General features: G+C 46.4%; 2 protein-coding genes and 1 long non-coding RNA gene across 4 annotated transcripts; 2 read left to right on the top strand and 1 right to left on the bottom strand.

The window, feature by feature from the left end:
* The first annotated feature begins 14,984 nt into the window (after nt 1–14,984).
* On the top strand, nt 14,985–25,619 carry TEX48 (testis expressed 48). The gene is made up of 5 exons (XM_043567075.1): nt 14,985–15,525; nt 21,824–21,932; nt 22,163–22,285; nt 24,022–24,150; nt 25,493–25,619. The coding sequence occupies exons 1-5, from the start codon at nt 15,271–15,273 to the stop codon at nt 25,594–25,596; spliced, it is 720 nt and encodes a 239-aa protein (XP_043423010.1). The 5' UTR covers nt 14,985–15,270; the 3' UTR covers nt 25,597–25,619.
* A 3,521-nt stretch (nt 25,620–29,140) lies between these two features.
* Nucleotides 29,141–31,353, top strand: LOC122475274. Its single transcript, XR_006295133.1, has 3 exons — nt 29,141–29,253; nt 29,801–29,933; nt 31,323–31,353. It is a non-coding gene; the product is annotated as an uncharacterized LOC122475274 (long non-coding RNA).
* TMEM268 (transmembrane protein 268) lies at nt 30,703–68,534 on the bottom strand. 2 transcript variants are annotated; one of them, XR_006295132.1, is made up of 10 exons: nt 68,432–68,520; nt 63,748–63,936; nt 57,657–57,766; nt 55,659–55,766; nt 53,140–53,289; nt 48,768–48,878; nt 45,772–45,852; nt 44,636–44,821; nt 41,023–41,725; nt 30,703–30,837 (listed from the first exon to the last, which is right to left on the bottom strand). XR_006295132.1 is itself a non-coding variant. In XM_043567074.1 (9 exons), exons 2-9 carry the CDS (start codon nt 63,854–63,856, stop codon nt 41,546–41,548), a joined length of 1,035 nt encoding a protein of 344 aa, XP_043423009.1. In that variant the 5' UTR covers nt 63,857–63,936; nt 68,432–68,534; the 3' UTR covers nt 38,830–41,545. The 2 variants fall into 2 exon arrangements, 1 of the variants encoding a protein (XP_043423009.1); XM_043567074.1 differs by lacking the exon at nt 30,703–30,837 and having other exon boundaries at nt 38,830–41,725; nt 68,432–68,534.
* Nucleotides 68,535–71,144: the final 2,610 nt, after the last annotated feature.

Genomic DNA, 71,144 nt, shown 5'->3' with positions numbered 1-71,144 from the left:
AGAGCAGAAGTGTGAATCCACCTAAGGATGAGTAATCTTTGGGGCCATGGACCTCCCAGATGACTTGGTGTTAAGGGGAAAACATCTTGGAAGGAATGGGGGAAGCCCACAATCTGTGTCTGCGTTACATGCTACCCTACACTACCCAGGACTCCTTTGACTCTACCCACTCTCCTGCAGGAGGAGGGAGGAAGCATACAGCTCAGCACCAAGAGGGGTTGCCCACCAGGAGTTCCTGAGAAGTTTTCTGCCACTGTTGCACAGCTGTCCCAGGTGACAGACACTTGCCAAGGGCATGCATCACCTCTTCCGAAGCTAAGCCCTCTTGGCGGCTGCCCCAAAAGACCCAGAATGAAGCCCTCTGGCTCTGCACCACGGCAAGTGATGCCACTGTGAAGTTTCACTGTAATAAAGAGATGATTCAGTAATGACTCAGAGAAACCATAGGACTTCAGAGACGAGCCCCTGAACCACAGCATGTACAGGGATGCGAGCTCCGTCTTCCTGCTGTCTCTTTTGTACTTGGTGTCACATCTGAGTAATAAGTGGCATATTAAATGACTGGTGACAGTCCTTACCCTTCCTTCCTCCCCACCACCACCCCCCCCCACACTCAGAAGTCAGCCAGCGTGACAAAATCTCAATACCAAAACCTTCCCCGAGAACAGTGAAACTTTTCTTCTCTTCATTTTCCCACAAGTCTCAAACTGATACTGGAAATTTTTTTCTTTGTCTCCAGTGTAATCGAAAAATATGTTTTTATTTAGAAGCAATCCAAAAGTCAAGCCTATTTTTAGAATGTGAATTTACAGAGGATTTTTTCCAAGGGGTTCTTGGGTATTGATTGTGTAAGAGTCACCAAAGGGTTTATTTGCGACAATCACCTTGGGGCTTTGAAGGGGGTCCAGGGGTTAGGATTCCTGGAAATTGAGAAGCCCAAACCCTTTGAAAGAATAAAACAAATTTCCAGCTCAAAAAGTGTGGAAAAGATATGAATTCACATTCAGAAGGATGCTGTTGCACAAGCTTTGTAGAAGGGAAACCTAAATTTACCCCATAACGCTTATTATGGGTCACAGATCTCCGTCATACAATAAACCTGTATTTCCTAAACTCCATGTTTTCTCACATCGTCGTGACTCCACCAGTTTGCCTACTATCATTTCCTTGATTTTTTTCTTTAAACCATCTTATTCTTTTACACTAAAACAAATCTACAATCACTACCATAAGTGGAAAAGTTCAACACTAAAATAAATACAATAGAAACAAAGTAAGGTGATTAGACCCTGGTCTCATGCTGTCATCTGCCAAAGATTCTGAGCCTGTAAGCTATTTTCTTTTTGTTAAAAACGGAGATCAGTGGGGCACTGGCTGGCTCAGTTTGTTAAGCAGCCAGCTTTGGCTCAGGTCATGATCTCAGGTTTAGTGAGTTCAAGCCCTGCATTGATGGTGAGGAGCCTGCTTGGGATTCTCTCTCTCCCTCTCTCTCTCCCTGCCCCTCCCCCACTCTCTCTCTTTCTCAAAATAAATAAATAAACTTTAAAAAAAAAAAAAAAGAGGGGCACCTGGGTGGCTCAGTCGGTTAAGCATCCAACTTCGGCTCAGGTCATGATCTCGTGGTCCGTGAGTTCAAGGCCCGCGTTGGGCTCTGTGCTGCTGGCTCGGAGCCTGGACCCTGCTTCAGATTCTGTGTCTCCCTCTCTCTGCCCCTCCCCCACTCACACTCTGTCTCTGTCTCTGTCTCTCTCTCTCTCTCAAAAATAAACATTAAAAAAAGTTTTTAAAAAAGAGGGGGTAAGATCATCAACCATTTGTAGGCCTCACGGAGTGGGTAGCACCTGTGACCTCTCCCTTTATGTAATTGAAAACCTTCCAAAGGTACAATTTCTCTTATATGTGGAAACTAAACAGCAAAACAAGCAAGTCAAAAGAAGCAAACAAACAAAACAAGCTCATAGGTACAAAGAACAGATTGCCAGAGGTGAGGGGGACAGGGGGCTTGCAAAATGGCAGGGGGATGTCAAAAGGTACAGATTTCCAGTTATAAATAAGTCATGGGAGGCCGTGTACGACATGGTTATTACAGTTAACACTGTCTTGCATATTTGAAAGTTCCTAAGGGAGTGATTCTTCAAAACTCTTATCTCACACACACACACACACAACATTTTTGTAACTATTTATGGTGACAGATGGTAACTAGACTTATTGGGGTGATCACTCTAGAGTGTATACAAATGTCAAATCGTTATGTTGTACACCTGAAACGAAACGAATATAGTCAATTATGCCTCAATGGAAATGAATACAAGTAAAAGGGAAAGAGGGATTCTCTCTCTCATGATGGGATTTAGGGCTACATACGGTCATGTCCATGCTCAAGCTTACATCATCCTACTTCCCACCAGGGGGCTTTGCCCCACACTTCGGGAAAATATAGTGCTAATGCCCACACCTAGCAAACATCACGAGGTCTCTAAATGATCGGATCTCTATTCAAACAGAAGCAGATTTAAAACAAAGTGAAGTGAGAAATCTCCATCTTAACTCTCATGGGGACAGTGCTTTGTATATGTGAAGAGATCTTGGGGTGCCTGGGTGCCCAGTCGGTTAAGCATCTGACTCTCAGTTTCAGCTCAGGTCATGATCTCACAGTTCATGAGATTGAGCCCCACATCTGTCAGAGCCCACTGTCAGCACAGAGTCTGCCTGGGATTCTCTCTCTCCCTCTCTCTCTTTGCTCCTCCCCTGCTCATGTGTTTGCACAAATGCTCACGCTCTCTCTCTTTCTCTGTGTCTCAAAATAGATAAATAACTTTAAAAGAGAGAGAGAGGGGCGCCTGGGTGGCGCAGTCGGTTAAGCGTCCGACTTCAGCCAGGTCATGATCTCGCGGTCCGTGAGTTCGAGCCCCGCGTCAGGCTCTGGAGCCTGTTTCTGATTCTGTGTCTCCCTCTCTCTCTGCCCCTCCCCCGTTCATGCTTTGTCTCTCTTTGTCCCCAAAAAAGTAAATAAACGTTGAAAAAAAAAAATTTAAAAGAGAGAGAGAGATCTCATGCCCATGTCTCACTTAACCAAGGCTGTGTGCAAACTACCCCAAAACTCAGTGGTAACAATCACCTATTATCATTTCTTTGTGTGGGAGTTGCATAGGGGTTGGCTGGTCTCAGTTGGGCTTAGCTGGGGTGCTTGTCTGGCGTGGCCCTGATCTATGTCTCTCCGCTCCCTTCTGGACTATAAAATATGGCTTCTGGAATATGGCTCATGGGGCCATATTCTTTTGTGTCAAAGGCAGAAGAGCTAGAACAGAAGTGGCAACCAGACAGGCCTTTTAAGACCTAGGCTCAAAATTGTAATATTCTAATACTGTCCCATTTGCCAACACAAATCATTGGCCAAAGCAAGTCACTTAGTCAAGTCCAAAGTCAAAATCAAGGAAATATATTCTGCTGTGTTGGTGCTACGGCAAAGGACGACTATAGGCAGGAGTAAGGAACTGGAACCACAGTGCCACCCATCACATTCCATCTCTCATTTAATCTTTCTGGAAATATTCATTTGACTGCCCCTTACAATATTAACTGCAACATGCTCAGAAGTAAATTTAAGTTTAGGGGCACCTGGGTGACTTAGTTGAGCGTCCAGCTCTTGATTTTGGCTCAGGTCATATCTTGCAGCTCACGAGATTGAGCGTCACATCAGATCTGCACTGTCAGCACAGAGCCTGCTTGGGATTCTTTCTCTTTCTCTCTCTCTCTGCCCCTACCCAGCTCATTCTCATTCTCTCACTCTCTCTCAAAATAAGTAGACATTTTTTTAAAAAGGAATGAAAGAAGTAAATTTAAGTTCCTACACTTGTGGTCAACCTATTCTCAGCAAGAGTGCCAAGGCCATTCAATGGGGAAAGAATAGTCTTTTAAACAAAAGGTGCTGGGATCACTGGATATCTGCATGTAAAACAATCAAGTTGGACCCCTACCTCACACCAGATACAAAAAATTAACTCAAAATGGATTAAAGACCTATGTGTAAGAGTTAAAACTATATAACTCTTAGAAGAAAATATATGAGTAAATCCTCGTGACCTTGGGTTTGGTGGTTGTTTTGTTAGATACGACATCAAAAACATGAGCAACAAAAGAAAAAATAATTAAATTGAACTTCATTAAAACTAAAACCTTTTGAGCTTCAAAGGACACTACCAAGAAAGGGAAAAGACAATCAACAGAATGTGAGAAATATTTACAAATCGTATATATCTCATAATGGTCTGATATCCAGGATATGGAAAGAACTCTTAAAACTCAATCCAATTTGTCAACAGGCAAAGGATTTTAATAGACATTCTTGCAAACAAGATATATAAATGGCCAATATAAACATGAAAAGATGCCCAACATCATTAGCCATTAGGAAAACACAAATCAAAACCATAGTGAGATACCACTATTTCGTGCCCACCAGGATGGCTAAAATAAAACACAGACAATAGTGAGTGTTGTCAAGGATATAAAGCAAATGGAACCCTCATACATGGCTGGAAGCATTGCAAAACAATACAGCCACTCTAGAAACAGGTTGGCAATTTCTCAAAATGCTAAATGTAGAGTTACTGTATGACTCAGGAATTTCACTTCCAGGTATATAGATACCCAAGAAAAATGATAACACGCTGATTAAAAGACTTGTACACAAATATTTCTAGCAGCATTATTCATAGAGTCAAAAAGTGGAAACAAGCCAAATGCCCATCAACAGATGGATAGATAAAATGTGATATATTCATACAATGGAACATTATTTGACAAGAGAAATGAAGGACCAATACATCTTATGGTATGGATGAATCTTGAAAGGTTGTGATAAGTGAAAGAAACCAGACATGGAAGGCTACATAAGATTCCATATATATGAAATATCAAGGATAGGCGAATCCTTGTAGACTAGTAGGTGCCAGGGGCTGGAAGGAAGGGGGAAGAGAGAGCAATGCCTAATGGATACGGAGTTTCCTTTGGGGGTGAGTGAAATATTCAGGAATTAGACAATGGTGGGGGATACTGGCACAACTCTACGAATGTACTAAAAACTACTGAATTTTCTAAAACAGTGTATTTTGTGGTATACAAATTCTATCTCAATAAAGCCATCCTTAAAAAAAACTGAATTTAAAAAAAACAATACAAATAGGAAAAAAAAACCCTATCTTAGTAGAAAATGGGCAAAAAGCACAAAGAGACCTTTTACAAAAGAAGATACAGGAATAACTAAAAAGCACATTAAGAGATATCCCACATCATTAGCCATTAGGAAAAGGCACATTCACATCACAATGAGATACCAGAACTCACCTAGCTAAATGGCTAAAATAAAAAATGGCGGGGGGGGGGGGGAACCTACCGGAGGAGATGCAGAAAAATAGGATCCCTCGTAACTTGCTGATAGGAATGAAAAATGGGACAGTCACTCTGGAAAATAATTTGGCACTTTCTTTCAGAACGAAAAATGGATTTACCATACAATCCAGCGATCACACTCTTTGGGCATTTAACCTGCAGAAATGAAAACTTATTCTCACTTGGAAACTAGTACTGAAGTGTTCATAGTAGCTTTGTAATAAAGACTGGAAACCATTTAAACATCTTTCAATGGGTGAATGTTTAAACACATTGTGGTCCGTCCATACCATGGATTATGACTCAGCAATTACAAGGAATAAACTACTAATATACACTGTAACTTGGATGAACCTCTAAGAAACTATGCTGAGTGGGGAAAGAGCAGCAACCTCAAAAAGATACATACATACTGCATGTTTCCATTTATGTAACATTCATGAAATGACAGAATTATAGAAATGGAGAAGGATTAGTGGTTTCCAGGGGTTAGAGATGGTGGGGAGAGAGGGTGGGTGTGACGGTGAAAAAGCAATACACAGGAGCCTTGATTTCCCTGTGATGATATTGTTTGTGAGGCAAGATGTTAACACTGGGGGAGTCTGGGTGAAGGGTTCGCTGAGCCACTCTGCACATTTCTTTACAACTTCCTGTGAATGTGTAATGATTTCCAAACAGAAGTTTTTAAAAGCCTAAATGTGTCCTCAACCAACATGTGCTTCTCTTTCTGGACTCTCTCATTTCACACCCACAGACAGGCAAGTGAGGCACAAAGGCATGAGCCTATGCTCCTCCTTATCCTTCCCTCTCAACATCAAATAATAACAACGGTGATAATGAAAAGAATAAGGCAACATTTATTTTATGCTTCTTCTCTACCCTCCTACTTACGGTATCCATGGTCAAATTTATTCCTCACATCAACTCTATGACCTTTGAAATTATCCCCTTTTAAAGGTAAAGAAATGAGGATTTGAGGGGCTAATAGGTATGGCCATGGTAGTACAGCGAGCTAAGAAAGAAGGCAGGCTTCTCGCCCCAGCAGTCTGACTCTATTGACCATGAGCTGTGGAATCACCAGATTCAAAGTCCACCCTGTCAAAGCAGGCCAGTGCCTCAGTTCAAGATTTCATTATTCTCTGCCTGGACCAAAAATTAGTACAGGATCCTGCTGACTAGTCTCCTACTCAAGACCCAAAGGAAAGGAAGCAATGAGACCATATATCCTTGAATGGTAAACCACCCCAAACAGAAGACAATCCCCCAATCTCCTGTGCAAAGACTTTTTACAGTATTTTTACCAACTTGCATATATAAATGTCCAGTGCTATGGGTGAGATAACCAAGCTCTAGGGGCGCCTGGGTGTCTCAGTTGGTTGAGCATCTGACTGTTGATTTCGAATCAAGTCATGATCTCACAGTACATGGGATGGAGCCCCTGCCAGCACAGAGGCTGCTTGGAATTCTGTCTCTCCCTCTCTCTCTGCCTCTCCCTCGCTCATGCGCTCTCTCTCTGTGTGTCTCTCTCTCTCAAAAAAATAAATAAATAAATAAACTTTAAAATATATATAAAGAAACAACAAAGCTCTATCTATAGACAGCCAGTATGATATGTGTTTACAATGGGATATTACATAAAATACATTAACCAGACCAACACTAAACCATCCTGCACACCTAGAAAACTGATCTGAGGATTAACACAACCTGCACAACCTGAACCACAGAACTGAGCAGGTATGCGGCGCAGAGAGGTGAACTGGGGGAGAGAGAAGCCGCGGGGGGGCAGGAGCTGTTTTTGCTTGCAGAGGATGGAGACAGGGGAGAATACAGGAAAAGCACCCCCCCCCCCCCCCCCCCGCCAAAAGCAGCTGGAGAGAAAGTGGAAAGTGGAAACAGCCGCAGGGACTGAACTAACAAGGGAGAAAGGAGTAAGGAGAGGGTTTAAATTCCATTAAGACTCTATAAAGAGGGGGAGCGCAGAGTCTGGAATGCCGCAGCTCCATACCTGGCAGTGCTCCGGTGGGAAGGGCGAATCCTCAGGAGCAGAGTGGGGTGCGGAAGTCTTCCGTCCAGACGGCAGGGGTGGTTCCCCTGCTGGGAGGACGTCTGGTAGAAGCTGCGTGGCTCCCCCTCCACAGGCAAGCACCCCAGTGGACTTGGGAGAAACCACATTCGCTGGTGCTGGAACAAGGACTTTAAGGGTGAAGGCTGGTGCCAGATGCAAGTTGTGATTTTCCATAATCCCTGAAATGCTGCTGCTATATGATCACATGAACTTTTTCTGGGGCGGGCTGGCACCTGGCCACAGTCTCTGGGCAGCGGCAGCAGCAGAGTCCCTGCAAACGTTCCTGGGTGTGGCCGGCGCCCAGCCATTGCTCAGGGAGACCCTCCCCGAGAAGGTCTGAGCAGGTCAAAGCTGCAGGCCCTCAGAAGTAAGGGGCCGGGGAAAACAGCCGCATCTGAGATAAAACTCAGGAGGGAGGTGCCGCCTGGGGCTTAGTCACAGACAGTGTGGAAGCGGGAGGGTCAGAAGCCGAAGACAAAGGACAGGTACACGATTGCTGATGGGGAGAACAGAGTTCCGATACTAGAGACTGGGTAGCTGGGTGGCGCCATTTTCACCGCTCCCGCGCATGCGCATACGCACCTACGAGCGCGGCAACAATCCACCCCTGTAGGCTTGCAGCGCCATCTAGTGGAGAACGGAGCGGTTACACTAAGCCCTGGCCAACGGGGCCAACGGGGCCAACCTCGCGCTTCAGAAACACAAATCTCTCTGCTTGCTTAGTTTACGGATTATAAAGCACTTCATAGTTTGACTTCTAAGGGAAAATGAAGTAATTTCAATCGTATTGCAGTCTGTTCACTGATCTATATATTCAATTTTCTTTTTTTCTTTTTCTTTTTCTTAAATACAGAAAGAGAAAATTTTTTTTTATTTTCAATTTTTATTAAAAATATTTTTCTTTCATTTTCTCTACTATATATTTTACTTTTGTGTAAACTTTTTTCAAATTCTATTTTACTTTCATCATTTCATTTTATTCTATCTCAGTGTATTCAATTTTTTAAATTTTTCAAATGATTTCCCTTTTTTCCTTTCTCCTTTTTTCTCTAATCTATCAAGCTCCTTTCAACACCCAGACCAAAACACACCTGGGATATAGCATCATTTATTTGATTGTCTGTGTGTGTGTTGTTGTTGTTTTTAATTTTTTTAATTTAATTTTTTTATTTTAGTTTTTTATTTTATTTTTTTTTACTTCATTAATTCCTTTTCTCCCTTCAGAATGACAAAACGAAGGAATTCACCCCAAAATAAAGAGCAGGAAGAAATGACAGCCAGGGACTTAACCAACACAGATAGAAGCAAGATGTCTGAACCAGAATTTAGAATCACGATAATAAGAATACTAGCTGGAGTTGAAAATAGATTAGAATCCCTTTCTGCAGAGATAAAAGAAGTAAAAAATAGCCAGAATGAAATTAAAAATGCTATAACTGAGCTGCAATCACAGATGGATGCAGCGGCATCAAGGATGGATGAGGCAGAACAGAGAATCAGCGATATAGAGGACAAACTTATAGAGAATAATGAAGCAGAAAAAAGAGGGAGATTAAGGCAAAAGAGCACAATTTAAGAATTAGGGAAATCAGTGATTCATTAAAAAGGAACAACATCAGAACCATAGGGGTTCCAGAAGAGGAAGAGAGAGAAATAAGGGTAAAAGGTTATGTGAGCAAATCATAGCAGAAACCTGGGGAAAGACACAGACATCAAAATCCAGGAAGCACAAGGACTCCCATTAGATTCAACAAAAACCGACCATCAACAAGGCATATCATAGTCAGATTCACAAAATACTCAGGCAAGGAAAGAATCATGAAAGCAGCAAGGGAAAAAAAGTTTTTAACCTACAAGGGAAGACAGATCAGGTTTGCAGCAGACCTGTCCACAGAAACTTGGCAGACCAGAAAAGAGTGGCAGGATATATTCAATGTGTTGAATCAGAAAAATATGTAGCCAAGAATTCTGTATCCAGCAAGGCATTCAACATAGAAGGAGAGATTAAAAGTTTTCCAGACAAACAGAAATTAAAGGAGTTGATGACCACTAAATCAGCCCTGCAAGAAATTTTAAGGGGGACTCTCTGAAGAGAGAAAAGATTAATAAATAAGTAAATAAATAAATAAATAAATACCAAAAGCAAAAAAAACTAGAAAGGACCAGAGAACACCACCAGAAACTTCAACTCTACAAGCAACATAATGGCAATAAATTCATATCTTTCAGTGCTCGCTCTAAATGTCAATGGACTAAATGCTCCAATCAAAAGACATAGGGTAACAGAATGGATAATGAAACAGGATCCATCTATATGGTGTTTACAATAGACCCACTTTAGACCTAAAGACACGCTCAGATTGAAAGTAAGGGGATAGAGAACCATCTGTCATGCTAATGGTCAACAAAAGAAAGCCAGAGTAACCATACTTCTATCAGACAATCTAGACTTTAAAATAAAGACTGTGACAAGAGATGAAGAAGAGCTTTATATCATAATTAAGGGGTCTTTCCACCAAGAAGACCAACAATTGTAAACATTTATGCTCCAAATTCACATTTGGACCCAAATCCTCATTGGAGCACCCAAAGATATAAATCAATTAATCACAAACATAAAGAAACTAATTGATAATAATACCATAATAGTAGGAGACTTCAACACTCCACTTACAACAATGGACAGATCATCTAATCATAAAATCAATAAGGAAACAATGGCTTTGAATGACACACAGGACCAGATGGACTTAACAGAAATATTCAGAACATTTCATCCAAAAGCTGTGGAATATACATTCTTCTCCAGTGCACACAGAACATTCTCCAGAATAGATCACATACTGGGACACAAATCAGCCCTCAACAAGTACAAAAAATCGAGATCATACCATGCATATTTTCAGACCACAACACTATGAAACTCGAAATCAACCACAAGAAAAAATTTGGAAAGGTAACAGATACTTGGAGACTAAAGAACATCCTACTAAAGAAAGAATGGGCTAACCAAGAGGTTAAAGAGGAAATTAAAAAGTACGTGGAAGCCAATGAAAATGATAACACCACAGCCCAAAACCTCTGGGACGCAGCAAAGGTGGTCATAAGAGGAAAGTATATAGAAATCCAGGCCTTCCTAAAGAAGGAAGAAAGTTCTCAGATACACAACCTAACCCTACACCTTAAAGAGCTGGAAAAAGAACAGAAAATAAACCCCAAACCAGCAGGAGGCAGGAAAATAAAGATTAGAGCAGAAATTAATGCTATCGAAACCAAAACAAACAAACAAACAAACAAACAAAAAAACAGTAGAACAGATCAATGAAACCAGAAGCTGGTTCTTTGAAAGAATTAACAAAATTGATAAACTGCTAGCCAGTTTGATCAAAAGTAAAAAGGAAAGGACCCAAATAAAATCAAGAATGAAAGAGGAGAGATCACAACCAACACAGCAGAAATAAAAACAATAATAAGAGAATATTATGAGCAATTATATGCCCCAAAAAAATTGGCAATTTTTTTTCTAGGCAAATTCCTAGAAACATACACTACCAAAACTTAAACAGGAAGAAATAGAAAATCTGAACAGACCCATGACCAGTAAAGAAATAGAATTAGTAACTGAAAATCTCCCAAAAAACAAGAGTCCGGGGTCAGATGGCTTTCTGGAGGAATTCTACCAAACATTTAAGGAAGAGTTAATGCCTACTCTCTTGAAGCTGTTCCAAAAAATAGAAATGGAAGGAAAACTTCCCAACTCTTTCTATGAAGCTGCATTACCTTCATTCCAAAATCAGACAAAGACCCCACTAAAAAGGAGAACTATAGACCGATTTCCTTGATGAACATGGATGTAAAAATCCTCAACAAAATATTAGCCAACAGGATCCAACAATACATTAAAAAAAGTATTCACCATGACCAAGTTGGATTTATATCTGGGATGCAGGGCTGGTTAAATATCTGCAAAACAATCAATGTGATTCATCACATCAATAAAAGAAAGGACAAGAACCATATAATCCTCTCAATAGATGCAGAGGAAGCATTTTACAAAATACAGCATCCTTTAAAAAAAAATACAGCATCTTTTCTTGATAAAAACCTTCACAAAAGTAGGGATAGAAGGATCATACTTCGAGATCATAAAAGCCATATATGAAAGACCCAACGTTAGTATCATCGTCAATGGGGAAAAACTAAGAGCTTTCTCCCTAAGGTCAGGAACAAGACAGGGATGTCCACTCTCACCACTGTTATTCAACATAGTATTGGAAGTCTTAGCCCCAGCCATCAGACAACACAAAGAAATAAAAGGCAACCAAATCAGCAAGGAGGAGGTCAAACTTTCACTCTTCACAGATGACATGATACTCTATGTGGAAAACCCAAAAGATTTCACCAAAAAACTGCTAGAACTGATTCATGAATTCAGCAAAGTTGCAGAATATAAAATCAATGCACAGAAATTGGTTGCATTCCTATACAACTAAGTGAAGCAACAGAAAGAGAAATCAAGGAATCAATCTCATTTACAATTGCACCAAAAATCATAAAATACCTAGGAATAAATCTAACCAAAGAGGTAAAAGATCTATACACTGAAAACTATAGAAAGCTTATGAAAGAAATTGAAGAAGAGATCAAAAAATGGAAAAATATTCCATGCTCCTGGGTAGGAAGAACAAATATTGTTAAAATGTCAATACTATCCAAAGCAATCTGCATATTCAATGCAATCCCTATCAAAATAACACCAGCAATCTTCACAGAGCCAGATCACACAATCCTAAAATTTGTACGGAACCAGAAAAGACCTGGAATAGCCAAAGTGATCTTGAAAAAGAAAAACTAAACAGGAGGCATCACAATCCCAGACTTCAAGCTATACTACAAAGCTGTAATCATCAATACAGTATGGTACTGGCACAAGAACAGACACTCGGATCAATGGAACAGAATAGAGAACCCAGAAATGGACCCATAAATGTATGGCCAACTAATCTTTGACAAAACAGGAAAGAATATCCAATGGAATAAAGACAGTCTCTTCAGCAAAGGTGCTGGGAAAACTGGACAGCAACATGCAGAAGAATGAACCTGGACCACTTTCTTACACCATACACAAAAATAAACTCAAAATGGATGAAAGACCTAAATGTAAGACAGGAAGCCATCAAAATCCTCAAGGAGAAAGCAGGCAAAAACCTCTTTGATCCTGGCCACAGCAACTTCTTACTTAACACATCTCTGGAGGCAAGGGAAACAAAAGCAAAAATGAACTATTGGGACCTCATCAAAATATAAAGCTTCTGCACAGTGAAGGAAACAATCAGCAAAACTAACAGGCAACTGACAGAATGGGTAAAGATACTTACAAGCAACATACTGGATAAAGGGTTAGTATCCAAAATCTGTAAAGAACTTATCAGATTCAACACCCAAAAAACAAATAATCTAGTGAAGAAATGGGCAAAAGACATGAATAGACACTTCTCCAAAGAAGACATCCAGATGGCCAACTGACACATGAAAAAATGCTCCACATCACTCATCATCAGGGAAATACAAATCAAAACCACCTCACACCTGTCAGAATGGCTAACATTAACAACTCAGGCAACAATAGATGTTGGCGAGGATGCGGAGAAAGAGGATCTCTTTTGCACTGTTGGTGGGAATGCAAACTGGTGCAACCACTCTGGAAAACAGTCTTGAGGTTCCTCAAAAAATTAAAACTAGAACTACCCTATGACCCAGCAATTGCACTACTAGGTATTTATCCAAGAGATACAGGTATGCTGTTTTGAAGGGACACATGCACCCCACTGTTTAATAACAGCTCTATCAACAATAGCCAAAGTATGGAAAGAGCCCAAATGTCCGTCAATGGATGAATGGATAAAGAAGATGTGGGATATATAAACAATGGAGTATTACTTGTCAATCAAAAAGAATGAAATCTTGCCATTTGCAACTACGTGGATGGAACTAGAGGGTATTATGCTAAGCGAAATTAGTCAGAGATAGACAAATATCATATGACTTCACTCATATGAGGACTTGAAGACACAGAACAGATGAACACAAGGGAAAGGAAGCAAAAATAATATAAAAACAGGGAGGGGGACAAAACATAAGAGACTCTTAAATATGGAGAACAAACTGAGGGTTACTGGAGGGGTTGTGGGAGGGGGGATGGGCTAAATGGGTAAGGGGAATTAAGGAATCTACTCCTGAAATCATTGTTGCACTATATGCTAACTTGGATGTAAATTAAAATATACATATTTATATTTAAAATATAAAATATGCATATTTAAAATATACATTATATTTATATACAGTGATTTAAAAAACTAAAAATAAAAGTAAATTCTTCACAGACATCTTTAACAGCAGTTTTCATCTAACACAGGCTTTCAAAGTATATTATTTCAATTTCAAAGTTATTTGAAAAATAGTGCTTTTGAATCCATATATGACACTGCCCCTGAAAAGCTAAAAGGATCCACTCATAAAGCAAAAAGAAAATTAAGGTTTTTTTTAAATTTGCTCTGTAGGTCAGTGGTTCTCACCACTGAATGAGAATTTAAGTCAGTGTATTATAAACTTCCAAGTTGCTAAAAGACTAGATCTTCATTGTTCTCAACACAAAAAAGAAATGATAACCTTGTGATGTGATAAAAGCATTTGCTAAAGCTACTATAGTAATCATATTATAATATACAAGTGTATCAAACTACTGCATTCTATACCTCAAACTTACACAGCTTCGTATGTCAATTATATCTCAGGTTTTTTTTAATTGGTGGGATTTCCTGGGGAGCTTTAAAAACTATCAATGCCCAGAAATGGTGATTTTCCTGGCCTGGAGTGGACACTGGGTGTGGCATTATTTGAAGTTCCTCTGGTGATTCCAAGCGTGGGCTGAACTGAGAACCAGTTCCTTGCAGGTATAATGAGAGATCTCTACAATGTAACTCTGTGGTTCTCAGTCTTGTTAATATACACGAATTGCCTGGACAGCTTTGTAAAAAGACTGAAGCTCTGGCTCCACTAAAAAGATTCTAATTTAGTTAGGCCCCCGGGGAATTTTTACATTTCCAAAACCCTCAGAGGAATCTCATCAGCAGCCAGAGTTGAGAACCTTTAACACTGCCACTTAAGAGTATTGCTTTATACCAATAAAAACAGTTAATAAACTGTAACTCACAATAAGTATAAACAGTTTAAAAGACTGTTTTACCACCATCAAACACTTAGAACAGTAAGGTCACATTCCACCCCCTCCCCCACCTAAGTCCCTACCCAGCTGACTCCCTGACTACAAAACTGTGTAGAATGTCTTTGCTTTCTTCCCTTCCCTGTTATCAGGTGACCTCTATACACATCCAAGGATAGCACTGATGGAGAACCTTGTAACCTAATTTAGCTTCCCCAAATAGTGCCTGGTTGTTCTAAATAAAGGAATTGAAAGAGTGTCCCTTAAGGTGAGAGATTTTGTGAGAACACAAATATAAAGCAATTCCCCTTTTATCTGGAAGATAGATTGGGAAGATGTCACTTTATTTTTGCACATTATCAACAACTATTTCTTGAATGCTTACTCTACCTTGTAAGCACCATGTTAAATGTTTTCTATCTATCTGATCTCACTTCATCCTAAAAGTATATCTAGGACATGTAATTAGCAACATTTCCATTTTTCAGAGGAGAAAAGCGAGAGGTGAAGTCCATTTGCCCAAGGTTAGCACCCAGCCGTTGAGCAGAGACAGAATGCGGACGCGGGCACTTTACATTCAGCGATGTTCTGCCCCTTTCTGGCCCAGCCTTCCTCAAGACGCTTCCACAGAAGACATCAGGACTTCTGTTCCAGTGCCGCAATGGATGTCATGGCAGAGAGCATGGCGTCGTGGACAGAGGGAAGGATAAACCACTGGAGAAAGGGTCGGCAGACCTCCCCCCTCCTCCCTGATATTGTGGTCCAGGCAAACCCCCAACATTCCCTGGTTCCCTGGCTCTGTGACATCACAGCCTCCTCTCTTCTCTGCCAGTTACAGGTGAGTGAGCCTCAAAGGTCAGACCTCAGAGCAGGACGGAGTATTTTTTCTGTACTTAAAGGGACAATGTCTCCATCACTCCTGGACACCTTTGCTATAAGAAGCAGACATTACCCCTAATTTGCCTCGACTCCACTGTTTCTGTCTCTGGGCCCCAGTCTCCCCACCTGTGCCGACTGACCCCTAAGGGCTCCTCCAGCTCCAGAAGCCTTCCTGTTTGACCTCGCTGGGTCTTTCTTGTTCTGGTCCAAGTGCTGTGGGTCACTGGAGACCTGAGGCTCACAGCCCACTGGGCATAACCCAAGAGGCTTTTTCTTTGGCTCCTGCCTCCATCTAGAGGCAGGCACTGGTAGTGCAAGAAACCGCGCACTCCTGGCCCGCCCCAGCCAGCGTCAATTCAACTCATTTCTTCGCATCAGCATTTATGTTTGTGGAGCTTTGGCAATATGCCAGGCAGCTGTGCTAAGCACTTTCCATCATTATTTAATCCCCGCAACCACATTCTAGGGTAGATGCTATTATCGTCATCCCCATTTCACAGATACGAAACTTGAGGTTCAAGGGAGTTAAATTCTTCTAAATTTCATAGCTTACTAAGTAGGGGATCTTTAATTATTATCCCCCAAAGAATGTGCCTGTCACTGCTGCAATACCTCCCTTAAGAGCCTTTCCATTTCTGAAGAGGGCTCAAAAGTTCAACACTCTTTGCTACTAAGACTGAAAGGAGAAAGTGTTTTTCTACTCCCCTCTTTTTCTCATGAAATTTCTGGCCAGAGTAAACATATGGAAAGTATTGACACTAGATTTAGACAAACCTACATTTCAGCCCCTGGTGAACACCTAATATGGAATTTTGCATGTATGTATTTGTATGTATGTAAGCTATTTGTATGTATGTAAGGCTCCAGGCTATTTGTATGTATGTAAGCTGCTGCAGAGAAAGAGCCCCCCACTCAATGTGTGAAACAAAAACTGAATTTATTTTGGGTTAAACAAGGGAGAATTGAGCTTTTATGACAAAGTCTCGGAACAAAGCTAAGCGCTAATATATAACAAGTGTGGGAGGGTGTTGCATTCACGGAAGGTGGCATTTCAGAGGCAGGAGTGCTTGGGAATGGTAGACCATGAACTGGCGAAAGTGTACCTACTATTATGTGTCTCTTACTTTGGGGAGAATGGTCACCGAGGCAAAGTTTTGTTAAAAGATTAAATGACTTTAAAACAGGTTCTGGGGCTTACCTGTTACTATGGTTACAGAGCAATCGGTCTTTACTTAGGAGACTGGGGCCTTCTTTTTTCTTCTTAGTCTCCCCCTTTTTGGTCCTCCCTCAACCAAAGCTGCAGGAGAGACCCTCAGGAATTGTGCAGATCTTCACCACTGTTGTCCACTTTCCTTGAAGACACAGTTCCACCTTTCCACCTACAGAGATCTGATGTTCAGTTTGAGCATTAGCCAGCCTGATGCCTTTTGGTTTCGTCTTTGAATCATCCGTGGAGCTCTACGTTGGGCCAGTGGCCGCATAAAATCATTTGACTCTCTGGACAGCAGCCAGTAAATGACTGTGAGGCAAACAACAATCATTAAAAGGTTTTAAGTTTTAGATTAAATCATTAGATCAATTAAAAGAAGGATCTGGAAGGCATTCCAGAATCATCATCCACAATTTCCTAGGCGTGACCGAGAAAAGAAATTCCAAATCATTCTCTGTATCTGCTTTAGATAGTCAGGTTGCCTTTCTTTGGGCTTAGAAACCTCACCTGTGGTATTAATCCAGGTACACCATGAGGAGCTAGCAAAGGTGCATGCTCTCCCTGATTAGCCAAAATAAAATCCAAAGGTGTTCTATTACCCACAATTACTTGAGCTAAGGAATTTTGATTGGTTGGTTGGTGTTCCATCGCATGGGCTGTATTATTTAATTTACTATGTGAGCCAAGATGAGAGAAAATGAGCACCTTGAGTTGTCCAGCCCGTACAGAGACCTCACTGTCCTCAGAATAGGCCCATCTATTGGTATTGATAGCCCCATCCAAGTTTTTCTTGTTTCCAGTGTTGTGTAAGACAACACAGTCTGCTGAGGGCGTTGGGAGTTGTACACTTGGAATGGTCAACTCTTCATCACCCAGAATAGTCTCAGTTCTAGTTGGAGTGGAAGAATCTGGTTTCCACATAGGAAAAAAATCATGTCAACCAGTGGTATTGTTGTCTGTCTGTAGTTATCAACAATTCCCCTTGAGAATTTAGAGGAAGGATAAGAATGTATTGAGTGTTAAGGTCTCCTCAGAGTAGCATCACTGGACAGACTTGGAGAGCTGTCCTCCTACCATTATGGAACACGAATTCCTCCAATGGGTTCCTGCTTACCGTAAATACGAGGGTCCTTATCAACAGGCTCCACGTTCGTTATGGACAGAGGAGTTTTGACCTTGTTTTTATTTTAGAAGTCAGTTGTTTTCTCCAAAAGGCCATTTCTGGTTGATTTTTTAGGACTCTTTGAAAATGATCAGGAGATCTAAGTTGGCATTTCACCTCCTAATTTATTTTATCTAAGTCCTCTACTTCAAGTCTGAGCCTTTCGCAAAGAGAGAAGAAAAGGCTCCTTTACTTAAGCTGTTGGTCGCCCTAGAATGTTCTTTGAAAGTGTCCTGAAGTCCATTAAAGTCTCCTGGTAATTCATCTTGATTTTGTTTGCAATTTTGGATCTTTGCCCGATCTACCCTTGGGGAAAAGATTTTTGAAATAGTTTTATGTGGTACCTTTTCTATTTTTCTTCTCAAGTCCACTTTTTTGAATTCTGTGTAGGTGGGTTATTTAAATCTTCTGGTCTTTTCCATCCTGCTGCTCTTAAACATTTTTCCCCATTGCTGAAGGTCAACCATTAAGTGAACTGACTGGTACAGACACAGGAGTCAATAAGTAGCAGGATAACTAGCAGAATCCTGAGTTATACAGCAGCTTTCTGTCATTCTGAAATTTGGGGTGATCCTATATATTCACCCTCAGCTCAACTCTCATGCAGGGTTTGAATTCAACCTCTCTGGACCCACCTCCTGGTACAGGAGTTTTCAGGGGATATTGTGCAGTGTTGATTGTTCTTTTCTACAGAAATGAAGGGAATTTATTTAAGCAGTCACGGGAAGGAATAGAAAGAGTGTAAGTAGGTGGTAACGATAAAGCTGGGTGGAGAGAGAGAAAGAGATGTAAAGAAAGCAGGTTTCAGAAGGTTTGAGTAGGAGTACGTCTTTTTTTTCCCCTTCTTTCTTTCTTTCTGAGGCCAGAACATACCAATCAAAGACGCTCTCTACTGAATATGTGGTGTTTTTGTCTTCTCTCTTCTCTAGAGTCCCTCTTAAATCTCATACTTTTGACATGAAAGGTTTCCCTTAGTGCCCATAATTCCAAGTCATCTGGTTAAACTTTCCCATCTATTAACATAAACGTTAACACACATGAAAGTACACGTATTGAGGGTATATATGTGAAGCAGGAGTTGTTGTTTTGTTTTGTTTTTGTTTTGTTTTGTTTTGTTTTCAGGAAAAGGCAGCAACTTTAAGGTAGATAAGACCATGACAAACAGCAGAGATCACATTACAGTTGACCACAGTTATACATGGTGTCTTGAATTCTGTGGCCTCACAGAGCCTAAAAGAGGCCATCTGATCACCAACCTGGAAGTCACTGACTCCTGAATATAGGCTGAGTAAAGTGACATTAGCTACTTTCATTAGGTTAACAAGACAGAACACGTGCTCGTGAAGGTTTGGAGGCACCCGAGGCAGAGGCTTAGCAATCACACTCACACAAATTGATCACCACCTAACAGACCTCCAACCGTTAGTCCTTGGGGCTGAGGGTTGTGGTGAGCCCTTGCCACACCTCTGCTTTCACTCCTTCCTTAGGAAACACCTCCCTCTACATTCAACATACATGAGGCAATCTGGAACAAAGCAAAACCCCACAAGGCAAGAATTTATATGAAGGAAATTGAAACGAAAGCAAACAGAAGAATAAGTATATTAATGGCAAGCATACTTGCTAAATGGTGCATCTCCTAAACAAAATACCTAATTGCCTTAAATAAATCTCTCTTTTTTAAAAATTTTTTGTCAAGTTAGCTAACATACAATGTAGTCTTGGCTTCAGGAGTTGATTCCCATGATTCATCAGTTACATACAACACTCAGTGCTCATCCCAACAAGGGCCCTCCTCAATGCCCATCACCCATTTTCCCCATCCCCCAGCTCCCCATCCCCATCAACACTCATTTTGTTCTCTGTATTCAAGAGTGTCTTATGGTTTGCCTCCCTCTCTGTTTGTATCTTATTTTTCCTTCCTTTCCCCATGGTCTTCCGTTAAGTTTCTCAAATTCCACATATGAGTGAAAACATATGATACCTGTCTTTCTCTGATTGACTTATTTCACTTACCATAATACCCTCCAGTTCCATCCACGTTGTTGCAAATGGCAATATTTCATTCTTTTTCATCGCTGAGTAATACCCAATTGTGTACATACACCACATCATATTAATCCACTCATCAGTAGATGGACATTTAGGCTCTTCCCATATTTTGGTTATTGTTGATAACACTGCCATAAACATTGGGGTCCATGTGCCCCTTTGAATCAGCATTCCTGTATCCTTTGGATAAATTCCTAGTAGTGCTATTGCTGTGTCATAGAGTAATTCTATTTCCAATTTTTTGAGAAAACTCCACGCTTTTCCAGAGCGGCTGCACCAGTTTGCATTCCTACCAACAGTGCAAGAGGGTTCCCCTTTCTCCACATCCTTGCCAACATCTGTAGTTTCCTGATTAGTTCATTTTAGCCACTCTTACCAGTGGGAGGTGGTATCTTAGTGTGGTCTTGATTTGTAAATTTCTATCTGTTCATAAATCCTAAGAAGATACAATAAATTCATTAAAGAGAGCTCAAGGAAATATATCAGAGCTCAAATCATGTGGAAAAACTCACTGGGCAGAAAATCCAAAAGGCTATTAGAGATGGGGGCTAAATGGCCCCAAGGAGTACTACTTTGGTCCAAGGATCCCACAAAATGGAGATATTTGTATGTGTCTAGGCTGCTGGATGTATCTAGCCACAATATATTAATTGTGCTGTATCAAATATAGTACATGCCAGAAGTTAAAGATTTTGGGTTAATTGAAGGGGCCCAGGGTAAAAGAAACAAAGACATCACTTAGGAAGCTGTTGTTCTGCTTTAGGCAAGACATAATGGTGGCTTGGGCCAAGGGACAGCAGTAGAGAGAGTGAGAAGCAAACACTCACAAGTGTGGCAGCTCACATAGAGAATTGGCTTGTGAGGGACATCAGCCGATACCATGATAAGAATTTCCTTGGGGGTGCCTGGGCAGCTCATTTGGTTGGGCATCTGACTTCAGCTCAGGTCTTCATCTCTCAGTTTGTGGATTCGAGCCCCGCGTTGGGCTCTGTGCTGACAGCTCAGAGCCTGGAGCCTGCTTCAAGTTCTGGGTCTCCCTCTCTCTCTGTCCCTCCCCTGCTCATGCTCTGTCTCTGTTTCTCAAAAATAAATAAATGTTGAAAAAAAATTTTTTAATGAAAGAAGAATGAAAGAAAGAGGAAAGAAAGAAAGAAAGAAAGAAAGAAAGAAAGAAAGAAAGAAAGAAAGAAAATCTGGTAGCAATGTTGAAAAAAGAATTTCCTAAAAGGGGGTCTTGCCACAGAAAGGCAAGTGAGAACTGGAAGCATTCAGAGACAAAGGAATTGGTGACTAAAGCAAGGTTTTATAATTCTGGACCCTCAGAACTAGAAAGATCCTTGAAGATATCATCTAGCCTAACTTCCTGTTATTATTGATGGGGCTCCTGAAATGCAGAGACACACGTGGACTTAGCCACAGCCAGTGAGCAAGTTGGTGGCAGGACCAGGACCTAAACCTTAAAGACTGTGCTTCATTGCCATGTTCCCCTGGGACCTGGGCCAACTGGAGTATTTTGGAGCCAGTGAGCCACATAAAGGGAAGGGAAATGGAATGATCATTGCACACTTATTGTGACTTTTCATATACTTAGTCCTTTACTTTTTCTGCAAGTAGGCACTGCACTCCCATTTTCCCCATGAAAAAATTGAGGTTCAAGAAAGTTAAGGAATCTACCCAAGAGAATGCACCCAGAACTGGGGTTGAACATGGATCAACCTAAAAACTGGATGCTCGTGTGCATGAGCCTGGATGTTATGGTAGGGGGATCCTATCTAGAGTGTGAGCACAGATAAAGGACTAGCATTTTTCAACCACAGTCTTATGTTTATTTAGGAAACAGCCCTGCCCAGGGAACTGGGTTCAAATTCAAGGTTAGCTGACTCAACAAGGCGCCCCTACAGGCGAAGCTGGCAGAGTAAAGGCTTCAACTTCTTCTCCATGGGTAAGGAAATTTTGCATAGAATGGGAAAAATAATTTTAAAAGAGGACAGCCTAGGCAGAAGGGCCTGGATCTGCTGGCCATGGGGAGCTATGCAAGATTTGGGAGGGAGGAAGGCTATTATATCTTGGGAGAGGTTGACCCAGTAATGACCCCCATCACAGTGAATTTCCAGTGGGCATCTGGAGTTCAGATCCCAGAAACCATGGCCCCCATTCCTTCACCTCTTACAGCAGCCCACCAAAACTTGGCTTCGAAGATCTTCTGTTTGTGCTGCAGAGACTGTGAGGACCCCCAGGCCATGGATGACCCCAAGGCCCCCAGTGAACCCCAGGATCAGCAGCCATCCACCTGCAGTAGGTACCAGACAAGGACACACCGTCCAGCCTCTCTAGACCTCTGTTTTTTCATCCCCCTTCTGCTGTGATACCCTCAGGTTTCCTTCATTCTTTGAGTGATAATTCCAACCTAAAATTAAGTGGGAACTGGGTGGTTTCCTAACGCAAACCAATAAACAATAGGCAGGGAGGCCGGTCACGTGTCTGGCACGGTCCCATCAGGAAATGGAGCAGTTTAACAGCATGAGAAAAATTCTCATGGCATATTCTTCCAGAAAATCCATGGTGAGGGTCTTTAAAATACTCCCCCAGGAAATAATTTCACAATAAAAACTGAGGATCTTAAAAACGTCAATCCATTTTTCCAAGATAATAATAATGGTGGGGCGCCTGGGTGGCTGAGTCTGTTGGGTGTCCAGCTTCGGCTCAGGTCATGGTCTTGTGGGTCGTGGGTTCGAGCCCTGTGTCAGGCACTGTGCTGACAGTTTGGAGCCTGAAGCCTGCTTCTGATTCTGTGTTTCCCTCTCTCTCTCTGCCCCTCCCCCATTCATTCTCCCTCTCTCTCTCTCTCTCAAAAATAAATAAACATTAAAAAAATTTTTTTAATAATAATAATGGTAATGACTGAGACCTTCTTACTTACAAAGCACTGTCTAGACACTAGGGAGCCCACTGTGATCAGATAAGTCCCCTACTATATCAGAGCTGACACTGGAGAAAAGCGATATTATCTGATCCCTACCGTAACTCTAAGAAGGGGACATGATTATCCAAAATGGATGTGTCATTTTGTAGCTCTGAGAACAGAGGCATGGGAGGGGAGCAGTTTGCTGTACTTGTGCAGCTAGCAAAGGACAGAGATATTTATTACAGAACACAGTTCAGTCTGTTGACAGACTCCTATGCTATACCTTTAAGAATTTAGAATTATGAGGCGCCTGGGTGGCTCAGTTGGTTAAGTGTCCAACTCGATTTCAGCTCAGGTCATGATCTCATGGGTCTTGAGATCGAAACCCATATGAGGCTCTGCGATGTGCATCAAGCCTGCTTGGGATTCTCTCTCTCCCTCTTTCTCTTGCTCCTCCCCCCACTCTCAAGCGTGTGCTCTCTCTCAAAATAAATAAACATTAAAAAAAAAGAATTTAGAATTATATAAAAACAAAGCCTTATATACAACCATGTTCACCATAATAGTATTTATAGTAGTGAAAAACAATTTAAACACCCAACAATAGAATATTGATTAAATAACTCTTGAATTATCTGCAAAATAGAATATTATACAACCATCATTTGTTAAAATTTAGTGGCCTGAGAAGAATGTTTATGACATAACGTGTATGAAAAAAGGAAAATGCATACATGGCATGTAAGATATGATGGACTGTGTAAAAGTATGTGTGAGAAAAGACCAGAACTGTGATTGCATCTGAGGGGCCAGGAGTTTGGGTCATTTCTATTTCTACTTCATATTCTTCAATCTTTCCTAGCTTTTCTATAGTGGATATGCATTAGCATTTATAAACAGGGTGGCGGGAGGTAAACTTTGTGTTTTAAAAAGAATACATAGTTTGAACCCAGCATGTGCTTAGCGGGAGCACTCGGAAGACTGGAAGAGGGAGATCCAGGTGGTCCCCGTCCCCATGACAACCACCACTGGCTCTCGTGCACTGACTCAAGGTTGGCAACGTACCTTCACTTCCATCACCTCCCCTGAGCGTCCCCACCTGACTGTGTGGAATTATCACCGCCAGGTTTGCAGAAGGAGGGGCTGGACAGCAAGAATTCGAAGCATGCTAATGAAGCCTCCCACTCGCCTTTGGGACAACCTCTGATCCACCCAGAAAAGAGAGCCTCCACCACCAGCAACAATGAGTATGAAGGTGAGTTCCACATTGGGGTCCTAACACTGACCAGGAACCCCCATTGTCCTGATGACCAAGCCCCATTGATCTTTGAGCTAAACTAAGTGTGGTGATAGGAGAGAGAGGACCACGCCCTCCAGGAAGCTTCGGTCATTCTAGAACACACTGGAGCAATTCCAGGAGTCTGCTAGGAATTATGTGAGGAGCAATAGGTCTGGGAGGAAAGAGCACGCATCCATGCTTCCCTTCTAAGCCCTTGGGATCTTATCTTACACGTCTATTTTGTGTGGCTGTTGCTTTTGTGTCTGCTTTGGCCACTAGACTGTAAGTCCCAGGAGGACAGCTGTGTTCCCCCAAACCCCACAAGGTGCATGGCAAGTAAACAAGGCCAGAAAATGCTTGTGGACTGAGTATAGTTGGGGGTGAAACGCCTCAGGGTCATGGAAGAAGGATAGAAGTCCAGTCCAGGAAGAAGAGACGTCGCCACATTGCTGGGCACCCACACTGCCCGGGTGATGTCACTTAGCTCACAAGCACCCTCTGAGGCTGCTGCTAAGAGCTAAGGACCAGCCCAGCCTCCGCATTTCAGGATTCGCAAAAACAGCTACACCGTCCTTGCAAACAAAGTCTCACACAAAGTCCCATTGTTATAAAAGACAGAAGGGCTCCCACTACACTTGAATCGAGGGTCAGGCCCGGGAACCCCACTAGCTCCACCACCCCGCTCCCTCTCACCTCCCAACCCCCACAGGGCTCCATGGAACACAGTTTAAAACCCCACCTCTCTTGGGGCACCTGGGTGGCCTAGTTGGTTGAGCATCTGACTTCGGCTCAGGTCATGATCTCACAGTTCATGAGTTCAAGCCCCATGTCGGGCTCTGTGCTGACAGCTTGGAGTCTGCTTTGGATCCTCTGTCCCTCTCTCTCTGCCCCTCCCCTGCTCATGTGCTCACTTCCTCTCTCTCTCAAAAATAAACATTAAAAAAAATTTTTAAAAAATAAGCCACATCTCATTATATAGAGAAAACTGAGGCCCACAGGGGAAAGGGACTTTCCCAGAGTCCACCCAGGAAGTAAGGTTAGTGTTAGAAGCAGATTGGGCCCGATCCTCTTACCTTCCAGGCCTCTGCTCCGTGCAAGGCCCCCGACCATCACTGAACACACCAATGAATTACAAACACAGAACCTACTGGCATGGCCCTGCCACCAAGGACTTGCGAGTCCGGCCTGGGGGTCCACGTGGCTCACACGGTATTCCAGGACCCCACCATGATCAGGGATGGAGGTGACTGGGGCGGTGCATCCAAGCCCAGTGCGAAGGTTCCACCCGGCATTGTAACCGGTTCCTTTCTGCTTGCAGAACTGAATACACAGGTCTCCCAAAGAGGTTTCTGCAAGAGAAACCTAAACCGCTACTCCCGGGACCGCTGGTCATTCCAGCCGTGTCACATCGGGAGGCCCTGAGCATTCTAGACCGCCGCTCCCACGCGGGCTCCCAGGCTGCGGGCCGCTGGGGTGTCTCCGGAAGGAAGAGGCAGTGAGCAGGGGCCATGAAGACGGATTCAGAAACTCCCCCGGGAGGAGAAGACGTCTGAGCCACCCCTGTGCCACCAGCAGGAGTCACTCCAGCTCCTGAAAAAGCCACTGTGGAGGGAGCTGTTTCCAATTAAAGCCCTTGGTGATATCGCAGGACTGTATCTCTCTTTTCCCCTCCTCCTTACGGGGAGCATCTTCCAAATGCCTCACTGGTTTTACATGTATTATCCTGTCTCCCTAACCTAAAACAAAAAACTTAAACCTTATGGGTAGCTTTTTTTTTTTTCATTTTGAAACCATCTTGAACTTACTGAAAGTTGCAGAACAAAGAACTCCTAGTTACCTTTTACCCAGACTCAACAATTGTGTACACCCCCACCATTTTCTCTGTCATTTCTTTTCTCTCTCTCTCCCTGTGTTTTCTGAGCCATCTGACAGGAATCCCGTTATTCCTGAACACCTCCCTGTTGTGTTTCCTAAGAACAAGGATGTTCTCTTAGGTAACTTCAGGACAGTTACTAGAAATAAGAAACTCAATATTGATACACTAGTATCATCAATTGTCCCGAAAATGTCTTCCAGCTGCTTTCTTGCCAAGTGCAGGATCGAATCCGACATCGCAAGTCACACGTCATTGTCACGTCCCTTGAGTGTATTTTTAATCTGGAACGGTTCTGTCTTTATCTTCATGAGCTTCCCGTTTCTGAAGCATACAGGCACAACTCTCATAAGGTGTCCCTCAATTTGTGTTTATCTTATGATTCCAATTTTGCTTTTTTTTTTGTTTTTTTTTGTTTTTTTTTTGGCAGGAAGATCAGAGAAGCAACACTGTATCCTCCCCAGTGCATCATGTGAGGGGACATATGATGTAGGTAGGTCCTGCCATTGGTGACAGTAATCAGATCACTTGGTTAAGCTGGTATTTGCTGCCAGGCTTCTCCACTGCAAATTACTATTTTCCCCTTTGGAATGAGTAAGTCATTTGGGGAGAGACTCTGAACAGCTCATTGCTAATCAAATTTTCACTCACTAGTTTAAGTGTCTAGGAAACCTCCCCCTCCAACCCCGAGAAGAACATGCCCAGCTAACATACTATTCCAAGAAGGATAAGAGACACATGAGGCAGAACCATCCCAGCCGATCTGATGGGCATGGTGGAGAGTATGGAATCATCACAGAGGGAAGGACAGACTACTGGAGAAAGGGTCAGCAGACCTCCCCCCTCCTCCCTGACATCGTGGTCCAGGCAAACCCCCAACATTCTCTGCTTCCCTGGTTCTGTGACATCACAGCCTCCTCTCTTCTCTACCAGTTACAGGTGAGTGAGCCTCAAATGTCAGACCTCAGAGCAGGACGGAGTATTTTTTCTGTACTTAAAGGGACAATGTCTCCATCACTCCTGGACACCTTTGCTATAAGAAGCAGACATTACCCCTAATTTGCCTCGACTCCACTGTTTCTGTCTCTGGGCCCCAGTCTCCCCACCTGTGCCGACTGACCCCTAAGGGCTCCTCCAGCTCCAGAAGCCTTCCTGTTTGACCTCGCTGGGTCTTTCTTGTTCTGGTCCAAGTGCTGTGGGTCACTGGAGACCTGAGGCTCACAGCCCACTGGGCATAACCCAAGGGCTTTTTCTTTGGCTCCTGCCTCCATCTAGAGGTAAGTGCTGGTAGTGCAAGAAACACCACATCCACCTCGCCCCAGCCAGCGTCTCTCCTACATCACCCTTAATCACGTTTTTAGGCACTTACCATGTGGCAGACACCGCGATAAGCACCTCACATCTTTATGCCACCCAACCCTCACACAGCATTCTGGGGTAGGTTTTTCCATCCCCACTTTACAGAGAGAAAAACTGAGGTTCACAGACTTTACGTTGCTCTAAATAACCCATCATGGTGCAACAAGAATTACATCCCAAGTTGTCTAAGTACTAACAATGTATGCTCTTAATTTCTGCGCTGCTCTGCCAAGCTTCTTGGCGGTCGTTCCATTTCAAAACCACCTGCCATCAACTCTCTGAGGAGCAGAAGGTGTTTCTGAACATCTCTCTGCCCCTGGAAGTGCCTGTAGGGTGAGGCCCTGGACAGCAGAGGCTCGGGTACCAGACAAAACTGCGTTACAATCCCGGCTGCTCCTCTTGGCCATAAGACCTGGGAGTCACCTTTCTGGGGCTCAGCTCCACCATCTGAAAAGCTAAATGAGCTCAGAGATGTCCAAGGACCTGCCCAAGAAGCTCGGTGAAGGTCAGTGTGCCCTTGACACCGTGGCTGTCTCTCTTACCCTGTTAATTTCCAAGATTGAAGTCACCGGGGAGAAGGAGGGAAGTATAGAATCGGGATGTTTCTATCCATTTCTATGAGCAGGGAGTAAAACACCTGTTAGTGGAAGGGAGCATAGGGATGATATTGTGTCCATTGTTGCCCAACAGTCAGAGAGAGGGCTTGTGTATTTACTCAGGTGACATTGAGAGAGAACCTACTCTGTGCAAATCCCTGTGCTCACTGCTGGGGTCCGAAGGTGAATTGGACCCATCCCTGTCTCCTTGAGACCCAGGAATCTCTCATTCATGTTCACTGCCAGATCCCTCACTTAGTGCCTGGCACCAGTGGTCCTCAATAAAAACATGCTGAACAATTTTTTTAAATCACAGATTGGAATGACCCAGACTATGGAGTGGACTCTCACATAGGCAGATCATAGGCAGGCTGTGAAATATTGCTCAACAAATATTTATCGAGCACCTGTGATAGGGTTAGGCAGATGCTGTGCAATGCCAGGCACTGGCCATGACCCAGTGTGGGACCACTAGAGAGGCCCCTAATTCCTCCCAGGTGTAAGGGATGGCCTCCCGGAAGGAGCAGTCCCTGAGCTGAGTCTCCAGTGTGAAGGGTGAGGGAGTGAGAACATGGGGGTGGGGGAGACGGTTGGCACAAACGCATGGTGGTAACACAATGAGAGCAAGTTTGGGGCACTGCTGGCAGCTCCTGCGGCCAGAGGGCAACAGGTAAGGCTGGGAGGGAATGAGGCTGGCAAAGCTGGCAGGGCCAGACTACCAAGCAGTTTTCAGCAGAACAACAGGGAGCCGCTGAGGGTTTGAGGCACAGCATGGTGATGGGATTGCAGGCAGATGGGCCTGCAAGTGAGTCAGGGGCCAGCAGGGAAGTTGTGGCCAGGGGGGTGGCCGAGGGCAGGGGCTGGAGGGTGGAGGGTGGCAGGTGGAGGAGATGTTTACAAGGTAGAATCATAATGCCTTGATGAATGGCTGAATGGGTAGAGAAAGGGAGGCAGGGGCCAGGAGGAGAAGGGGTTCGCCAACTCTGACTCCAAAGTGAATATAGGACACGAAAGGAAAGGAAATAGGTTTGGGTTGAAAAGGGTGGGGAAGGGAGATGGCCCCATCAGCAGTCAAAAGCAAACCTATCCATTGTTCTTAAAGCCATCAGTCAGCTTGACGGTGTCTCATCAGCAGTGAGACACCAACAGTGTCTCACCAGCCTTCGTGTCCCTGGAATAGTGGCTTATCTCACTCCTGGGGCGGTGACAGCATCTGCTCATACGCAGGACCAAAGTTCAACCAAAGTACAGGTTCGTCCAGCCATCCCACAACTGTTTATTAACTGCACGCTTGGCATCCGGCACTGGGGACCCAGCAGTGAACCCAAGAGGCTGACCCCCTGCCTCCGTGTGTTCCACAGCAGGAAAATTGCAAATAAACTCCGGGGTGTGCTCTGAGACAAGGGCTATGGAGAAGAAGGAGGTGGGACGGGGAAGAGGGAGGACTGGGGGAGGGACAGTCCTGTAAACTGGGAATTGAGTGGTAGAGGGAATAAATAGGGAGAATTAAATAGAGGGAGAGGCCTAAATAGGGAGGGGGGGGAATGCCTCACAAGAAAAGCTGACCTTCACACAAAGCCTTAACGGAGGGGAGGGAGGAGTTCCCTGAATCTCCAGGGAAGAGCATCCCAGGCAGAAAGCGCGGGCAAGGGCAGCCTTGTTCTGTCTGCTTGGAACAGAGTGAAGGGGAGGGTGGGAGGAGACAGCAGGGGAGGGATGGGCAAAGGTAGTGCTGAGATTACAGATTTTTTTCAGGGGATGCCCAGAGAAAGACTTTGGCTTCTCTTCTGCATGATAGGGCACCAGGACTCCAAGCAGAGGTGTGACGTGATGTGACTTACATCATAAGAGGATTCTGCTGTGCTGACACCAATGAAGACGAGGGTGGAAGAAGCAGGGAGACCAGTTAGGAGGCCATCGCAGTGATCCAGGTGAGACACGGTGGTGGCCGGGAGAGGGGGAAGCCAGTGCCCAAGGACGATGCCCTGGAGTGAACCCAGTGTGCACTGAGGGAATACTGCCGCCATGATGGAAATTCCCAGAGTAGGGCTTTGGCCACAGGGAAAGGGAAATGAGAACAGGAGCTGGGAAGAGGCCTGGAAAAGACAAAGAAGTTTGGGAATAAGAAAGATAAGGATGCACAACCTTGAGTCATCAGACCTGGAAGTCTGATCCTTGGAGACACGGTACAGCCCAACCGCTACCTGTCAGATGGGAGCCTAGGTCCGGAACAGATGAGCCCAAAGCCACACAGAAAGGCGGAGCTGTGTTATCAGCTGATCTGCTGATTCAACGAGGTACCCCTGCAGGTAAAGACTGGCAGAGTAGAGGCTCCAACGTCTTTCCATGGGTGAGAGAACTTTGAATGGAAGAAGACCTAGTCAGAGGTAGGCCCACATAGGTGGGCCTGGACGTGCCAGCCACAGGGAGCTATGAGAGGTTTGGGAGGGGAAGGGGCGTGATACGTTGGGAGAGGCTGGCCCAGTATGACCCACTGCTGAAATAACAATGGGCTTCTGGGATTGAGGCTACAGGGCCAGATGCCCCAATGCCCTTTCCTCTTCCCATGACCCACCAAAACATGGCATCAAAGATCTTCTGTTGCTGCTGCCAGGCCAATGAGGGGCCTTCTTCCACTGTTGAATCACCTAATAGTCCAAGAATATCCCAGAAGCACCAGCCACAGCTCTTCAGTAGGTCCCAGGCATGGGTGTGTGTAGTTGGCAAGAATGTTGGGAGTCCCCTCTCTGGATTTCAGTCTCCCCAGCCACCCTCTGCTGGCACACCTCAGATTTCTTTCAAGCCTTTCGGGGGTGTGGGACTAGTTACCCAAGCCTGTAACAATTTAGCCTAATGACTATATTATTTATTAGATACCAGATAGTAGTTAAGATCCCTGGCTTGTGTCCTACATACGCGTTAAATTCTGCCTCAACCACTTACTAAGCTTGAGCATGTCGTCGAACCTCTCTCTGTTTCTTTATAAAACAGGGATAATGTTGGTACATTACCTACTTCTCAGGTTATTGGGGAGGCACACGTAAGTGCCTAGAACATGGCCCCACACGGAGAAGGCTCTCCAGAGGCGGTAACTGTGTATGTGTTGTGGTCAGGACCAGCAAGGCTTTGCTGATGTAACAAGTAAACTATAAAATCTCGATCGCTTGACCCAGTGTGGGGTTATTTTTAGCTCAAGCCAGAATTGTTTTCAAGCCATTTAATAATACGAGCAGTCCCCACGTGGGATGTGACCAAGACTGTTTATTCATGTGTAATTCAAACCCTTTACCAAGGACAAACATTTTCCTTCACTCTTTCAGATCTGAACACGGATCCTCACACAAATGGTTTGAAAAAGAGACACCCACATCACTTCTCCAATATTTGGGCGCTGAAAACTTGCACTATTGGGAGACCCTGAGCATTCTAGTCAGCAGCCCCCATGCTGTGCGGCTGCCCGAGCGTCTCCCGAATAGGGTGGTGAGCAGGAGCTATGAAGATGGGTTCAGAAACTCCCCTGGAGAAGAAACCATCTGAGCCACCCCTGTGCCACCAGCAAGAGGTGCTCTGGCCACGGCGGGAGGAGCTGCCTCCAATTAAAAGTCCTTGGTTGCATCACAGGACTGGGTCCCTCTTCTTTTCCCTTCCCCCAGCCCTGTTTCTGAGATTCCCTTGCATGTGGAGCAATTAGAACCCAGCATCGCTTATAGAGAAATGTGGTTTAATCCTTCTAAAGCCTTCTCGGTCACTCCTAACCAACCTAATGAGGAAGTGCTTCGGAGAGGCTGGTGAGTGTAACAGGTGGCTATAAAAGGATGCTGTAAGAAACGCCTAGAGCTTGAGGGCACAATTCTGCTCATCTATTGGGTGACTCCATTTGGTGCTCAGGGCCACAGTGACCATTTTATGCAGAGCATGCAAACATGATAATATGCAGGAGATCCCAGGTGGCTTCAACTTTAGCCAGGGAACCAGGCACAGAAACGTATCACTCCAACATAATAGGACAACTTGGGGGAGCAAGAGAATGGGAAGTATTTTGCAACCAACTTGGGGCTTTGGGGAAGGCTTCCTGGAAGAGATGTTTGCTGAAGTTTTCTGAGTGTTGAAAGGGAATTGGCTGAGGAAACAGGAGGGGAAATGGTATTCCAGAAGGGGGAACAAAATAAGTAAAGTTGGAAAACAGAGGCACAACGTGGGAGGGGTGTGAGGATGGCAAATGCTAATGTTTGGAATGACTAACATAAAAACCTGACTCAGAGTGTGATGGGAGGTGAGGGGTGCAGAGGGTCATTAAAAGTGTTATATTCTAGGACAGTAGGTTGGACCCTATCCTGAAGGTGATGGGGAGGGCCCAGGTGAGTTTCAGGCAACCAAAACAACATAGCCCGATTTCCAGTGTTTGCAAGGTGAACATGGTGAGTTGTTAAGACAACTTCTTGGGGCGCCTGGGTGGCGCAGTCGGTTAAGCGTCCGACTTCAGCCAGGTCACGATCTCGCGGTCCGTGAGTTCGAGCCCCGCGTGGGGCTCTGGGCTGATGGCTCGGAGCCTGGAGCCTGTTTCCGATTCTGTGTCTCCCTCTCTCTCTGCCCCTCCCCCGTTCATGCTCTGTCTCTCTCTGTCCCAAAAATAAATAAACGTTGAAAAAAAAAATTTTTTTTTAAAAAGAAGACAACTTCTCCTCCTAGCACTCCCTGTGTCATCCCTGACCTCAGAAAGGAGAGGAAGAAAGAAAAATGATGTCTTATGCCATAGTACTGTCGACTAACACTCATACCTATGATGAGAAGCCCATTCTGGCTACAATTGAGAGGATGTGCAGTTTGAAGGAGTGTGTAAATTCCGGTATATCGCTTACTCTTCTAAGTGCTTTATAAATATCAACTCACTTAGCATAATAACCCAACAAGGTTAGTACAGTTACTACCTTGGTCTTACAAAGTAGGAAACTGAGACACGGAGAGCTTATACATCTCTGAAGGTTATACTAATACCAGTGGCAGAGCTGGGACTTGAACCCAGGAAGCCTGATTCCAGAGGTGACACTCTTAACCAACCAGTTATGCTGCCCTTCACAACGATAGGAGAGTGACACTCATTTATTGCTCCAAATTGACTATTCATTGACTACTCTTCAAAAATGGACCCTTTAAATCTTTCCCCCTTGGCAGCTGGTGTAATGTTACACTTTGTCAGTAGGGGGTGCTGGAGACACTGGAGGAAGAACGGCTTTCCTTCCTGGTTCTGGTGAGCTCATGGTAGCAGGATCCCACAGCCCAAGAAGTTCCTCTAATTATCTGGCTCTGGCAGTGCACACGGCTTCTCAAGCACCAGTTCCTGCCACGCAGAAACTTCTCCAAATCAGGTTCCTGCAGTGTAGACAACTTTCCAGCACCTGGATCCTGCATGGGAGTAAGCAGTACTTAGCAGCCAACAGCTTCTCCCAGTGCCCACCATCAAACTGGGAAGTGCCTCCATCTCTGAGATAGCTTTCCCTGGCACCTTAAAGTGCAGATTTCTAGAACATCCCATCAACACGGCATCTCAAGAGATTTCTCTGCATCCGGTGAGCCATGGCCATGTCCTTCCCTACAAAATCCAGATTTCAGCTGGGGATGGGGCATAGAGAGATCTTCCTTGAGGGGCTCTATCTCAGCCCTAGGGGTAATGACTGCTCCTTACATGTGGTGCTCTTCCTGTATTTTTTTTTAATTCTTTTTAGACTTTATTTTTGATAGAGACAGAGTGCAAGTAGGGGAGGGGCAGAGAGCGAAGGAGACACAGAATCCAAAGCAGGTTCCAGGCTCTGAGCTCCGAGCTGTCAGCACAGAGCCCGACATGGGGCTCAAACTCACAAATTGCAAGATCATGACCTGAGCCGAAGTCGGACGCTCAACCAACTGAGCCACCCAGGCGCCGCATGCTCTTCCTGTATTCTTTACAGTCTCTACTTCTTACTTCCAATCCATGATTCAAATTCCTTGTTATACTTAATAATTCTTTATGTTAAACTTCCCATAGTCAAATTACCATGTGGCTTTTGCCTTCTGATTGGATCCTGAGTGACACAAACATGTAAGAAGAGGCCGCCGAGGAGGTCAGGACAGCCAGTAATACAGGCATGAGCTAGGATGGCAACACTGGGATAGAGACCAGAGCCCCGACTTACAGATTTCTCAGGCAAAGCTGGCCGGTTCCTAACTCACAACCATACAGAGAAGATTCTGGGAAAGGAGGTTCTTGATTTCTTCTGCCACACCCAGAGCTGAGAAGGGAGGTGGTCCTGAGGCCAAGCTGACAGCACACAGATCATTTCCTCTTGGGCTGTGCCAAGTTGGAGGAGCCCATGGGATGTTTGGGTGGCCATATCCAGAAGGAGGTTGGAAATATGTAGCAGAAAAGGGTAAAGGAACAACGGCTGGAAGGAAGCAAGAGGGCTTGCTAATCGTGTGTGCATGATCAGTTCGCTAGGCTGTAGCGCCTCTTTGACTCAGGGCCTCCCCCCCCCCCCACCAGGAGCATCTGTCAGGTGAAGGGAAAGGACACTTCCCCGTGGCTTCTTTATCCTTGGTCCTCTTCTGCTGCCGGTTGTCACCCTGCTCCATGCCCTGGACCCATCCTCTGACCCAGATCCTTCTTATCCTATGCATTCCTCACTACCTCCCATGCCAAGGTCCCACTCTCCTTCCCCAGAGAACCCCACATTCCTAATGTGCTGGAACCATTTCCTGCAGCAGATATAACAGGTGCTTTGCACGTAAAAGATGCTCCTTAAATGTCACTTCCTGCTTCAGTTCAGTTAGAAGCCACTTCACAGAGGGATGGGAAGAGGCTTACATCTTATGAGTTTGCCAAAGGGTTTTTGGCCTCAGGGTAAGATCTTTCTTTGAAGGATTTTCGAACAATAACAATAAGAAAACTAACAGAGGCCACAGCTGGAATTTCCCTCTAACTATGGCAGACTAGATTGTATCAGAATGATCCTCCTGCTGAGAGCAGTTTAAAAAGCTGTAGTTTGTTGGGTTTTTTTTTTTTCTTAAATCTGTTTGAATGCATCAGAGAGTGCAGAGAGTTGAAAGGGACATTGAGGTCTCCTGACCTTCTCAAGGCACCTGCCAATTCCTAAGCAGGGTCAAAGAGGCTGAAAAACTGAGGGGGGGGGGGGGGGGCTTTTAGCAGACTCACAGCTTGGGGCAACAAAAATCAGAAGTTGAGGGCTCACCCTGAAGGAGGGATTCATCCCACAGGAGGAGTCCTGGTTTCAAAAAGTTTGTTTTTTGTTTTTTGAACAGGTTTTCAGTTAAAATCCCTGAAGAGGAAGTCAGGGCTAACCAGAAATGGACCAGGCCTCACTAGGACTGAAACCCAGAGTCAAATCTATCCCACCCCTACTTTTCTCAGAAGCAAAAGTAAATCCTGTCTAAAGTAATATCCAGAGTGGGGGCACTTGGGTGGCTCAGTCGGTTAAGAATCTGACTCCAGCTCAAGTCATGATCTCACGGTTCCTGAGTTCAAGCCCCGCGTCGGGCTCTGTGTTGACACCTCGGAGCCTGGAGCCTGCTTTGGATTCTGTGTCTCCCTCTCTCTCTGCCCCTCCCCTGCTCATGCTCTCTCTCTCTCTCTCTCTCTCTCTCTCTCTCTCTCTCTCTCAAAAATAAACATTAAAAAATTTTATTAAAATAAAGGAATATCCAGAGTCTTGTACATCTCTTCAGCTGTTCATTTGTCAAAAAAAGTCTAATATTCAATCCAAAAACACCAAGAATACCAGAAGACCAACTGACCGAAAAGCAAAAGAAAACCAATCTAACAGAAGAACCAGAAACTGGAGTCAGCAAACATCCACTTCAGAACACCGAAGAAAAGTGATGACAGGAAAATGGATCGTTTCAGCTGAAAACTGTAACCTGTATTTTAAAAAGTCAATTAAAAATTTTTAGGACTGGGGCTGAAATTAAGAACTCTGTGGAGAGGATTAACAATCAACTAGACACAAATAAGGGCAAGAGTCATGAAGCAGAATGTGTAGGGAACCTTCAGACTGAATCAGGAAGAGCCAGAAGAACACGAAACACAGAGAGCCACAAAAATGCAGCGAAAAGGTGTTCGCAAGCCTGTCGTTAGAGCCTCAGAAGGAGAGGGGAGAGAGGAGGCTGGAGGCTACATTGAAGGAAGCCTTGTGTCGCAGATTCAAGAGGCACTGGGAGCCCCCCAGCAGGAGAAGCATAAAGGAAGCGACACCAGGAGGCATCAACACACACACCGCAAGCCCACAGCAGAGACATAGCCATCACAGCCAAGGGACTGAGAGCTGACTCTGCAAACAGAAAACAATGAAAGCCAAGGATGCCTTCCAAAGTTTTAAAGAAAATTAACTGTAGTGCCCTAGGATTCTTGACAGACCAAAAACACCTTTCAGAATTCAAAACAACACAGAGGCTTTCCGGCCAACAAAAGCTCCATCCGTCACCAGAGGATTGGTCTTGGAAGGAAAATGCTAACGGTACCTCCAAATGTGCTCGGTACTATGCTATACTAAAGGAAATGCCAAAGGTTAGTTCCAGGAAAAAGGGAATATTCACAGGTAAATGTGCAGAGATGCAGGCAGACACAAAAAGTAATAAAGAGGTAACAAATAAAGAATAATAGAACGTATACGTGTAGATAGATCGAAGTATAGATAGATCTAAATGAATACTGGCTGCATAAAGCACTGATAATAATGCCTGTTGTGGGGGTGCCTGGGTGGCTCAGTTGGTTACGCATCCAACTTTGGCTCAGGTCATGATCTCATGCTTTTTGCATTCGAGCCCTGCAATAGGCTCTGTGTTCACAGCTCAGCGCCTGGAACCTGCTTCAGATTCTGTGTCTCCCTCTCTCTCTGCCCCTCCCCTGCTTATACTCTGTCTCTCTCAAAAAAAAAAAAATTAATAAATAAGCATTAAAACAAATTAAAAAAATAATGCCTGTTGTGGTTTAAAATAGAGAGAAGGGCCAGTTCAGTCAGAGGAGTGTGTTCTGTGACTCTTGGTCTCGGGGTCATGGGTTCGAGCCCCACATGGGGTGTAGAGATTACTTAAATAAAACTTTAAAACAAAATAAAATACAGAGAGAATTGAAATGCACAAGAGGCAGAATGGCGAAAGGGTTCTAAGGTCTTTGGATTGTCCAGAAAGTGGCAAAAGTACTCTCTTGGACTCGAATAAGTCAAGGACACATGCCTAACTGCAGTGACCACTCAAAGCACAGAATACATACGTCCTAGGCTACTAGAGGAGAGATTATGAAAGAAAAAAATCTCAATGCAAAAGGAGACAGAAAAAAAGAGAAAAAAAAACAGAAAAAAAAAGAACCAATGGAAAATAAACCATAAAATGGTACCAGTAAGCCCAGATCTAACACATCAGCAAATGCATTAGACATAGCATAGGAAATGCTCCAGTTAAAAAGCAGAAAACAGATTTTTTTTCTTAATTTTGTAATGTTTATTTAGTTTTGAGAGAGAGAGAGCATGCATGCAAGCAGGGGAGGGGCAGAGAGAGGGAGACACAGAATCTGAAGCAGGTTCCAGGCTCTGACCTAAGCTGAAGTCGGATGCCAAACCAACTGAGCCACCCAGGAGCCCCCAGATTTTTTTTTAATCACACATGCCCATAAGAGGGGCACCTTCAATACAGAGATGCAGATAAGTTGAAAGTAAAAATCTGAACAAAGATATACTGGGTAATCACTAATCCAAAGAAAGCTAATGTATCAAAGTAGATTTTAAGGCAATAATCTAATAGAGATAAGAAGAGACATTCCATAAAGATGAAAGGGTTTCAACTCATCTGGAAGTTTTAACAATTCTGTATTCGTGTGCATGTCATAATAGAGCAAAACTTGTCGGAAGTGAACTAAGAGATACGTTCACACAAAGACGTGTATGTAATTGTTCATAGCAGCATCATTCACAAAACCAAAAAGTAGAAACAACCCAGCTGAAGAAATATAAACAGAATGGGATACATCCATGTCATGAAATATTATTCTGGAATAATAAGGAGTTGATCATTAATACTAAAAAATAAAATCATGATATGTGCTCCAACATGGATGAATCTTGAAAATATTGTGCTAATGTTAGAAAAGCCAGACACAAAAGGCCACATACTGTAGGATTCCGTTTACATAAAATGTCCAGAAGGGGAAAATCCAGAGACAGAAAGCAGGTCAGTGGTTGTCAGGGCTGAGGAGAGTGGGGGGATCCAGAGTGATTGCTAATGGGGATGGGGTTTTTTGCGGGGGAGGGGGAAAGGTTATGAAAGTGGTCTACAATTAAACAGCGGTAAAGGTCATGCAATCCTACGAATACACTGAAAACCACTGAACTGTATACTTTAAAGTGGTACGTTTTCTGCTACGTGAATTATATCAAAACTACGCAATACAAAAATGTGTCAGAAGTAAAAGGAAAAACAGAAGATGCATAATCATAGTTGGAGGTTTGCCACTCTTGGTCACTGACAGACAAACCAACCCCAATCAGTAAGGATACAGATGTGAACAACACAGGTCAAAGCCTGCACAAATGGACTCAGCTAGCAAACAGCACGGAGCAGCTGAGAAATGCTGTCGTCGACGGAGCCCTGGCTTTGGACCTTACGACAGACCAGACCTTGTACTTCCCATGCAACGCCTCAGCTAACCCCCGTTATCATCACACACCCCCTTATGGGTGAAGAAATGGAGGTACAGCAGGAAAAGAGAGGGTAACCATCTGGCCCAAAGTGACCAGCTTGCTCTTAACCTCCCTGCCACACTGTCTCCAGGAACTGAATTTCAGAGAGGTTTGACTAGAATCTTTATTCCCATAAACACACCCCGTGGTGCTGGAGTAATGCCGTCTGAGGCAGACTGAATCGACGTAAACTGTTAATGACCTACTACATCAGCAAACACGTACACTGGGCTCCTACGGTGTAGAAGCCATAATGAGAGATAAAAAAAACAAAACAAAACAAAAAAAACCAGCAACAATTTATTGTGCTCTGACTCAAGCTTGTAGCTCGAAGTTGCAAGCACTTTCCATTCTTTATATTATCTCATTTTCACAATACCTGCCGGTTGCGTATGCTAAATCCTCATTCCATGCACGAGGAGTGACACCCCAGGGTGGCAAGGGACGGTGCTCCGAGGAGCGGAACCTGGATCTGAGGAACTCCAGAATCCAGGCTCTGAGCCCCTCCCTCCGCACCCACCATCTGCACTGTCTCCGTGCCCGTCCTCAACACAGAGCCTTAAAGCAGGGTGCGTGTCCAGGTATGGGTTCTGAGCTTCGCACGACCCTGTGAAGTAGCCAAGACAGAGATCACAGAATTTTCTAAAGGAGGAGAGCCAGTGGCGAAGGCAAAGAAAGCGCCTGTGGGGGGGGCACACGTGAATGCTCTGCCCACTAGGTGAGACCACCAGCAACTCGGGAAAAGGCAGGGAAGAACACCTCAAGGAGCGTCTGGACATTAGCCTTTCGTCATTTAACACAGACATGTTTATTCTGTTACTATACTTACCAGGGTTTCCGGTTGGATGATAAATACGGGCTTCTACGGAGCCCATTCACAGCCCACGTTCCTTCTGTGGCAGGGGAGCGAGACAGCGACTGCCTTCATGAATTACTCTGATGGAGCACAGCGGCCCTGAGAGCTGGCTAAAGAGAAATGCCTAAGGTAGCCATTTCCCGGGGTGGGTCTATGTACATGATTTGTCTTCTCTGGGCCCAGAGAAAGCAAACAGTCAGACTGGCCTCTTACACAGTAAGTCACCCACAGGATTACATTTCGTGTTCACCAGATCCATTTAGAAAGAAGTAAACGGACACTCAAGAGAGGTTACGTGACCTGGCCAAGGTCATGCTTCTAAGGAAGCAGCATATCTGGGACGAAAATCCAGGTCTCCTGCTAACTAGGCCAGTGTTCCGTCTGCAGGTCCGACAGGTCTGGGACACCTCAGTCATGTAAGGCTGGAGGACCCTTCTACATGTGGATAAAGGCATAACAGATAGGCCAAGGGCTAGACTGGAACAGAAAAAGCCAGAACTTCAGCTTTGGAAGGGAAGCTAAGAATCATCCAACTACCCATTATGTATTCATTTATATAAAGATGAGTAAACTGAGGACTGGCCAAAAGTCACACAGCTAGAAATGTCAGCAGCAGGACCAGAACCCAGGTCTGTGCCAACCTCATTCAACTGAGCATAGAGAGCAATCTGCAAAGGCTACTCTAGAGATGACAAAGCCCTCAATCCACTGGGTTGGTCTGTTTTCCCCTTAGCAGGTCTAGGCCATGCACAGAAATTATAAGGTGAGAATTTTGTCCTTCAGAAATTGAGTCTAACTAGAAAAATGTGCATGTGCACAGGAAAACAGAATTGATAACGTAAAACATCAATAAAGGTAGCAGCTACATTAAGAATTTAAAGGAGGCAGAGAAGCAGGGCATGTTCTATGTTGAAAGGCTTCCTGAAGGAGAGGTAAGTAAAGCTGGGCTTTGAAGCATGCATAGGAGTTCAAAGGATGAGATCGAGTAGGTACATTAGTCCAGGAAAGAGTTTCAACTTATGAAGAAGTTTTGTGGGAGATGAAGCCAAAATCACAGATGAGGGCTGGGTCCTGCAGGCTGGGGAGCCCTTAAATGCCAGGCCAGGCCTTTTAGATTTGGGCCTATGGAATAATTGGTCTTCAAACTTGCTCAGGAGCCGAGAACCTGAAAACCCCTGACCTCTTCATGGAACGTCATGAGTGACAGATTAGCGTCAGAAAACAGGACTGCTGTTCTCGGTCTGGAGTATAAAACCACAACCACAGGCATGCATGCCTTTAAACGAAATACATCCTCAAATCAGACAGAATCAATCTTTCCCAAACAGTCTCATTATCGGTTACGTGCCGCTGGTTTCTCTCTTCTGCCTCCTAGAAGTCTGTGTGCTAGCAGACAACACAAGGCCATTGTTTGTCATAAAACAAAGGGCATGAGAAACTTACAAATGGAGAACGTTCTGAGAATTGACTTCTTTCCTTCCGATTAGGAATTCTGGAGGCCCGAGACAATGCTACAAAGAGCAGAGTCCTCTCTGAGGTTCAGTTTTCCTGTCTGACATGAAGGAGCTGAGGACAGGACCATCACCTGAGACTGAGCTCTGGACACATGGTTGGCCCAGTAGGGGCATCTTCACATTTTCTGGGCTCTCCAGACAATGAAGGGCATGGGAGAGGCCTTCCATCCATGCCCATGGTTCTAAGCAGCATAGAGACTGGTTTGGAGTGGGACCAGCTTGGCAACCATCAGCTTCTGAAAGGGCCAGGGGTCAGCATGGGATGTGGAAAGGTATTCCTGTGCAGAGTCCTGAAGCAAGCACGATACCCATGCTCTGACATGACTGACAGTCTTCCGAGTGCTCCCAGATGCTTCTCTCCTCCCCTGGGGCTCACCGTCAGCCGCCTGGCGCTCCTAAGCCTTCCTGAGGACCTTCAGTCTCGCAGGAAGCGGAGTACCTTCCTCCCTAGGTCACCTGGCCAGGAATGGGCAGCACCCAGTACCCAGGATGTGGGCTTCTATGAGCTGGCAGGGGCACGGAATCCTTGGCGAGTCCGTGTGTCGTGTCCCCACTGCCTGGGGAAGCTGCGAGGTCACCAGGAGCCGGATATAGTAGCCGCCAAATACCGCCAACAGCTGCTGGGCCATTTCCTGGAAGAGGCAGGGAAGCAGAGTGAAGGCCACAGAGAAGCATCTAATGTACGAGGGGAAAGCCAAGTGGTCCTCACACCCCTGGACCAGCAGTGATGCTCACTAGGAAGAACCCCGCCAGGTCCTCACCTGGGGCTCTTGGGAGATGCGTGGCCTGGTCTGGAACCCCAGCTTTGCAGCTCACCCCATGGGGTTCCTGCAGCCTCAGCTTCCTTACCTCCAAAGTAGGTGACCTACCTGAACAAAAAAGCTCTGGAGTGCCAAAGCACTAGAGACATTACCACTGATTCATAGCAACCGATCTCACACACACACACACACACACTGGTTCCAGTTTCAAATGTCGGTGAGACTATAAAACGCATGAGGTCAAAGTAATGCACTTGATAATCACTAGTAAATGAGGATGGGGTTAGGGGATCATCCCCATGATGGCAGGATTCTTCAATTCTTACAAGGCACCTGCTGGCTTTCTTTAGACAAGTACTCCTACTATATGAAGAGTTTGCTTTTAAAAAGCAGATTTATCACATAAAGGCAAATACTTACATGAGGCATATAGAGTAGTGCATTCATAGAGACAGAAAGTAGCACGGTGATTTCCAGGGGCTGGGGAAGGGGGGAGAGGGGGAGTTCTCATTTTGTGGATACGGAGTTTCAGATGGGGAAAATGAAAACGTTCTGGAGATGTTTGGCGGTGTTGGTTACATGACAATACGAATGTACTTAAGGCTCCTGAATCGTACGCTTAAAAATGGTTAAGGGGGCAAACTTTCTATTATATCTATTTCCATATCTATATCCATATCTGTATCTTTATCTATATCTATATCTATTTATATTTTCTGTAATGAAAAAAATTTAAACAGTAAAAAAGAAAAAAAAGAATTTAAAAAATTGGATTTAACGTATGCTCTTATTAACACATTTGTCTCCAAAGTTCCATTAATTGGACTGGCAGCTGGGATTCCAGGGGAAATGCTTCGGTCCTGTAGGTGCGACACTGAAGGCTTACACAATCTCCATGAGCGGTCAGCATGTAATAAAGTAAGGTATGAGTCACATCAAGGCTATTCGTGTCAGTAGAGCTAGTGATTAAGAACAGGCTCTCAAATCAAAAGGACTGAGTGGGAATTTGAGCCTAGGCCCCGACGATGGACCCTGAACAAGTCCTATGCCTTGCCGAGCCTTTTTCTTCAACAGGAAAAGAGGGAAAATCACAGCACCTGTTTGGGGGAGCTGGCGTGAGGATTAAATGGACTAATTGATAGAAAGCCCCCCACCTAGTGTTCCTGGTGTTTCCTTTGAGTCATCCTTGGTGCTAGAAAATACTGAAAACCTCAAATAGTCTGCCACTCCCTAATTCAGATTGGTCTCCTTGCCAATCTACTCTAAAATCAACAGCATAAGGAGCAAAGAACTGTGGCAAGAAAATTGTACTTAGAATTAGGAGGGCTGGCTTCTGCCCTTGGCTTTGCCACATGCTCCCTTGCTCGGTGACCTGGGGCAGGTCAGATGACCTCTTGGAAGCCCATTTCACCCGACCAGGAAGAGGAAACATAATCCACGCCTCACAGGGTATGCTAAAGGGTTTTATGCATAATAAGAAATCTGCTAAAATGTAAGAGGTGATTATAACTATTTCCCTATCTTTCACAGGCGTTGGTTTCCTATTGAAATATGATGGTCTATCTGGCTATGCTGAGACGTGGGCACTGATTATATTTTCCCTAGCCAAGTTACAAAAGGTAGCTACTTTAAAAACATGTGCATACACGCTTGATATTCATGACAGGAAATTGTATTACTACTGGTTCGAATGAATTTGGAAAAATAATTTAAAAGACCCATCAGATTTAACAGGCTATGTCATATAAACCCAGGCATGCCACAGTAAAGTGCATGACCTTATCAATCTTTTCTGCTCTAAAAAAAGTCAATGGGATTCAAGTGAAGACATTAATATATTTATCATTCTCTCTCTTGAGTCCCATTTGCCAATCCCCCTACTCCCCACCGATGCAAAAGGGAAAGTCTGGGCTGGTTTGCACCTTTAATCTTTCCCTGAAAAGAAAATTCAGGTGCTTCCCTGCATCACAGCATGCCTGAGGTCACCCCTCTCTGCATGTCTCCCAGCCAGTCCAGGGTCCGACCTCATGGAGGACACAAGCTGAAAACCACACTATCAGATTTCTGGTCATATCGAACCAACAGCTTGGGTGGCAGGGCCCAATAGAACTCGGGCTAGGGGCACTGGAATTCAAGAGAGATGCCTATAAGAGTTACACATCCAACTGCAATTTAAGTAAATGGATGGATAGATGCCAGACTGATTGAAAAATAGATTTAAAAAATGACCTGAATACTCATTAACATGTTTATGGCTAGGTAGGCTATGACCAACCGATCAACATCCAACAACCAGACATTCCGTGGAGCTACCAAAAAGAATACCCAAGATATTAAAAGATGGGGGCGGAACCCAGTAAGCAGAAAATGATTCCTATAAATTATTTTTTCAAATGCTAGAGTAAGGAGGGACACCTGGGTGGCTCAGTTGGTTAAGCATCCAACTCCAGCTCAGGTAATGATCTCACGGTTCATAGGTTCAATTCCTGCATCAGGCTCTCTGCTGTCAGCGCAGAGCCTCCTTTGGATCCTTGGTTCGCCTCTCTCTCTGCCCCTCCCCCGCTTGTGTGCGCATGCTCTCTCTCTCTCTCAAAAAATAAACTTAAAAAAATGCTACAGTAAGGAAAACATATATTGAAAACTAGTAAGCTAAAAGATACGTATGGCCTCTACCTACTCAGTGAAGCCATCTTCCCTGGGATTTACAACTTGAGGCCCCACACAGACTCCACACAAATACCATGAGGGACGGTGGCCCTGACGGGCCCAAGTGCCCCTTACCTCTGGCTCAGCCTCAGGCACGAGCTGGCGAAGCTCAGTCTGCAGGAGTGGCCTCTCCTCCGAATGAGGACTGCCGGGCAGGAGAGGGGCTTCCTCCAACAGGTCCTCAGGCCCCTCTTCTGTCTCGGGGCTCACTCCGGTTTCCATGACAACACACAGCTGGCTCAATCTGCTTCTCAGCAAGGACTACAGAAGAAAGAGAGACAGGGCTTGGATGATGTCCGGAGTTGGGTGGTATGTAGGAGGTTGGGTCACTGCCTGAGCTGTACAGACCCCACAGAGGACGGATGGATTCATCTACAGACTCAGATGTTGACCTCAGGAGTATCTGGAACTGAGCCACATTCGACATATCAGATAATTACCTACAAAGTTCCCTACAGTCTTTAATAGCTTCGAAAGCATTTTTCTTTCCATGCTCTCATTTGCTTTTCAAAGCACCCTGGGTCATGGGTATCTTTATCCACATGTTACAGATGAGTCAAGTGCAGCAAAAAGGCCTTGCCCAAAGCCACACAGGAACAAGTAGGCTGGGATCGGGCTCCACCACAATTCTGACTTCAAGACCCCCCGCCAGCACTGCCAGGGCTCCAGGCAAGGCTGATCCCAGGGAAGGAGCACAGGGCTCTGAGACGGGAAGGCTGCGCTCCAAATTGGGCATCACCAACTGGCCCCATGACTGCATTCAGGCAGCAACAGGACTTCTCAGAGCCTCGGTTTCCTCATGTGTCAGATCAGAGCAAGAACGCCCTGATCACAAATGATAGGAAGGCATTTTGAACATGGGAAAGTCGTCTAAATACCTGGTACTTTCCCCAAGGTTCCCACTGCCAGAACTTTTATTAGTAGTGTTGTTATTACCATTTATTGTTAATCTAATTGCTATATTATTAATAAATATATATGCTCACTCTAGGAAATGTAGAAAGTGCAATTAGCTGAAAAGGAGACTAATTGAAATCTAGTTAAAAAGTAATAATTCCCTAAGCAAAAACAACCAGTGATTCCACATGGGTGTTCTTCCTTCCAAGTAACTTTTCCTTAGGCATTTTTCCAACACTGAGGAAATGCAATCTACGCAAGGTGGCCTCCTGGTTTATTTTTGTGTGTTTGTTTTTTCACTTGAGGCCTCTTACCTCTTGGCTAGTCTTCATCTCTTGAATGTGGTCAGACAAAAACTGCACACAGTTCTCCAGGTCGAAGTAGACGAACCAGAGCTGGGGAGAGAAGCAATGACCGCTGAGGCTCAAAGCCAGCCCCACCCTGAACTCTCCATCCCTGACACTATCTTCCACCTCCTGCCTCCTTGCTGGAGTTCGGCCCTTCTGAGGACAAGCATGTTCTCTGGTGGGAACATGCCATTCTGCTCTCTCCTCAGACTAGCGAAGTCTCCTTTGTACAGCTGGGAGAAAGATGGCTTTGTGTGCACATTTGGAAAATGTCAAACCCTGTTCAAAATGGCTGCAGCTCCACTTCCTACAAGTCACTGAGCATCCCACAGAGATGCCAAAGCATCCCAGACATCGCGTATCCACCTGGAGCTACCACCTTCATCCTCAGGGGCCGGGGTGCCTTGCTGTCTGGAACCCCACATACAAAGGAGTGAAACCCTTCAGTCACCCACCCCCACTGCTCAAGGCCAAGGGGGAGGAAATCCAACTGGGGTGCTCTGGGAGGAGGGGGGCAGGGTAAAAATTACTTCACCATTATCTCCCCTTCCTCCTCAACCTCAACAGTCCTCAGAAGGTCAAGTGTAACACAGCCAGGCCAAAACCCTCCAAGTTCACTTACAATATCTTGTTGACTCCATACCTGCCAACATCACAACTGAAGTTCTGCAAGAAGCTCGTAGTCCCTGCCTCAATGCCTCCAGCCACTGACCACTTCCTCTGAATCCCAGACCTCCTTCCTCCCAGTGACTGACCTGTGAGACCCAAGGTCACATCACCTTGCCAACGAGTCTCTCCACTTTCTTAACATCAAGGGACACTTTTCAAAATGAATTTCTTTTTTGCCTTTTATTATGAAAACTTCCAAACAGATACAAAGGTGGAACAAATGATGGGGCACCTGAGTAGCTCAGTCGGTTAAGCCTCTGACTTCGGCTCAGGTCATGATTGCACGTTTCATGAGTTCCAGCCCCGCATCAGGGTCTGTGCTGACATCTCAGAGCCTGGAGCCTGCTTTGGATTCTGTGTCTCCCTCTCTCTGCCCCTCCCCCACTCATGCTCTGTCTCTCTCTCAAGATAAAATAATCTAAAATTTTTTTTTTTAATTGGGGCGCCTGGGTGGCTCCGTCAGTTGAGTGTCCGACTTTGGCTCAGGTCATGATCGAGCGGTTTGTGAGTTTGCGCCCCACGTCGGGCTCTGTGCTGACAGCTCAGAACCTGGAGCCTGCTTTGGATTCTGTGTCTCCCCGTCTCTCAGCCCCTCCCCTGCTTATACTCTCTCTGTGTCTCTCAATAATAAATAAATGTTAAAAAAAATTTTTTTTAATTTTTTAATGAAATAATTAACTTCCAGCTGCCCATCATCTTGGGTGGATCAGTGGTTCTCAGTTTATGCCTACTCTTATTTTTTTTTTTACTTTTTTTTTCAACGTTTATTTATTTTTGGGACAGAGAGAGACAGAGCATGAACGGGCGAGGGGCAGAGAAAGAGAGGGAGACACAGAATCGGAAACAGGCTCCAGGCTCTGAGCCATCATCCCAGAGCCCGACGCGGGGCTCAAACTCACGGAGCGCGAGATCATGACCTGGCTGAAGTCGGCCGCTTAACCTACTGCACCACCCAGGCGCCCCTCTTTTTATTTTTTTTAATGTTTTATTTATTTATTTGAGAGAGAGAAAGCACAAGAGTTCGGGGGTGCATAGAGAGGGAGAGAGAGAGAGAGAGAGAGAGAGAGAGAGAATCCCAAGCAGGCTCCAAGCTGTCAGCACAGAGTGATGTGGGGCTTGATGTCACGAACCTGAGCCAAAGTCAATGGACAGACACTTAGCCGACCAAGCCACCCAGACACCCCAGTTCATGGCTACACTTGTTTTATCTTTACCCCCATCCATTACTCACCCAGGACACCTGGGTGTCTAATATCCCTCATCCTAAGACACCACAGTACTTTGAGACTGAAATTATTTTTTAAATTATTTATTTTAAAAGATGTCCCCAATTATTTTGAAAGGTGTGTCTATTCACTACTCATCCATCCATACATTCAGCTAACACTTTCCAAGTCACTCCTATGTGTCAATCTAAGAGGATTCACGGACAAATTGAAGACCCCCAGATTCCAGGAGCTCCCAGTCTATGATGTCACACTTGAACTGCCAGAAGTCCTGTGATGTCACTGAGTTCACCACCCTCCCCCCCACACACCTGGTATCAGGCAAGATCCCTTGTATCCTACACCATCTCAGGTGTGCGGGGCCCATGACACAGGGATCCACGCTTGTCTGTTCTCTGCTGCAGCCTCAGGACCTGGAACAGGGCCTGACACATACTAGGTTCTCGATAAATATTGGTAGGATGAACAGGTCATGTGCACAAGAGCTTCTTCCCAGGTCCCGCCCTCACGCCCCCTCCTGAACTCCAACTAGGTGAGGGGGACCAGTGAGAATGCAGAGGTAGCACTGAGGAGATCTATCAATCCCACTGGGCAGAGGCCAGCCAGGACCAGGAGACCTGGGCCCCAGCTATGTCCCAGACCCACTGTATGACCTCTTACTAGTCACCTAAGGTCTACCCAGGGAGCCTGGGCCAAAGAAAAATGACCGAGCCAAGTGGACAAGGCCTCAGGGTCTGGCCTGCCTCTCCAGGAACTGTGCATGGGCTCCTTAGCGCCCAGGCAGGGGCCTGGCACAGAAGAGGCCCCCTCTGTTTGCTGAATAAATGCTGAATGAGGAGTGTGGCTGAGACAGTCCTGCCCCATGCAGGTCCTAGGCTGCAGGCCACCACCCAGAGATGAGTCTCCAGGACAAAGTGCTGACGCAGGGACAAAGGGCAGGGCTGGCCACGCTCATCCCATTAGCAGACTCTGAGACACCACGCCGCCCAGGGGAACATGGGGCCCTGTCCCCCACCAACCCAGCCCTCACGTGGGTCCCCAAGCAGAGGCCGCTGCCAGACACAGTACCTGAATCACACTCTGGCAGCCTTCCACCGTGTCCGTCACCCCCAGCAGCACCCGGTGCCTCAGGAGGGCTCCGTTGGCAGCCGCCAGCCTAAGGTCCGTGTTGGTGTTGGCCTAGAAGACAAACGCCAGGCTCACAGTCAGATCTCCGCCCTGCCAGGGAGGTCTCAGGCCCTGAGCCACACCCACCTCTAGCAGCTGTCCCACCTCTAGATACCATGGGGGCAATCCTGGCATCGAGACACATCCATTGCTCCCCCTATAAAGTGGGGTTGTGGGGTTTGCAGCCAATAAGTTCAATAGTGTCAGACAGCTGTGGGTAGAAGCCCAGCCCTGCTACTTCCCAGCTGGGTGGCCCTGGACAAGTGACGCTCCTCCCCTGAGTTCTGCTTTCTTCAGTTATAGAATACGGACAATGTCCCTACCTCCTAGGAACATGGTGAGGCTGAACTGGGACTGTGTGTGGAACACTTAATCCAGTGCCTGGGACACTGTCTGCTGTGCTGACAGAGATATCTGCTGGCGGTGGGGTGGATGGGTTTGAGCGCTTATTGTGAAGAGTGCCTGGCCCTCAGAAGGGGACTCTGGGAATCCAGCTCCCTCTTTTCCTACCCAAGCCCATCTGGGGCCATGGATCGAGTTGACTAAGCAGATGTTAAGCAGCCCTGGGGGAGGAGGGAGGAGGAGGAAGAAGCGTGTCAAGACCGAAGTGCTGGTTTGGAGAAGAGACTCCCTAAGGATTTAGAGAGGCAACCAGATGACAGCCAGGTGGAGGACAGTCAAGGTCCCCAGGAGTGTAAGGACTCCCTTAGAGAGCTTTTGGAAATGTGAGAAAGCCCTTTGGTTGTCACAGGGATGGTACAGGCAATGCTGGCACTTAGGGACAAGGACTGGGGATGCCTTCCACTGATGACAAAGTCCCATGAGAGGCAATCCCACAATCGGAAGAGGGGTCTCCCGGCCTAACCAAACTCCACATTCCCCACCAGATGTGAACACAGGTGAATAAGCTACTTGTAATTCTGACCGGCCAACCAGGTTCTATTTGACATGTAAACCTACGGTGTTGTTTTCTTTTTTGAAAGTTTACGTTTATTTAGTTTGAGAGAAAGAGAGCAAGTGGGGGAGGGGCAGAGAGAGAGGAAGAGAGAGAATCCCAAGCAGGCTCCATGCTGTCAGCACAGAGCTCAATGTGGGGCTCGAACTCACAAACCATTAGATCATGACCTGAGCCAAAATCAAGCGTCAGATGCTTAACCAACTGAGCCACCCACGCCCCTTACGTTGTTCTTGTTGTTGTTGTTTTTAAATGGGTCTAAAATATACTGAATTTTCTAGGAATGCTATGACTATGAAAACATGGGGTGATTATATTTTGTTTTGCCTAGAGTGTTAGTAAGGGTTATTCACCCTAACCTGTATCACCAAGAGTTCAAATCCTGGCTCTGTCTCTCACCCCCTGTACAACCTTGGGCAAACTACACCCCACTTCTCTGCCCCCACTTCCTCATCTCCAAAAGCGGAGATGGGGCGCCTGGTGGCTCAGTCAGTTAAGTGCCTGACTTCAGCTCAGGTCATGATCTCACAGTCTGTGAGTTCAAGCCCTGCATCGGGCTCTGTGCTGACAGCTCAGAGCCTGGAGCCTGCTTCGGACATGTGTCTCCCTCTCTCTCTCTCTCTGCCTCTCCCCTGCTCATGCTCTGTCTCTCTCTTGCTCACTCTCAAAAATAAATAAACATTAAAAAAAATTGTTTAAGTGGAGAAAATAACACCTCCCTATAACAAGGGTTATAGTAAGGATGGAATAAGTCAACCCACATTGAACACTTGCAAGAACGAACACTCCATGCCTGTCAACTAATGATATCAGTTCAGTGACAATACTGAGTTGCAAACTTTGTCTTCCCCTGTTCTTTGTTGGCCACAGATATTTTTCAGAACTTCCACATGCTTTAGAAACCTGCTTTACTCCGCCCGGGATACCAGGCAGAGTCTTGTGTGCCTTCACAAACCTCCCAGTCTTGAGAAAGGCTAATAATGCCCCAAACAAGGCGAAAACAAGGCAGTGTGTGCAAAATGCTAAGGCTCTCAAGGCTGCTATGGTACAAGGACACTAACAGGAAGAGGGACAGATGATGGTCGGGAAGGGGGAGTTGCATAGTCCTGAGTGCTGAGGGATCCGAGGAGGAAGGAATACTTGAGCTGAGGCAAGACCAGAGGAGCCTGTGTGACCGCAGACTGGTTACTCTACCTCTCTGAGCTTTGGCTTCCCCACCGGCAAACAGAGGCAATGTAACAGTTGATACTTATTGAACATCTACATTATATTAGGTACTATTATAAGCACTTTGCATACATTAACTCATTTAATTCTCCCCAAAATCTTCTGAGGGAGCTACGGTTATTATTTTTTTAATGTAAGCTCTACGCCCAAAGTGGGGCTTGAAGTCACGACCCTGAGATCAAGAGTTGCATGTTCTACCAGCCGAGCCAGCCAGGTGCCCCAGGGGAGCTACAATTATTATCCCATTTTACAGATGAGAAACTAAGGCCATGAGAGGCAGAGTAATAACTTAGCCCCGGTTGCAGAGCTAGCCAACGGCAGAGATATCCTGCCGCCTCATATGCTTGGCGGGTGTAGACAGCCGGTGCCAAACACAGAGCACACAGGAGGCGCTCATTAAATGGTGGTCATTATTAGGAGTGAAGGAACCCCAAGGTTCCCTGACTGAACAAACACTGACGGCAGGGGGGCCACTGCATACCTGGGGCCCCCATGCTTTACCTCTGAGTAAAGACAGAGGATCTTATATAACCTGTGCCCTGTGCCTAGCACACTGCTTGGTACTTGCAGGGGCTTCATAAACACTGAGCAAGGCAGGAAGGAAGAGAAGAAGGTGGATAGCCACTGTGGGCATTCTCTAAACTGCATGAATTGCATCTGCACCCTTGAAGCACCTGCCAGCTGCCAGGTGTTTCGCTGGCTCTTGCTAAAGCAAAATAGTCTACTTTCTCCCTGCCCCAAGAGAAGTTTCTTGCGGCAGGAGCAGCCAGTTCAATTTATTTTATATGCCAAGCACCAGAGCCATGAAAGCTTCAACAGAGCCCAAGGGCAGCATTATTTCGTCAGCCTTGTCGCAAAGCCCAACAAAGATCTTTTCAGAATGATTAAGCCATAAAGTTCCTATTTGTCCCTCTGAGCACAAGAACTAAATGGAATTCACACCCCAAACTCTGACCACATTTCCCAGCATCCCTCTCCTCCTGAGTTAAGCCAGAATGGATCTCCAAATCCAACTCTGTGCCAGGTACTGGGAGGAGCTTCTTAAAGCAGCTGGAAAGACAGTGGAGGTGTGGTAGGCAGAGTGATGGCCCCCAACAGTGCCAAAGTCCTACTCCCCAGAACCTGTGAATATATAAAAGCAAGGGGGAATTAAGGTAGTAGATAAAATTAACGTTGCTAATTAGCTGACCTTAAAAAAGGGAGATTGTCCCAGATAATCCGGGCAGCTCAATGTAATCACAAGAGGCCTTAAAAGTGGAAGAAGGAGGGATGCCTGGGTGGCTCAGTCAGGTAAGCATCCAACTTCGACTCAGGTCATGATCTCGGGGGTCATGAGTTCGAGCCCCGCATCGGGCTCTGTGCTGACAGCTCAGAGCCTGGAGCCTGCTTCAGATTCTGTGTCTCCCTCTCTCTGTGCCCCTCCTGCACTCATGCTCTGGCTCTCTCAAAAATAAAGAAACATTTAAAAAACTAAAAAAATAAAAATAAATGCAAGTGGAAGTAGGAGCCAAAAGAATCAAAGATATGGGAAGGTCTAGACCCACCATTTCTGGCTTGGAAGATGGGCAGAGGGGTTATTGGCCAAAGAATGCAGGTGGCCCCCCAGGGCCTCGAAAAGGCAGCAAACTTCATCATCCCCTAAAGGCTCCAGAAAGGATGCAGCCCTGAAGTCCAGAACCATAAGATAATACATTATGTTTTTTTAGCCACTGTGTTTATGGTAGTGTGATAGGGAGCCGTAGAACGCTAGTGCAGTAGGGTACTGACTGAGAACATGGCTTGGCCTTGAATCCCAACTCGGCCATTTACTAGTGTGAAAGGGCTCCGTAAACCCAAAACACCCTCCTCCCCTGTTCCAGACTCTCAAAACACAGCTTGCTTCCAGAAAAACAACCCACAGGGATTAGACAGGAAAGACAGAAAGGAATTAATCACACATGTGATTTCATTTCTTTCAGTCACTGGACTCATGGGCCCGCATGGTTGCAGAAATCCTTTGAGGCAGGGAAAAGAGAAAGATCAGACCTGGGCTTGTCCTGCCAGAAACACCCTTTCTGGAGGGAGCGTGGCTGGGGTCTCCGAACATCTCACCTTCCTCTGGTGTCTCTCGAAGATGAGCACGAGGGTCAGAGTCAGGCTCATGGCAGCCAGGGTCACGAGCAGCACACCTACCCAGTGGTTCCCCAGGGCAAACATCTGGCTGGTGGAGTAGATGTTAGCCCACACCACCACATAGAACACCTGTGAGAAGCCAGAGAAAGAGCGTGGTCAGGAATACCAGTCCTGGAATAAAGCAGTTCCATTCAAAGGGACACACTCTTTTGGACATGTCTGATGCCCTCCTTGGAGTCAAAGAGCTCACAGGGCCAGGAAGGGACTGATCAGGGTCTGTAGGAAGGAGCCCTTGTTCCCTGTCCATAAGCAACAGTAGAGAAAAGGGGTTAGAAATGGCTACTCTGGGGCCACCTGAGTAGCTCAGTCAGCTAAGCATCAGAGTCTTGATTTCGCCTCAGTTCATGATCTCATGGTTCATGAGTTTAAGCTCTACAGTGTGGAGCCTGCTTGGGATTCTGTCTCCCTCTCTCTCTGTCCCTCCCATGCTTTCTCTCTATCTCTCCTCAAAATAAATAAAAAGAAATTTAAAAAGAAAACAGGATAGTTACTCTGAATTCTTGCTCACCTGGATTTTATTTTTTATTTTTCTAATTTATATCCAAATTATTTAACACATAGTATAATAATGATTTCAGGAGTAGAATTTAGTGATTCATCACTTACATATAACACCCAGTGCTCATCCCAACAAGTGCCCTCCTTAATGCCCCTTGCCCATTTAGCCCACCCCCCTACGTAACACCTCTCTAGCAATCCTCAGTTTGTTCTCTGCATTTAAGAGTCTCTTATGGTTTGTCTCTCCTTTTATCTTATTTTTCCTTCCTTTCTCCTATGTTCATCTGTTTTGCTTCTTAAACTCCACAAATGAGTGAGGTCATGATGTTTGTCTTTTTTTAATGGACTTCTTTCGCACAGCATAATACATTCTAGGTCCATCCACGTTGTTGCAAATGGCAAAATTTCATTCTATTTCATCACCGAGTAGTATTCCATTGTGTATATATATATATATATATATATATATATATACCACATCTTCTTTATCCATTCACCAGTTGATGGACATTTGGGCTCATTCCATACTTTCTCTATTGTCGATAGCGCCACCATAAACATTGGGTCACCCGGATTTTAAATAAAGCAGAAAAGGGCAGAAGGCCTGGGAGTGAAATAAATTTGATTTAGAAGTCCACAACGATCCTTCAACAGCTACAGGTGGCCTTGGACAAGTTATTAACAACACTAAGCCTCAGTTTCCTCAACTGTAAAATGGGGATAATACCTACTTCACAGGTTGTTATAAGGGTTAATCAGATAGCATATATAAGCTCAACACTTGTTGAAGAATTAACAAATGCCAGTGGCCATTCCTTTTCCTTTTCTAGAAGCAGACGTGGGAGTCAAGAGTGCCATTTGGTGGGGTGCCTGGGTGGCTCAGTCAGTTGAGCATCCGACTTCAGCTCAGGTCATAATTTCACAGTTCATGGGTTTGACACCCGCATCAAGCTCTGTGATGACAGCTCAGAGCCTGGAGCCTGCTTCAGATTCTGTTCCTCCTCTCTCTCTGCCCCTCCTCCACTCTTTTCTCTGTCTGTCTCTCTCTCTCTCCCAAAAAAAAAATAAACATTAAAAAAAATTTTTAAGAGTGCTATTTGACCATTTATATATACAGAGAAGCAGCAAATCAGAGTGGTTAAGGGCACAGATGCTGAAACCAGACTGCCTGGGTTCAAGTACTGGTTCTGCCATATGTATGTGTGTGTGTGTGTGTGTGTGTGTGTGTGTATAGGTGTACACAGATATTTATACGTACGTGTCTTTGATGAGTGTACATATACACATACACATATATGTTTATACACACCCATGTATTTATGGTGAGAGCTGGAATGGACCTACCTGTTGTTGAACAGATGGGGAAACCAAGTCCCAGAGAGAAGACAAGTCTTTTTTTTTTTTTTAATTTTTTTTAACATTTTATTTATTTTTGAGAGAAAGAGACAGAGTACGAGTAGGGGAGGGGCAGAGAGAGAGGCAGACACAGAACCCAAAGCAGGTTCCAGGCTCTGAGCTGTCAGCACAGAGCCCAACGTGGGGCTCAAACCCACAAACAGTGAGATCATAACGTGAGCCGAAGTCAGACACTTAATCGACTGAGCCACTCAGGTGCCCCCCAGAGAGAAGACAAGTCTTAACCAAAGCCAGACATTGAGTCCAAAGTCTCAGTGGTGGGTCTGTAGATTCCCAGTCCCAAGCCCTGCCCTTAGTAAACCCTGCCTCCAATCCTTTCCCTGGGAATCTGGTTACGACTCTCTCCCATACGTTTCCTCTTATACCAAATCCAGGTACACGTGTACTGCTCTATCCCAGGCGGCCGGGCCACCAGCCCCAGACCCGTTACCCACACCAAGAGGCTCCAGAACACAATGCCCAATTCAGCAGTGTGACGGGGGGTGGGCGCGGCAGGTCAGTGTGCGGCCCCCCTGCCTCCTTACCACAGCAAAGGCCAACCGCATGGGCCTGGAGTTGTAGATGATGTATCGCCTCACTTGGGGCTCCAAGAGGGCGCTTTCGGCCAAGCTCCTGTACTGGTCGGCGGGGACCTGCTTGGCCATGCAAGGGAAAGAGACCAATCAGCCACGGGGAACCACTCCCACCTCCTTCCTGCACGCAAGCATGTCATTTCCAGTTCATGGGACTGTCACATGGGAGGGGGACCAGGCACCTTCCAGGCTGCCCTGGAAGGCAGACTGAGGAGCTCAGAGCACTAGGAGTGGTAATCACAGAATGCAGCTCAGGAAAGGATGAGTGCCCTGGGGAGGTGGGGTAACTCGAGACCCAGGAGGACGCCCTTGGTGGGGGCAGAGGGGGGGTGCGGATCTTGCAGCCCGAGGCACAGGACCTCACAGCAGACCCAAGAGAGCCTAACAGTTAAGGCACAGGCCCTAGAGTCAGTAGGCTGGGTCCAAACCTTGGCTCTTCCATTCACGTGCCAAGTAACCCCACTTCTCTGAGCCTCAGGTTCCCATTTATAAAGTGTGGACAAGAACACGCACTTGTAGGGGTGGTATGCATATGAAATAACATGATGCATATGCAATACTAACGTGTGTGTTGCAAAATAAGTATATGTGTACCATGTAGATACATACAGACATCTCTGGGGGCGGGGGGGGGCTCTGTTCTGCCTCCAGCGGTTATGTGTTACTTTGACAGATGTGTGTCATATCTAAGTGTACATGCACACTGGCCCAGTATGGTCCGGTCCGTATGGACACTCGATACATGTGAGCAGGTACCAACACTGCAACACCAATAACGATAAATACCGCCCAAGGCTCTGAAAACTCGCATCTCTCTGCCCAAACAAAAATGGCATAGCACGTAAAGGCCCTGCGAGAGTGGACTGCTCAAGAAAACAGAATCGAACCATTAAAGATGATGTCTGGGAACATGGCAGAATAATATGTGGACTGTTTTCCCTGGTTAAGAAAACCCCATCTGAAGACAACTGTTGAAGAAAAATGTTCTTTTGTACAAAGGCTGACAGGAAACATGGCGTGATAAACCAGCCATTGTGCTGACGTGGGGTGAGTACCGTCAATGTGGAAAGTTTCCCTTCAAGTGATAACATGCTGATTTAAACAATAATGCAATTCAGTCCGAAAGAAGTGAACTCTAAAATCTGCAGGGCAAAATGAGCAGTGTATCTTACCTGTCCACGGTTAGTCCACATTATTTTCCTTACTCGTCACAAACACCCTGTCTGATAGGTATTAACGTGGCCCTCATTTAATAGAGGATGAAACGGCCACCCGGAGAGGTTAATTCACCTGCTGAAAGCCACCCAGACAGATCTGCATCCAGACCTCTGATCTGAGAAGCCTAGGCTTCAAATCGCTGTGCTTCAAAGCACTGCATGATTATCTAATAAATTCACGTACTCTTCCGTTGAATATGCAGTTCCCTCTCCTAAAATGCCCTTCCTCCTGTCTACCCAGCAAGCCCCTATTTTTCCTTCAAGATCCCAGATCAAGCATCTGCTCCTGTGTGACGCTTTCGAAACCACTGCTCCCCCAGGCGAGTTCATCGTTTTCTCCTGTGAAGGTCTTCGGTGCCTTGTACGTGCCTCTGCCGCGGCATTCGTACCCTGCTGACCTGACCCGATTGGGCGCGAGTCCACCTCCTGTGCTGGGCCCCATGAGCTGCGTGAGCACAGGCGCTGGGTACTGGCCACCTCTATGGACCCCAGTGCCCTGCGCAGTGCCTGGCAAACAATGAGCGCCCCAAAACACGCACCTGTTAAGTGAAGTAACTGGGAGGAGGAGACACTCCTAATACATCTTCCTTATACCTCCCACCATACGGAGCCCAGAGTACGTGTTTAACAAACGTTTTGTGGACAACTGGATGAAAGGATAGGTGGACGGGCCAGCAGGTAGGTGGCTGGAAGGAGGGGAAAATGGCAGGGTGTCAATAAAACCCGCACTCACCTGAATGCCCCAGGTCTGCAGTTGCTCTTCTGCGGCGCCCAGATCGAAGGCGATGGGCGCACAGGTGTTGTCGATCCGCAGAACCGTGAGGACCTGGCCATTGCGGAGCTCTGAAAGCACACCAGAAGCTTCACCTGGCTGAGCGAGCACCACTGTGGACGAGCCCGGAGCCCGATGGCATCACCTCCTCTGGCCATGAGAACCTTCTCATGGCAAGGAGGGACGTGGTGGCGGTCCTCGAATCCCCACGCGAGAAGGACCGAACTTGACCAGAACCCCTGAGGAGGCAGAACTGAGACCAGAGCCTGGAGGCTACCCGGACACAACGCAAGACCCTATAAAGGAAGAACCTCCCAAGAATGAGAGCTGTCCAAACAAAGAATTGGGAGTAGTGAGCTCCCCATCACAAAAGATTTTTTTTTAATGTTTATTTATTTTGAGAGAGAGAGAGAGAGAGAAACAGCAAAGAATGAGCAAGGGAGGAGCTGAGAGAGAGGGAGACAGAGAACCCTAAGCCGTCAGCGTGGGGCCCGACGCAGGGCTCCATCTCGTGAACTGTGAGATCGTGACCTGAGCCAAAATCAAGAGTCAGATGCTTAGCCAGATGAGCCACCCAGGAGCCCCAGAAAAGATATTTAAGCAGACTGCACAACTAAGTACATGGAGAAGGTGATGTTTCAGACATTTGTATGAACACCACCACACAGGAAGCTCACCCAAATATTACATTCCCAGCGGGCTCCGTCTGACTGTGGTAGGCAGAACAATGAACCCCCAGACATGTCCCCGCCGTACTCCCCAGAACCCATGAATATGTTATGTTACACGGCGAAGGAGAATTAAGGTTACAGACGGAGTTAAAGTGGCTAATCCACTGGCCCGAAATAGGGGGGTTCTCCTGGGCTGTTGGGGTGGGCCCAATGTAATCACAAGCATCCTTAAAACTGGAAGAGAGAGGCGACTGAAGGGTCAGGAGGGATGTGACCAGGGAAGAAAGAGACAGAGATGGAACACTGTTGCCTTTGAGGTGGAGGAAGGTTCACGGGCCAAGCAGTATGTGTGGCTTCTGGAAGCTGGACACAGATTCTCCCTGCGCTCCTGAAGGAAGGCGGCCCTGCTGACACGGGGGCTTTAGCTCCGGGAAGCCAGCGTCAGACTTCCAGCTTCCAGAACTGTCAGAGGACGGATCTTTCGCCAGCCACTGTGTGGGCGGTAATTGGTTAGGGCAGCCACAGAAAACGAAGACGCTGACTTACTGGTAACCCCTCCCCAGGGTATCTGCAACTCACTTGACAATTCAAAAGCACCAACTGAATTAAGCGTAACCTCACAAAACACCACACATCAACTCAGTCTGGCCACAAGCCAGGCAGGACGTCGACTAGGCCAGCCCAGTGAGGTCTGCTGGGGTGAAAGCCCCTGGGGACTGAAACCCCTCAGGCCCAGGGAGGAACAGCCAAGGAATGAAGCTAAATCTACCTTCTGCTACCAGTAGAGAGAATCTGGACAGAAGGATCCAGATGTCCTTCCACCACAGCAGGAGATCCCGTGAGCCACCCTGTCAGCAGCCACGCAGCTGGGGTGGGCAGGAGAGGGGGGATCCCCAGTGTTCAGCCATGCGAGGCTGGGCCTGGATATGCTGGCACATTTTCTGTGGGCGAGGCTTAGAAAATGGGGCAGCATGAAGAGATTAAACCATAAATACATTATCTGCTGGCCCAAACTTCCTGTCACCTGAGCCTAGCTCTGGGCAATATGTCTTTTTTTTCTTTTAATTTTTTTTAATGTTTATTTATTTATTTTTTTTGAAGGAGAGAGAGACAGAGCATGAGAGGGTGAGCGGCAGAGAGAGAGGAAGACACAGAATCCGAAGCAGGTTCCAGGCTCTGAGCGGTCAGCACAGAGCCCGACGCGGGGCTTGAACTCACGAACTGTGAGATCATGACCTGAGCTGAAGCCGGACGCTTAACTGACTGAGATACCCAGGCGCCCCTGAGTCTTTAAAACCAAATGACTAGCCCTACCTTCCTGACAATTCCTGCCCCACCCCCACCATTGTCTCCACCTCCTCACTCAGCCCCTCTCTGGGCCCTGCCAGCTGGGCCAACAAAATGTCTCTCAACTCCACGCACCTCCTGGCATCTCCACCACAACCCAGGCCAGGCTACCTTCACCTCTCCCTTGTGCCCTTTGGCAGCCTCCTCATTGGTTTCTCCAAACCTACCCGCTTACAATGCATTCTCCACACATCAGCCAGTGCATGAACTGGATGCTATTAGTCCTCTGAGTAAAACTTTCAATAGCTTTTTGGTGTTCTACTGACAAAAACCAACCTCCTTACCACACTCGCCCAGCCCTCTGAAGAACCAGCCTCCTGCCAAACTCACCTCGAGCCATTCAGCTTCCTTCTGTGGAAGGCCAGCGTCCTTCGTTCTTGGAACAAACAGTGTTCACTCCCACCCCAGGGCCTTTGCAAATGCTGTTCCCTTTCCCTAGAACACTTCCACTGGGCTTCACCCAGTGAAATCCTATTCATCATTGATATTCCAGCTCATTAACCACCTCTCAAGGGAGTCTTCCCTGACACTACACCCCTAACAGATCAAATCCTTCTGCTAAACCTACTCAGAACTGCTCTTCAAAGAAGTACATATTCAAAGATAAGTACATACGCTTGCAATTATTTGCTTACATAGGTTTTCAACTAATTGATTAAAGTCTATCCCCCAATGTGGGAGACTATGTACTCCCACACTGGTTCTGCTCAACACCGAATCCCCGGAGCTGGGTTCATACCTGCCATACAGTAGGCACTAAATAAATGTTTGATGTATAAATGAATTGACACGACAGAACCCTGGCCCCTAACCCCCAATTAGAGTTCTTTTTTTATGTCTTTTTTTTTATCATCTGTCATCTCAACGGTAAAAGAGCATTGGATGCCCTGCCAAAAAGAACTTTATTTGCTTTCTTTTTTTTTTTTTGTCTCTTTTTTAAGTTTTTGCAAGAAGGAAGGGGTGTGGAGGCAAGGTGGGGAGCCAAGGAAAGTATAAGCTAGACAGCTAGCTATAGGAGTCAAAGGGCAGCCCAGCCTCTCGCTCACAGAGTAGCCACAAAAAAGCGATCTAGGGACGCCTGGGTGGCTCAGTCAGTTGAGCGTCCGACTTCGGCTCAGGTCACGATCTCGCGGTCTGTGAGTTCGAGCCCCATGTCGGGCTCTGTGCTGACAGCTCAGAGCCTGGAGCCTGCTTCATATTCTGTGTCTCCCTCTCTCTCTGCCCCTTCCCTGCTCATGCTCTGTCTCTCTCTGTCAGAGACATTAAAACATTAAAAACAAAAATAAACATTAAACATTAAAAAAACATTTAAAAAAAGAAAAAGTGATCTAAATCCCTGGCCTGCTTCCTTGCTTGGAGGGGGATCATATCACCACACGCAGCTTTGCAGAGATGATGAAAATAAATGCTCGGAGAAACACAGGGGTTGAATAACTGGCCACTGTCGTTGCCAATTTAAAAGCAAGCTTGTTGGGACTCAAAAGTTACAGTAAAGCAACCCATGCATGGATTTAGTTGTATTCGTTCTTACCCTCCCACTCCTGGATTTAAGGTGGCTTTATAAAAATAAAATATGAAAACAGGCACCTGGTTGGCTCAGTTGGTTAAGCGTCCAACTTTGGCTCAGGTCATGATCTCGCGGTTTGTGAGTTCAAGTCCTGCATTGGGCTCTGTGCTGACAGCTCAGAGCCTGGAGCCTGCTTTGGGTTCTGTGTCTCCCTCTCTCTCTGCCCTACCCCCACCTGCATTCGGTTTCCCTCTCTCAAAAATAATAAATAAATAAATAAATAAATAAATAAATAAATAAATATAAAATTAGATTTAAAAATAAGCAAGTGTGGGGCACTTGGATGGCTCAGTTGGCTAGGCATCCAACTTCAGCTCAGGTCATGATCTCGTGGTTTGCGGATTCGAGCCCCACGTCGGGCTCTGTGCTGACAGCTCAGGGCCTGGAGCCTGCTTCGGATTCTGTGTCTCCCTCTCTCTCTGCCCCACCCCCACCTGCACTCTGTTTCTCTCTCTCAAAAATAATAAATAAATAAATAAATAAATAAATAAATAAATAAATAATAAAATATGAAAAGATAAAATTATAAAATTAGATTTAAAAATAAGCAAGTGTGGGACGCTTGGGTGGCTCAGTTGGTTAAGCTCAGGTCATGATCTCGTGGTTTGTGGATTCGAGCCCCATGTCAGGCTCTGTGCTGATAGCTCAGGGCCTGGAGCCTGCTTCGGATTCTGTGTCTCCCTCTCTCCCTGCTCCTCCCCTGCTCTCTCTCTCTCTCTCTCAAAAATAAATAAATATTTTAAAAATAATAATAAAAATTTAAAAAATAAAAATAAGCAAGCGAGAGAAACTAGACAAAAAGAAAATAAAGGCAGAAATGAGTTTGCATAAGGTACAATAAGAATAGCTTCTAAGTATTGAGCCCTTACCAGGCACCAGGCACAGGGCTGGGGCTTCAGGGTCCTAATCTCATTTCATCCTCCAAGAGCCCTAAAAGGTGGGTACCACTGTCAGAGAAAAGGGAACAGAGCCTCTGAAAGGCGAATAGACCTGCCCAAAGTCACCAGAGGAAATGAAAGTAAGAAACAGGGGCAAAGGCAGTGCCCAAAACCTGGGCGGTCCCACCGGGTGGGGCCACAGACCAGCACCCCATTTCACGGCACAGCACAGAAAACCCATGTGGACCGGGGTACTAGGCATGGAGAACACCAGCTGCTTCCCTACACTGGCTCTTTGCACACCAAAGACTCTGCAGGATGACTCTCTTTGTCTTTCAAACCAAGTTCCTGGATTCCTGGCAATAATCTCTCTCATCTGCTCCTTAGAGTGGGAACAGTAAGTCTCTACTTAGAAATACTTTTATTACACCTAGATAAGAAAAAGAACTTGAAAAGTGACCAAAGGAATGGGCATTCACAGGTGTGTGTGCACACGTGTGTGTGTGTGTGTGTGTGTGTGTGTGTGTGTGTGTGTGTAGCAAGGAGGAATTTCCTACAAAGAAGCAAGAACTGGCTTGCCAAAAACCAGTGGGGCGATGTCTTCAAAGTTCTAAAGGAAAATTATTTCATTCCACTCCATCCTACTGGTGTGTAGGTGTGTGTGTGTGTGTGTGTGTAAACTGTTTTACCAATAACAGTAGTAGAAGAAACCCTTGTTTTTAAGTAGTCAAGTTTCAAATCATCTAAGTAACCAGCCGCAATTCAAAATGCCAATGCCCAGCCACCCATTCATCCTGTTCATTCAACAAAATACGTACTGAGCATCTACGACAGGCCAAGCCTGTGCTAGGTACTGCAAATGCAGGAATGAACAAGACAACACAGAGCCCCTGCCCTCGTGGAACTTACATTCTAGTAGAGAAGCTGGAGATTCAACATTTTATCACACAGGTCAGCATTTAATTACAGACTATGCTAAGTGCTATGGGGAGAAGCAGGAATGTGTCAGGGAGTCCTGGCTTAGGCTGGGACATCAGGAGAGAGTTCCCTATAGAAGGGATATTTGAACTAAGCTCTGAAGCATGAGTGGAAATTAGTCAGAAGAAAGGAGGTAGGGAAAGAGCATAACAAGCTGAAGAAAGAGCAGATGCAAAGGCCCTGAGGCAGGACAGCATGGCAGGAACAAAGAACGGGTAGCAGGAGCCACTAAGGCAGGCCTTGCAAGCCAGCGATTGACAGATCTTCACACTAAGCCCCATAGGAAACACTGAAGCAGAAAGTGACATGGTCTGTTCTGCATTTTTAAAAGGTCACTCTAAATGTCACATAAATGGAAGAGGCAAGAAGGAGAGATCAGCTAGGAAGATACGGCAGGGATCCAAGCAGAAGGTGACAGCGATTTGGTCTAACAAGATGGTGATAGAGAGAATGGGGAGAAATGACAGACAGGCCTAGAAATGTATCCTAAAATGCCCACCCCTAGCTAAAGGCTCTCCTGTGTCCTTCACTCCCCTCCCCTCCATTGTGCTATGTGAGTCCAGCCCAGCATCCTGGGGAGAGGGGAGGGAAATAAAGGGTCATGACCTTACCTTGCCCCCAGCCTGGGGGACGCCCTCCAGGCAAGGCATTCCAGCCAGGAGAGGAGGTTGGCAATGGGCCGGCTGCCCCGCTGGGGCCCATCTGAGGTTCGCAGGCCATGGCAGAGAGCCAGCTGGGTTTCTACTTCCCCATCTTGGAGCTGTGGTTCATTCTGGAGCGGCCAACTCAGCTTCACTTGCCTTCAGAAAACAGCACAGGAAAGAACTTAAGGCCTGGGCAGGCAGGGCTTCTTGGCCTTGCCAAAACCAAAGACATCCCAAAACCAGAGAGAGCCACCAGGAGTCTTTCCACTGACTTTGCTCTTTCCATCTTGCTGAGGAACATTCTCAGGAGTGAAGAGGAGGAAATAAAACCCTCCAAGGGAGAACTGAGAACTTCCCTGTGGTCTTGGGTCTTCTCTAGCTCAGACACATCTAGACACTCACTTGGAACTCATGAAATGACCAGGCCCCACTCCCAGGCATCTGGGAGTTCTGTTCCCTTATTCAGAGCACCCAGGCAACCAGGCACAGAACCAGTATATTCATCATGGGGAGCCTTATTTATACAAAGGATCTCAAACAGCTTTCCAGAAGACATTGCAAAATACAAATGAGAAAAAAAAAAAATCAGGATGGTGGGAAATACAGAAGAAAGAAAGATTGAAAGAAAGAAAGAAAGAAAGAAAGAGAAAGAGAAAAAAGAAGGAAGGAAAGAAGAAAAGAAAAAAGGAACAAAGGAAGGAAAAAAGAAAGAAAGAAGGAAGGGAGAAAGAAAAGAAGGAAGGAAGGAAGGAAGGAAGGAAGGAAAAGAGAAAGAAAGAAAGAAAGAAAGAAAGAAAGAAAGAAAGAAAGAAACAAGGAAAGAAAGAAAGAAAGAAAAAGAAAGAAAGAAAATGAGAACCATGAAGAACGAAAATAACCAGATATTCAGGCAATCAAGGTCCCCAGCAGAGGCAGTGGAAGTTTCTGCTGAAGAGCATGGGCTCCAGGTTCAGACTAACCAGTTTAAACAACGGTTCTACTACTTACGAGTTAAGTAAACTTGGGCAAGTGGTTTAACCTCAAAGAGATTTAGCTCCCTATCCTCAAACAATGGTACCTTCCCCACAAGGCTGTCACGAAGAATCGGTGCGGTGATACATATAAAGGGCAGACAAGGGCCTCTGGAACAAAGGACACATCCCACAAATACTAGCTCTCACTGTTGCTGCTTTGAGGTTTGGCACAGTTGTCACGCCTGAGCCAAGAATTTGGTTTTGAGCTTCCAGGTGGCCAAAGCTAAAACAGAAATACTGTCAGTTAAATAGTTCCTGTTCTCTATTAGGAGATGAGAAACAGGAGGGTGAAGAAGGCAATGCATCCTCCTGGCATTTAGTGCTAAAAGACCTTGGAAACACTTCCAAAGTCTCAGGAGTTGGGTCAGTGACAGCACAGTGGGCATGGTCATGACCCTAAGCCACTGTCATCAACAAAGCAGCAATGTCCTTCATGGGGATTCTCTTGAAGCCAAAGCAGAGTCCCCAGTGCCACACACTGGCTGGAGCCCGCACTTAACTCTCTCTGTGTCTGCCGGGGGCCCTGAGAATTACCCATCACCAAGGAAAACCTTGCCTACGTCCCTGGGATGACACCCCAGCCTTGCTAACCATCTTGGTGAAAGTCCAGTAGAGTCGGTTTTTGCTGCCATGGTTCCTGATACTGGTGAAAACAAGTGTCCCCTGTCGGGGGCACACATCTGCTTAATTCCAAGCTGGCCCGAGGGCGGATCGCCATTGCTCAGATCTCCAAAAGAAGGGAGGCTGACTCCCACACCCTCACCACCCTCCGTTTCTCTCGGTCTTTTAAAAAGGACCGGCTACATAATTTGTGGGGCCTCCTGCATAATGAAAATGTGGGGTCCCCTTTTCAAAAATGACAAAGAATTTCAAGATGGTCACAGCAGAGCATTAACCCAGGTTGGGGGCGGGGGGCTTTCTAAGTGGGGGGCCATGTGTCTGAGCAGGCTGCAGGTACCTCAAGTCAGCAGGGACTTTAAGCTCCAGAAGATCACTTGGGGTCACTAACCTGCCCTGTACCCAGCTCTGAGGCCACAAAGTAACAAAATGTTATGAAAAAGCAATGACTTGAATACCCAAGAGCCTGGATCTGAATCCCTGCTCAGCCACTCACATGCTCTGTGGCAAGGTTCTTAATTCCCTGAGCCTTGCTGTCTCATCTGTAAAATGGGAACAGGGAATCCTCCCTGGCATGGCTGCTGCAGGGATGACAGAAAGAGATACAGGCATGACATCCAGGACCCTGCTCACCAAACAGGCCTCTTTCCTCAGAAAGAGAGAAAACTCAGAGTCAAAGATATAAAGAGACCTGCCCATGACAGGGTGGCTGGAAGATACAGGTAGGACCAAGAGGGGAACCGAAGTCCAAGCGCATAATTGCTAGGCCCTGAGCCGCAGGACCCAGGTCTGGCCATCTCTCAGCCTGTTCTTTAATGCACCTTAAAGGAAAGAAAAGAAAAAAGACAGAGAGAGTGGGTCCAGGGAGGCTATGTCTCCCAGGCATGGTGCACAACAAATTCCTGCTGGCTTCTGAGATGCTGATCCCCCCCCCCCCACCACCACCACCAATGCCTGCCCACAGCAGGCATTCCCAAATACTGCTCTGCATTAACCAGACTATGGCACCACCCCTTACTTCCTTCCTCTTATCTTACATGCCCCAGAAGCACAAAACCAACAACAACAGCCCAAGGAAGCCTACCCTGCACCTGGCAATTTCTGAAGCCCTTCCCCATCTCCTCTGATCATCTCCTGGGCCCATGAGGCGAACATAAACCTTAGACCCATTTCCCAGACCAGAAACCCAGGGCCGGTCATAGCTAGCAGCCTGCAGAACAGCCCAGAGAAGCTGTTCAGGAGTCTCAGAAAGGCCTGTGGGACACAGGAGCCTGCCCTCCCTCCTCCAGGCAGGAGGGACCACCCACAAGCTGGAGCTGCCCAGACACTCTTCCCCTATGGAAAGTTTCCATTAGTTGCAAAATCCCACAACTTGGCATTGTCTTTGAGAAGCAATCCCAGCATCCCAGTTGGCCCAATTAGCTTCCCACAAAGTCTCAATCAGAAGTCATTCATTTGCCTGATAATGTGTAATGGTTAAAAGGTACCTGTATAGTTGTACCATTTCCCTCCTGTGTGACCTGGAGCAAGTCACTTAACTTCTCTCTGCCTCACTTTCTTTACATGTAAAGGGTGATAATAATGGTAACTGAGACTAAAACTGTTTGTGCATGTAAATCACTCAGAGCAGCACGGGGCATATAGGCATCATCGAAGGAATACACCTATCACTATTTTTACTCCACCAACATTCCCTAAGAACCTTGAAGTGTCAGGCCCTGTGCTTTCTTGACTCTAACACCAAAAGCAAAATCTTAAATCCTTGGTCACCCCTCCCTGCTGGGGAATCCCATATGGTGGGAAAGTTGAACTCAGAAAGGGAAATAAATAATGACCAAACTAGGCAGGCAAAGGGAGCAGACAGGACATGGGGGGCCTCAGAACCCTGGGGTGGGGGAAAGGCTTTGCAGAGGTGGCAGTGAGAGAAAGGGCTGCCAAGCAGAGAGACATATAGACCAGAGGCCAGGATGGGCCCCACCAGGGCCCTCTGCCCTCACCCTGCAGCCCCTGGTCCAACCTGGAGGCTGCAGAGGGTGGAAGGGGTTTTAGCAACACTGGCCAAGGGCTGACATGGACCCATCACCTTCCAGCATGTCCTGGGCTCACCATTCTGCTCAGCCCCGCACCAGCCCTAGGGGGACCTGGGAGAGAGACCCAGACACCAGGGTGGAGGCAGAGCCAGCGAGTAAGCACAGCCCTGGGGCTCCAGCAACTAACTGGTCATCCACTCCCCAGTTTCCTTAGTTTCCTTTGCTGATGCTGCATTTTAACCAGAACTTCCAGTCATACGTCTTTTTCTAATTAGGTGGTAAGCCCCTGCAGACGAAGAGATCCTTAAGTCCCGCTGAGCAAAGGTCTCCATTAGTGCAGACAAAATGCCCAGGCTCCCCAGGAACCTTGTGCCTCACTGAGGTGGACGAGAGAGAGAGAGAGAGAGAGAGAGAGAGAGAGAGCGCTTAACAGTTTTCTCGAGTCAGGTTTTGTTTTCATTACACTGGAAAGCCCCAACAAAAGGCCATAAGAGGGCCTGTCACAGAAGTTTTAGGGTGGAAAGACTTGAAAGACAATGGGTCCAAGCTCTCCATTTTGCAGATGAGGAAATTAAGACCCAGAAATGAAAGTGAACTATCCAAGGTCAAAGAGCCAGTGCAGGACGGAGTCCGAGCAGGACAGGGCTCATTCGGACCGTGGATGTCCCGCCACACCTGGCCTTGGCCTTGGGCAGCTGTCCTGCTCCAGTCTCTGCCTTCAAGTCCTGTCCACCGAGTCTCCCTCACCTCGGAAGCCCCCCCCCCCCACCGGCCCCAGCCCCCAGCCCCCAGGAACTGCCCGAGAACGCCTCCCACGCACGACACGCGCGGGAACGGGGCCCAGGGCGCACCGAGAGCCCGGCCGCGCCCGCGCCGCCGACCCCAGGCCGAGAGAGGACGCCCAGGCGGCCGCGCCGCTCCAATCTGGGCTCGCGGCCTCCCGCGCCCGCGCAACCACCCGGGCGCGCGCCCCGAGCCGCGCACACTCACCGCTCGCGCCGCCGCCGCCGCCGCCCGGGGACGCGGAAGGTCCGGGCCGCCGCAGCCCCTCCGCGCCGCAGCCTCCGGCATCCGCGCCCCGCCCCGCCCGCCCGCCGCGCTCCGCGGTCCCGCCCCCGGCCGGGCCGCCCCGCGCCGTCACCCCACCGGGAGGGGCCGCCCGCCCGGCTCCTGGGGCCCAGAGGGTGACCTCCCTTGCATCAGCCAGGCGCCCTTCGGGACGCCGGGAAGCGCCTCCGCGCCCGCCGACCACGTGCACGCCTCTGGGGCCCGCGGGGACCCGGCCGCCCGACCCGAGCCTCCGCACCTGAGTCTCCCGCCCGCCCATCTAACACAGGCGCGGCCCCGGGGCAGATGGGGCGGATGAGGCCGTCTTGGGGACCAGAAGCTTCTCATCTGGTGCATCTAAAACCCTAAGAGCATCTGTTGGAGGATCAGGCTACCTGAGCTCCGAGCCAATTCTCTGGGCTTTTTTAGATCATCTCCGGTCAAATGGTTCATGTCCTGGTGTCTTCGTTTTCTGGACAGAACAGATCATTTCATGGGACTGTAAACCTTTAATGAGATAATCTGTATGAAGTGTTCACAACTGCCGGACACAGAGCTGCTCACCAGACATTGGCTGCTGGCCGCACCCCTCCCACTCCGGGCTCAGAGGGGTCTACAGGGAAAAGTGCCCTCCCCCCCCCCCGGCCCCGGGAGCCCACGAAGTATTGCTCCATAGGGCCCATATGGACACATGAACACGCCTGTGTATTTCTACCAAAGGGAGCCTGTTCTACTCTGTTGGGCACCCTGCATTTTCATTCAACAGAGTTCCCTGGTGTTCACCTCATGCTAAACACTCCGCTCTGCCTCCTTTCGAAGGGAGACATAAATCTGCAAATATTGTAGGAAGACTCTTTCCTTTGTCCCTCTCCCCTGGAGGACACATGGGGGGTGAGGGGGATGTCCCCACTGGCTCCCAGGCCTTGCTGGGATGGTCCTAGCCACGTTGCTGTGTACATGCCCCAGCCTGCATTTCTCCAAGTGGACTTGCTGAGTCAGAATGGATGCATTCTTTTCAACAGATGTTGCCAAATTGCCGGGGGGCCTCTGAGGCCACAGGACTTAGTTGGCTGAGTGCTCGGCCTCAGGGTGGAGTGCTTGGGGGCAGTGAGCAGCAGTGATTGAGGAACAGAGCAGTAGATACTGGCCAGGTGCCTTCACTCACCAGGCAAGTAGAGATCCAGGCAGTAGGTAACTAGAGATGAAGTTCATTCACTTATTCAGCAACGAAGGACACTGGTTGCCTGCTAAGTGCCAGGCCATTGTACTGGGCAGCACTGAACAAGATACACAAGATCCCTATTTAGTTTGCCTAATTTCTGAAAACACAATTTGGGGACATGAGAGTGAGCCCCGTGGGATGTTGGAACTTTACTAACTGCTGATGGGATGTCGAAAGGGATCCTTTGGCGGGTGTGTGGCCAGGTCAGAACCTGTCCAAATCCTGCCTGTCTGGCCAGGCCCACCCCCTGGATGAAGCCGGGGACTGAACTCCTGTCCTTCCTGCCAGGCTCCCTTCACTCCCATCCCCACTGCTTGTCACTCCAGCATGAACTTAAACGTGTTGATGCATTAGTCCCCTTTGCTAGGGAGGCACAGAAGACCTGGGCCTTTGGAACTGGCTGACCAAGCGTTGTGGTCAACTTCCTGGCAGACGAACTTGCACAGGTGGGCTCACCTCTCTGAGCTTCAGTTCCCTCCTTCATGAAAGAAAAGTAACAGTATCTGCTACACTGAGAGATGGTCAGACTTAAGGGAGACGATGGATGAAGTGCTTCATGGGAAGTCTCCAGTGGGAGTGAGCTGCATTCTTGGACAGCAAGGCAAAGCACCTCGTGCTTCTCTGAAACTTCAGCACATGGTTAAGTGCTGGCTCTATGGCATGAGGGTGCAGGGGCTCCACCTAGAAGAGAGAATGGTGACTCAAATCCGGTAAAAGGTGAGTAAAATCTAGTCACGTTCGCAGACTTAGCTAGCAATATCTTGATGGATTCACAAGGCTGTAGGTGGCAAGCCCAAGCCCCTCTCCACCCCCAGCCTACCCTGACCTAATGTTTACTAGCTCTCCCCCAACCCCAAAGTCCAAGAACACGGAACATTTCTCAGTTCCTCCTACACCCCCGTGCCCTTGCTCACTTCCCATTCTCAGTGGTCTCCATTCCTCTCCATCTGGAGGGTAACCCTCAACCCCATTCCCCATCATCAGCTGTCACATTGTCAGGTCTCAGCTGAAAGGGCCCTTCTTCTGGGTGGGAACCCTTTCCTGTGCCCCATTCTCATAGGTATCCTTGTTTAACTAAGGCCGACCCCAGCACATGATGTGGTCATCGCTCAATGTCCCCTTCCCCCAAAAGAGAAAAAAAAACCTTTAGCGCATAGAGCGGCTTCTGCCCGTGCTCTTAGCTGTCCCCCAGCACCCACCCCGCCCTCGGTATTTGCTACCTGCATCTGAAGTAGTGAATGAAAAGCTGTGAATGCAATCAGCAGGGCTTCAGCTACAGATAAATCCAGAAAACCACAGGCTCTGGCCAGAGCCACCATTGCTCAGCAGCTCTACGCTCTGCCCCGTCGTGTTTGCAAGGGTTACAGACTCGTGTCTGAGGGCTGGCTGCCCACTCTGGCAACCTGGATGGAGTGAGAGGGAACGAAGTTCTTC

The sequence above is a fragment of the Prionailurus bengalensis genome, chromosome D4, assembly GCF_016509475.1.
Source record: "Prionailurus bengalensis isolate Pbe53 chromosome D4, Fcat_Pben_1.1_paternal_pri, whole genome shotgun sequence".
Classification (NCBI taxonomy): domain Eukaryota; kingdom Metazoa; phylum Chordata; class Mammalia; order Carnivora; family Felidae; genus Prionailurus; species Prionailurus bengalensis.
This window is presented reverse-complemented; position numbering and strand designations above follow the sequence as displayed.

Bases quoted from the DNA above. Each gene is read 5' to 3' on its own strand.
- TMEM268 (XM_043567074.1), bottom strand. From the start codon at position 63,856: ATGGCCTGCGAACCTCAGATGGGCCCCAGCGGGGCAGCCGGCCCATTG. The intron at 55,767-57,656 runs GTGAGTGCGGGT...ATGGCCAAGCAG, and splicing joins TGCAGACCTGGGGCATTCAG to GTCCCCGCCGACCAGTACAG. The intron at 48,879-53,139 runs GTGAGATGTTCG...TTTGTCTTCTAG, and splicing joins TCGAGAGACACCAGAGGAAG to GCCAACACCAACACGGACCT.
- TEX48 (XM_043567075.1), top strand. From the start codon at position 15,271: ATGTTCTGCCCCTTTCTGGCCCAGCCTTCCTCAAGACGCTTCCACAGA. The intron at 15,526-21,823 runs GTGAGTGAGCCT...ATGTTTATTTAG, and splicing joins CTCTTCTCTGCCAGTTACAG to GAAACAGCCCTGCCCAGGGA. The intron at 24,151-25,492 runs GTGAGTTCCACA...TTCTGCTTGCAG, and splicing joins CAGCAACAATGAGTATGAAG to AACTGAATACACAGGTCTCC.